Source organism: Oryx dammah, unplaced genomic scaffold (assembly GCF_014754425.2).
Source record: "Oryx dammah isolate SB20612 unplaced genomic scaffold, SCBI_Odam_1.1 HiC_scaffold_28, whole genome shotgun sequence".
Classification (NCBI taxonomy): Eukaryota; Metazoa; Chordata; class Mammalia; order Artiodactyla; family Bovidae; genus Oryx; species Oryx dammah.
In genome coordinates, this window is record NW_024070212.1 from 6,810,826 (window position 1) to 6,882,914 (window position 72,089).

At 39.4% G+C, this 72,089-nt stretch overlaps 1 protein-coding gene and 1 non-coding gene across 2 annotated transcripts; both read right to left on the reverse strand.

The window, feature by feature from the left end:
* Positions 1–2,173: 2,173 nt before the first annotated feature.
* Positions 2,174–28,169, reverse strand: UHMK1 (U2AF homology motif kinase 1). Its single transcript, XM_040230009.1, has 8 exons — positions 27,717–28,169; positions 26,150–26,442; positions 25,196–25,387; positions 23,184–23,278; positions 17,555–17,631; positions 17,307–17,405; positions 12,953–13,041; positions 2,174–9,162 (listed from the first exon to the last, which is right to left on the reverse strand). The coding sequence occupies exons 1-8, from the start codon at positions 27,982–27,984 to the stop codon at positions 9,016–9,018; spliced, it is 1,260 nt and encodes a 419-aa protein (XP_040085943.1). The 5' UTR covers positions 27,985–28,169; the 3' UTR covers positions 2,174–9,015.
* TRNAC-GCA lies at positions 25,978–26,050 on the reverse strand. The gene has a single exon. It is a non-coding gene; the product is annotated as a tRNA-Cys (tRNA).
* Positions 28,170–72,089: the final 43,920 nt, after the last annotated feature.

Consider the following 72,089-nt stretch of genomic DNA (forward strand, 5'->3'; position numbering starts at 1 on the left):
AGGCAATATTGCTTCCCCTAAAAACACACATTTTATTTTTAAATTTTTTAATTATTTTGGCTCTGCTACATACCTTATGGGATCTTGATTTCCTGACTAGGGACTGAACCCATTCCATGGCAATGAAAGCAATGAGTCCTAACCACCAGACCAGCAAGGAATTGCTGGAAAACACATTTTAAATGAAGCGTTAGCATTTATTACAAGAAAAGGGACAGATTTAAATATAAATCTAAGCTAGGGTTTTGCAAACTATTCTGCAGGACACTAACATCCCACAAATTCCCAATAGGCATTTTTAAACACAGAAGAGTTTTGACTGGGTCTCCTCTTGACTGAGGAGTAAAAAAAAAGGTTATAAAAGATATTGAGACAGTTGAGACAAACTGAATAGACTGTGTATTGAATATTGCTGTATCAATGCTAAATTCCAAGTGTGTGATAAAGTTCATGACTGTAGCAAGGTTGGGCAGACTTAGATTCCACTGCAGGTCCAGATGCATGACGACAGTGGTCCCTGTGCTAGCCTTAGCAGTTCTCCACCAAGAGATCTGCACGAGTGGTTTTGTATGCACGGTACCTGTCCTCAAATATAGGACAAAGCATGGCATGTGTAAAAAGATGGGTAGTTTAGAATGGACAAAGCATAGTGTAAACAGAGAGGGAGAGGCAGGATTTGTAGAAGCCAGGTTGTGAAAAATCTTAGGTGCCAATCTGAGGGAATTAGACATTATTTTGAAGGCAAATAGGCAGGAAAAGAGATAGGAAATAATGTGACGAATTTTTGAAGTGCAGAGTAGCATGACCAGGTTTATTTCTAAGAATTAAAACTGTCAACATTGCAAAGTAGAGGCTGGAGAGCATGAGATTGAAGATGAGGTTCTTGTCAGAAGATAAACTAAGGAGATCAGGACTAAAATAAGTAGTATCAGAGGAAATGGAAAAGGGAAGATGGACCAGAGAGGAACTGTTGAGCTGCCTGGAAGGCAATCCAGCATAGTGGTGTTAAGAGCACTATTTTAGAGCCAGGCATTCATTTACCTACTGTGGAACCATCAGCAGTAAAGTCATCTAAATGAGCATTCCTCCCCACCCCGCCCAACAAAGTGAACACCAGTACCTTCTTCACAGGCTTGTGATTAAGGATTAAATGTGGGGTAAAAAATGATAATGTACAAAAAAGCATTTAGCACACTGCCTGGCACAAAAGAAGTGCTCAATTAGTTACTATTATTACTGCAATTATCAGGAAGAAGGGATTGAAAATGATTCCCAATTAGCTAGAATCTGGTCTGGCTTTTCAATCCTACAGCCCACACCCTTTGTTTAGCCCAGTGCTTCTCAAAGTATGGCCTCCAGAGCACCACCAGCAGCATAACCCAACAACTTGGTAGAAATGCAAATTCTCAAACCCAGCAAAAACTACCGTTATAAACTCTAGAGGTTAGGGTCCAGCAATCTACATTTTAACAAGCCCTCCCTGGTGACTCTGTTATACACGGAGTGTGAGAATTCCTACTTTGAATACTCATTTTCTCTAGTCTGAGCTCTTAACACAGTCATCAGTCTCTTAGGGTATCCTTCTCGGCAGTCTCTTTTCCTTGAATTCATCATACAGCCACAGGTTTCCTAAAAAACATGCCACATCAGGATATGATTACCATCTGTAAGTCACAGTAAATGTTGGGCAAGTTTATTTATCCTATTTGGGCTTTATTTTTCATAAACGTAAAAGGGAACATTAAACATGACATCATCTAAAATAGTACCATCATCTAGGAGGTGCTCCACAACTGAGGGTCAAACCTACGGTCTCATACTGTTGTCAGAAATTAAGTCACTTGATTAAAGTCACCCAACTTAATAAAAGATCCAAGATTAGAACACAAGTTTCTCAATTAGGAATTCTGGTTCTTTTCATGAGATAAGGCTGTTTCTACATAATCAAAAACATTTATTCCAAAATAAAAAATTACATTTTGGTACTGTCAGTTTATGCACTATTTTCAAAAGTGAAAAATTATAGTCTTTAGAAATGAATGAATGAAGCTACATGAAAAGTTTTCAATGGTAGCTCTCAGTAAAAATTAAATCATTAAATAAGTATACTTACCTGTTACCTAAACTTGAATATTTATACTAAAAACAGAAATAGTTGAAATATAAAAAGCAATTCATTTTTTTTCAGCTTTATTTTATCACCCTTATCAAACAAACACACATCAAAAAGCATATCAACAGTGCATCTTATGGTAAGTCAGTTTACAACAAAACTGAACAAGGCAATCGTGTTTACAGATAAAAGTTTTCAGCAAAAAAACTATATGCAATTCAGTTGATTGAAATGCTGTGTCCATACATTTTTAGCATATAGGAAAGTGGAAAATAAAAGTTCTTTGCTACTCAGCAAGAAAAAACATGTTTAAAAGACTTGAATAGAAATCAGAAATATAGAGATTTGAGAAAAGAATTTCTTGGTACTGATACACATCTACATTTATAGTCCCACTCAGTTATTTTTAAAAAAAAAATCATAAAAAAATAAGACATCACCAAGAACAGAGAACCATAGTGCCAAGAAATGCCAAGACCAATAAACTACTGAAACAACTGGTAGAAATGTTACAGACAGTTGTTGTGTACTATAATATTCTTGTAGTTCTGAGGTGAAGGTAAACCAACAGGAGAGAATACTCCTTATAACTGGCTTTGGTTTAAGTGATCGTTCACATTTTTCTAACCATACCTTCTAAGCAAGAACACAGGCTATTGCATGTTATTGAGGGAAAACAGTAGTAGGTTTTAATATTCACAACCAACCACTCCAGTGCTGATATAGGAAGCCACATATTCTCAAAATCTATTGATCATAACTGGATTTCAAAGAGTGAACAAAAGAACAAAGATGGAGTCCTTTGGGGGGAAAAAAAATCTGTTCTACCCCAGATTTGACACTGTTTGGAGAACATAAAGGAATGTTAAATTATTTAAGGTTTATTGTACTTAACACTACTTACTTTCATAAGGTGCTACAACACTGCAGCTAGTGCATACTAAGGCCACCCACTGTACCCAACGTGCAAAGGGAAACACAGAGATGGCTAATCCCCAGTTTCTTTCTGATCCTTGATTTGCGTAAGTGTTGATGTATACCAAATACACAAAAGATAGAGTCTCATTTAAATATTTATTTTTAAAAATTTGACCAAACTGAATATGGATATTTAATCTGGTCTCATACACTCTTAAAAATAATTTTCTGGGGAAACAATGATGAGGAATGTATAGAAAAGGCAATGTTTCTATGTTAAGGTACCAAACTTGGATTTTTAAAAATAAATATCATTTTTAGGTCATAAACTATATGAACAATTAACAATACCTTAAAAAGGAAGCCATTTTCTTCCCCTCATCTCTTTGTTTATATTACTTTTCTCTTCTTTACTCTTAAATCTGGTAGATTTTTGACAACCCATGCTAATAAAATAATAGAGCTATAGATAATTCAAATAACTGAAAAGATTTTGAGTCCATAAATGCATGATTTTGGATGTGTGATACAGAACACCTCACTACATTTTCTTTTACACACTCACTATCCTGACATCATGAATACTATTAAGGAGAGAGCTTAGAAAGGGAAGGGAATTCCAACTGGGACAGAACCAACTACATATAATTCTCTTGCTGACAATCAAGAGTTTACGATAAGAAATAGCTCTGATGTTATTACCTAAGAGTTTTGCAAATAGGAATAAAAATTTTGACAATTCCAGTTTTGGACTTTTTCCTTCAGAGTGTGACTTATTTCATCATACAAAGTAGTGTAACAAAATAAGCTCTTTTATTTCACAAGGATCAACAGTCACGTGGATCAAGAGTCACATAAGGCAAAACAAGACAGAATGTTCTCTCTGATCACAAAGCTAATCATAAAACATACATGACTTTCAAAAAAGCCCTCACTTTCCTTTAGGATACTGTGACAGTTACTCTATTTAATGGGAAATAATTTGCAATCATTTGATAAATTTCCCATGAATTCTGGCATTGATAGTGCCACAAACATAACTGCCATGATTATGACAACTCTCTGAAAAGCAAAAATAAAGCAAATAAAACATTAATCCTTCTAAACAGTGTAACAGACAACAAAAGTGCTGAGTTGTAGGGAAATGAATACAAACTTCACATCAGGAGAACAAAGGTTATGTTAACTATGTATCTCATATCCTGAAGATCACCTTCATGACCACCCATAAACAATTTCCTAAATGCTCTCTGGTTTACAGGTACTTCTTTTACAGCCCATTTCTCCTATAAAAGCCCAGAACTGCAGCAAAAAGTTAAAACTGTATGCCTTCTTAAATGTCCCTAAGTGCTTGTCAATCACATGTCACTGTGTTAATCTACTGGTCATTCACTGTGTGAATTTAAAAAGCAGTGAAAAACACTGGATAACAAACATGATATATCCTGTGGTGTCAGAGAAGACGCTAACCTAAAACAAAACAAAATCTCTAAAATTTGGGTACTTGAAAAACTAAAACAATCATATTCCTCTATCACTAAGAAAATGTAACTTACCCAAATATACCACAAGAGGCTCAGATGAATTCCATTTCACAGAGATTCAACATGCTTTTATTCACTGAGAAAGCTAGAAAGTGATACTAACCTGAAAAGGCTAACATCTCAAAAGTAAAGGTGATTTATTGAGCACCTTAAGAAATGGAAATTCTTTTGAGCTGTGACCAAAGTTTGGTCTGTATCGTGACCACAATTAACAAGAAATAAATTTTATCAGATAGCTAGAGTAGTAAATTTTGAAGAAGGAACGTAATATTAGAAATGGAACTACATCCAAGGAAGAATTAGATTCTGCTGGACAACTCTGGTTTTCCATTATATGTAATACTGGGGGGAAAAAAACAAATATGAACAGTTTTACACATATTAAAAAAAAAGGCAAACCAAGGAAATGTTGAAGTTTTATACTACATGACTCAAACTAAAAGCTATTCCAAGGAAAAGGCAAAGGAGCAGTAACTACTATCATCTGGAAAGGTTTCACCCACATGAGTTTTAAAATTTTCCAGGAAACACAAGGCACTTGCTTAAATCTTTGACTGTCTACACATCCACCAGACTGAAAGTCTTGATGAGATTCCATCTGTACCCTAACCTGAATAAAGCCACCTAGCATGTACCCTTGCATGAAAGTCCAGGTAAAACGTGGTTACTGAGTGTCTCCCCCACCCCCTCACCCAGTAACTATGTCAGTATAATTACCACCAGCTACTGTGGTGCTGATTTTCATTAAATTATAAAAAATAAAATGTCACGCTGCCAAGTATAACTAATAGCAGAAATTATGTAAGCTAGGCCTAATTTTATAGTTAGGATAAAAGCCTAAGAAAACGATGCCAAAATGTCAGTTACCTGCATTTGAGAAATAACTCAAATGAGTCAAAACACAGCATCTGAGTATTGTAACTCTGTAATTTATTCCAGAAAGATAACTGACTTCCTTAGCAGGGTGAAAGCCCAGTGAACTAAGACAGAAACAAACCTTAGCCCATAGTTTCTCTTCAACTTCCTTTACACAGCAGCACTCTTTCTGGCAGCATTCCTTATAATAAATTTGCTCAAAGATTAAAAGTTAAGTACAAGTAATATGATTCTAGAAGAGAAGTTAATAGTAATTCAGATTTTTTTTAAAAGGCTAATTTAACACAGCTCAGCACTCTTATTTAGCAGCCAGAGTACCTTTAAAGAGAAGGCAGTAACTGTTTCAATGGAAACAGGGAGAAGGATGAGAAACCTGTATCTGTGGTTTTGCTCTAAAAGCAGCCATAGCAGTGGCTCGAGGCAGAGCAGAGAATTGTTTTTTCTAGAGATGTGCTATACTGATGGCCACAAAACAGGGAAGACATACAGGAATAATAAATGCAATCAATCTCTTATTGCAAGAGGCTCATTTTGTTATTATGCCTGTAAAATGCAGCAAATAGTTTCTTTTAGCTAGTGCTATCTTTTACTGAGGCATCCAACCCCATTTATTCTTCTCTAAATACAGCATTAAAGTTTCGAAAGTGGCCAACTAGCCACCTCCTCCAAATATGTTTCCAAAGAACCAAAGATTTCCTACAGAACAATCAATTTACATGCCTTTTCTGGGACAAAAATGTACCAGGACAACATCATGGGACAATAAAGAAGAAACTTGAAGGCAAGAGGGAAGGAAGCACAGATATTAATTTAGGGAAAGAAAAATTACCTGAGATAAAATTTTCCCAAACTGGTAGGGGTTAAGTGAACATGAACCTTTGTATGTTTACTCTACCTCTCCAAAAGAAAATTTGTTTTTAAAACTTCAAGAAATCAAAATCTCTGTGTATATATTTCATCCTAAAGGATGATGAAAACTGCATCTTTTAATATTTGGTTCAGGTTTAAAAAAGTTAGCAAGATTAAACTTCTTATAATATTAGAAGAGGGAGAAAAATCTGCAAATGTCATCATCTTTGGTAGTAATGGGCTAAGAGCTATAAAATAATTTAAATCAAAGGAGGCATCTTTTTTCAATTTTGCGGCTTAAATATAAAACATTTAATTCAATGCATGATTACTTAGGCTCATCAGTTATTCCCTCAGCACACTTAAAATCTAGTTAGCATCTTCTGTAATAAAATTCTACAGTGTTAAACACTACATATACTCATGATGAATACATCAACAATAAGACGATCAAAGAATGCTGTGAAATTCAGCATCGAGATGTTAGCAGCACACTGCATCATTAAGCTCAGAAGCCTACCTGCAGTTTATTTGTAAGGACTTTTCTTTTTGGTGGTGGTGGGGAAGGGAAATGAGAAAGGTCTATGTGCTAACCTAAAATACTTGCCCTTAAAAAGAACTCATTTGCACTGTGTTCATCAGTATGTATGGAAGGACCTGGTGTTTTCAATCAACACAGAAGCTGCTACCCATACAAACATTTATGTTTTAGGAAAGCTTAGGTCTCCATAATACTCTCTCGAATTTTCACCTGAAACCAAACCAGCTAATAAACCTCTGAAAGGGCCAAAATGAAAAAGACTAACTCTTCCTCCTAAGGGCACATATTAGAAGTTACTTATACAATCTTCCCTTGGGCACCAGGCCACAAGGTCTTTTGGCAATTCATTATTTATCCTCCTTATACCAAATCTGGCTTCATAATAAATAGTAAAGAGAGTTCTGAAGAATTAGGTAACTATGATTAACTAAAATATCAAATAGTAACTGTGTGAATAGGGTAAAATAATTCATCCTCTAAGACGTAAATTCTTAATTGGGCTCTCAATAACCTGCATGGCACCCACAGGGAAAAACTATATGAGGAGCCTTCCAGCAGGGAAAGATATAAGTGTTTTCCTTAGGAAAATAAATAAATAAATAAATTTTTCATTTAGTTAAGAAAACAAAAAATTCATAACCTGTATATAACTTTTTTGTATAATCAGTGCTTTATAAAGATTTCCTAAGATTTAAACCTCTGAATCTACTATAAAGTGAGAGGAATTCATAATTATGATTCCTAAAACCATGTAATCAATCTGTGCCCATGAACTCATGAATACTAGTAGCCTCTATCTGGGGTCACGTTAGATTGCTATGAATTTTTTAAAAAATTCTTCATGAGTTTTTCCTTCTTTCTACTTCCCCCTTATTATAGCTACACCTTTCTTAACTTCCTTGCAGTCAAAAGTCAGACCACCTGACCAGCTAGGATGCTTTCCTCTAACTTCTCTTCAGCTAAGGATAGAGGTAAAGAATGGGGGAAGAGGAAAAGAAGGTATGGGAGGGAGATGAGAGAAAAAGGAAGAAATAAAGAATCCTTGATTATACACCCTTCACCTATTTTTTTTTCTTTTCTCTTCACTGAACAACTAATTCTTTCTTTTTAACCAACATAAATTTTCCATCATAGTAGGCAGAACTGTATCTTAAGAAATCTTACAATGATCCTAGAAGAGTCAGTACAAAACAGATGAGCTAATGCAGGGTCGAAATCAGACCCTGAAAGACGGGGCAATCTATGTGTACCAAAACTCTTACAAGAGTTTTCTCACTTTAAGAGAGTTTCAATGTAATCCAGTCTAGACTTGTGTGTTCTGGGCCTCTCGGGAATGGACTATTTTCTCATTTCATTCTTTCAGACACACCAACTCCCAAAAAACCTGTATCCTAAATCTTATAGACATTAAACAGGTAGGGAAGAGATGGGCATAGACTGTATTAACCCACAAGATTCACACTATAAAGAATGCTACTCAAATATTCTCTAACCTTTCATACCTGCACACTCACTCGAGCATACATACTAGACATAAAAATTGTGCAAGATCAAGCATCAGCTTTCTATTTTAAAAGCCTTAATTAAAAAAAATATATATAGATAGGCTCACCGCAGTTTCTTTAAAGGAATATTCAGTACTACAGTACTCCTTTAAAAAAAATCATAACTCAGTGTTAAGAACACAGTAGGGAACTGCTGCTTGACAATTAAACTACTGAGAGCATCCAGTGCCAACTACAGGTATCAATAAGGAGGAACCATCTAACAACATAAAGGAATAATCTGTAAGTGATGTCACCAATGCTTACAAATTTGTTACTATTCCTATGACAGGACAGTATTCATCTCTGCTTCATGATCACATGAAATAGTTAATCTCTTTTTAAGTTACATACTGAAGAGCAGCACTTGCCCCTACTGCACAAGTACAAGACGCCCACATGGATACTCTACAAGCCCTCAATGTATAGCTAAGAGAGCTTGTCCTACGCAGTGCCCAACGTCTGCAATGCAGTCACTGCTTGAGCAATGGCTGCACATTAGCAGGATTGAATAAATATACAAAGTATTCCCTTAAAATGGTAAGGGGGGGCGGGTAACTCCTGCATTCAGATGTAGAATAACCCAGGAGATGGAAGAGGAGAAACAGAAAACAGTCCTCAGGTTACTGATTAAAGCAAAGTTTGATACAGATATCCCCTCTTGTAGGCACTCAGCGGGTAAAATGTAGCCACAACAAACTTTCCATCAAACATCCTTCCAGTCAGTAATTTCTGAGCAGCTTTGGAATCACCAGCATTGGCATACTCAACAAAGACCTGGAAGAGAAAAGAGAAAACAAAGTAACTTCCTTTTCATCAAAACGGTTTCAGAACAGTGCTTCTGTGTGTGTGTGTGTGTGTGTGTGTGTGCGTGTGCGTGCGTGTGTGTGTGTAAACTTTCAGAACAGTGCTTCTCCAAGTGTGTGTGTGTGTGTGTGTGTGTGTGTGTCACAACTATAGAAAGGAGGAAATTTAAAACTAGGTAATTTCCTTTCCTAGGTAGCTGAAATACCTTACTTTATTAGTCTAATTTAATTTTGACAATCTAAAGCAACAGTTACAAGCAAGTGAAATGACTGTTCCTCAGTTAGTGTAACTATGTGAACCAGGGAAAAAACTGCCTCTCCCACCTCAGTTGGATGCCTCCTCTGTTACATCAATATTCTTCAAACTGAGGTGCGAGCATCTTAGGACACTCAGAGACTTTCAAAGTGGAGGCAAGAACAGATAAGACATCGATCTCCAGATTCTTAACTTTCATTTGTACCTTTTCCTAAAATTAGATCTACCTATAAGTTCAGGCAGGTTATCCCTTTTCATTTCCCCTCTCTTAGGAGCCCTTTTCCTAGCTGAAAAATCAAAGTATTTCCAAATGGAATAAAAACTTCCAGGATATAAAAAGAAACAACTTTAAATCCAATACTTTTTCTTTGTTTAATGGACTCTGCTTGCATTGGTAAACAAAGTTTCATGCCTTGCCTATGACTGACTGGTCATGCAAATATTTCTGTTAAGGATGAAGTGTGACAATTAGACCTAGGATATTTTGGCCTATGATGGGATTTTCTAAATTCATTAATATTGTAAAATGGATATGTAGAACTGACTCTGCCTCTTCCATTCTATGACATTTTAAGCTATGCATTACTCTTAAAAGACAAAGTTTGAGACCATCCAGTGCTAAAAATTAATGCTCATTTTACTCATCTTAGATATAGTTGATATTTTATATCTCCTTTTCTTCCAAAAATCAATGTGTTTAGCTACAGTTTCTAGCAATAAATACTTCTTCATTAAATATAAAAGGAAGATTAGATGATGTCCAATGAGAATATGAAGCTCTTTCTGATTTTTTAAATTGATTAGTAATTACTCCAAAATCTACTGACCAAAGTTCAATAAATGAATAGACATGCACTTATAGAAGAAATACAATGCTTCCCATCTTACTCCTTGCTTCACAGATAACCTACAGTTTTACACATTATATCACTGTAAACTAAATAAAGAGGAAGCACATTTTATAACTTATTATGTAACTAATTACATTAGAGTTCTATCACTGTAATCTTGACTACTGTTTATAAGAAGCACCCCATAATCTATTTTCCAGTATTTTTTGAATATTCCTTAAAAAATAAACATGTTTGAACTGAAAAATTCATGCTGACTTTACCAACTAGGCAACATCTTCAATAAATGAAAGAAGTTAAATCTGTGATTTTAAGAATTTATCAAAAGTTGCATTCACTCTCCACTTAGCAGCTTATCTTTTTTTGTTGATAAGCTTATTTCTTTCGCTCAGTCGTGTCAGTTCAGTTCATTGCTCAGTCGTGTCCAACTCTGTGATCCCACTGACTGCAGCTCGCCAGGCCTCCCTGTCCACCACCAACTCCCTGAGCTCACGCAAACTCATGTCAATCAAGTCAGTGATGCCATCCAGCCATCTCATCCTCTGTCGCCCCCTTCTCCTCCTGCCTTCCATCTTTCCCGCATCAGAGTCTTTTCCAATGAGTCCGTTCTTCACATCAGGTGGCCAAAATATTGGGAGTTGCACTTGCAGCACCAGTCCTTCCAAGGAATACTCAGGACTGATCTCCTTTAGGATGGACTGGTTGGACCTCCTTGCAGTCCAAGGGACTCTCAAGAGTCTTCTCCAACACCACATTTCAAAAGCATCAATTCTTTGGCACTGATAAAGCCAGTATCTTTTTGCTCATGAAAGTGAAAGTTGCTCAGCCATGCTGAACTCTTTGCGACCCCATGGAATGTGCAGGGGTGAATTCTCCAGTCCAGAATACTGGAGTGGGTAGTCATTCTCTTCTCCAGGGGATCTTACCAACCGAGGGATGGAACCCAGGTCCCCTGCACTGCAGGCGGATTCTTTACCAGCTGAGCCACCGGGGAAGCCTAAAGCTACACTGACAGCAGAGGATGGTTTCGATCCATCAACCTTCGGTTACAGGCCAGCACACTTCAGCTGCACCACGATGCTGTTACTCTTTTTGGTCAAACTTGTTTTTTTCATGACCTGGGTTCAATCCGTAGGTCGGCAAGATCTCCTGGAGAAGAAAATGGCAACCCACTCCAGTATTCTTGCCTGGGAAATTCCATGGACGGAGGAGCCTAGTAGGCTACAAGATGGACACTTTCTCCCTGAAAAGACTTCCTGTTTCTCTATTTTGCCACTCAGATTGAGTCAGATCATGTTAATTCCTAATTCAAAATCTTCTAATACCTTTCCTTCTCATTCCTTGATCTATCCTATACTCCCATACTTCCTTGATCTAATCTCCCATTAATCTCCATTCTTCTCATTTTGCATAGCCACACTGTCCTCCTCAAACCTACCAGGAATACTCAGGGCCTTGAAATTTGCTGTTCTTTTTGCTAGAATTTTCTTCCTTACCTCCTTCAAATTTTGACTCAAGTGTAATCCATTATGTTCTTCCTCACCTGCTTATTTATAACTGCCACCCACCCCTCCAGAGCACTCTTCATATCTCTTCTCCAATCTCTTTTTCTCCATAGCACTTATCATCATACATTCTTTTGTCTGCTTCGTTCACTGTTGTAACCTACCTGTTACGCTCAAGAAATACTGGCTGAATAAACAAACAGCAAGGATGCAGTTATTAGTATGCTCCTGACGCTGAATGAGGTGAGTGCTGTCATCACTAGACTGGCAATAATAACTTTTCACTAAGACGAGAGTGAAATTTCTTTCACTTTTTTTTCAGTTGCCAAGAATTTTCCTAATATTTAACCATGAAAGACAAAATCCACAACCAGAGGTGATTTCACCAGGGGACTGTCTATAGAGACATTTCTGGTGTCACAACTGAGAAGGATGGTGGAAAGAGGCTAATCCAGTGAGCAGAGGCCAAGGACAACGTTACACATCCTATGATGTACATGACAGCTCCCCAAACAAAGAATTACCCAGCTCAAATGCCAGTGATGTTAAGATTAAGAAACAGAATAAAACAATATTCTATTTTCTGGGGAAAAAAAAAAATCCACAGATAAAAGAAAGACTTAATTTAGGATCACAGAGTTTTCTTCAGAAACTATGATCATACTTTTAGCCTATACATTCTATAGATGAAAAAACTAAGGTTCCTCACAAAACAAGCCAAGTTGAAACTTGAACTCAGCTTTCAGGATTCTCAGTCCAGTACATTTTCCTTGTTTAAATTATCACTGATAATTCTATTACAATCAGAACCTAACCTAAATGGTTTTCCTACTGTACTTAATTAGAAAAAACTGGGCCAAATATTTCTGTAGCTGACCTTGACCTAAATTAGCATATGATTCAGCTGGCTGTATACAATGGCTTAAAAAGTAGATTAACACTTAAAAAAAATTTTTTTAAGTGATAAAAAGTACATGCATATAGAACTTTTGGAAAAAGAAAGAAGTACAAAAATGTAAAAACCGTGATGATGCAAATTCGTAATTCCTAGCAACATTTTGTGTGTATCTTTCTTTAAAATTAAAACATTTTGTACAGGATTTTAATAACCACTGAATCCTTTTCAAATTATGAAAAATATTCACTTACTTGTCCTCTGCCAGGATTTTCTTTTGGAACAAGCAGAGACACCACTGGTCCATATTTTTGACATTCTTCTTTTACATCTTCCACAACATCTGGTTATTAATAAATACAGAAGTAATCATTTTGATGTAATTTGTGAGCATTCATTATTTTCAGATTTTAAATTCAAGAATCCATAACTAGGTAATGAAATCATTTTCTGTAACTTTTAAAATTATGCTTAAGAATAATATAAATGTAATGCATTTAATAATTTTTTTTATATTTTAAATGTTTTGGTTAATACATTCAAATAATTTGAAATCCAAAAGAAAAGTCTTCTTGCAACTTTCCAAAATGTCATTCTGTTCCCCTCCCTGAAGACAATAAGCATTATTAGTTTCTTCTGTAACCTTCCATAAACTTTATAAGTTTATACAAGCAAACATAATATATATGCTTTAAATAAAAAGTTCTAATCTTTTTTAAAACTACATTTTTAGACCTTTCAATATCATTACACAAAATTTTCTCATTTTTATGGTGATTTAATATTTCATTCTATAAAAGACTGATAAATTCTCTAATGTGTCCTGATGAATAATTAAACTATCCCAAAACTGCTTGCCATTATAAATAATACTGTAATAGATAAACTTGTATATACATCTCATTTCACTTGTGTACTTCTAAATTAACTTTTTGGAAATGGAACCTCTAGGTCAAAATTAATATGAATTTGTAACTGCTAGAGTTACCAATTTGCTTTTCATATAGGTTCACCAACTTAAACTCTCTCCAGTGACATATGAGAATGTTTTCCTATACCTTACCCACATCTTCACTGTAAGATATCAGAGTATAGTATTAATATTTCAACAAATGAGAATGAAATATGTGTATGAGATATATTGTACATCCTTTCATATAAATTGTTTGTATCCTTTACCCACTGTCTATTGGCTTGCCTTATACGGGTTCTTTCTGTGGTAAGAACTGTAAATATTTTGTCTATGGTGGTTCACGTCACAGTAAAATTTGCTGAATCATTATTTTGAATTCTGTGCACACTAGTGCACACTGTGCCTTCTCAACTCCAAGAATATATATATATTTTAATCTCCTATGATTTTTTAGCTAAAATTTTTTCCTTTACTCTCTGCCTGCCTGCCCTTTTTCCTTCCCTCCTTAAACTCTCCCTACTTCCTTGTTTTAATACTCTAACATATACAAAACTTGCAATTCATTTTGGTCTCAGTGGAAGGTTCGAATCTAACTTCTTCCTCACTGCCATCAAGATTACAAGACAGCTGTCCTCACACATGATTTCGAGCAAGGCAAGCTTACCTAAAACTAGTGTAATCTGAAGGTGACCTTGCTAATCAGAACTGACAAAGGTGTTTAATGCTACTAAAAAGTCTGTTGCACTTTAGTTCATGTAAGACTCTTAAATAGTAAGACTTAATAGCATTTACGCATTTAAATGTTTAAATGCCATTAAATGTTTAACATTTCAGCATTTAAATGCTTAATGTATTTAGGAGTAGAAAAAAAGGTGTTACACAGCAAGATACACAGGAAAGAATAGATACAGACTAACCTAAGGTTTACTCAAGAAAGTTCACGCTTGAATTTTATAGCAATCAAAATTATTAGGAGACAGAATTAAATACAGTAGACACTTAAAAGGCTTAAGTAATAATTTGAAATAGATGTCAAGAGATTATTTAGAACTACTGTACCATAAGGACCTAATTAAAAAATGCTGTTGTTTAATTGCTAGAAGGGAAGTCGCTCAGTCGTGCCCAACTCTTTGGGACCCCATGGACAGTAGCCTGCACCAAGCTCCTCCCTCCATGGGATTTTCTAAGCAAGAGTACTGGAGTGGGTTGCTGTTTCCTTCTCCAGGGAATCTTCCCGACCCAGAGATGGAACCCAGGTCTCCCGCATTGTAGACAGACACTTTACCGTCTGAGCCACCAGGGAAGTCCTGTATCCAACTCTTTTGCAACCCCATGGACTGCAGCCCACCAGGCTCCTCTGTCTATGGGACTTCCCAGGCAAGAATACTGGAGTGGGTTGCCATTTCCTTCTCCAGGGAATCTTCCCAGCGTAGGAATTGAACCCACATTTCCTGAATTGCGCATGGGTGGTTCAGTGGTAGAATTCTCGCCTGCCATGAGGGAGGCCCAGGTTCATTTTCTGGCCCATGCAGCCACAGTGACCCCTTTTTGGGCTTCCCTTGTGGCTCAGCTGGTAAAGAATCTGCCTGCAATGCGGGAGACCTGGGCTTGATCCCTGGGGTGGGAAGATCCCCTGGAGAAGGGAAAGGCTACCCACTCCAGTATTCTTGCCTGGAAAATCCCATGGATGGAGGAGCCTGGTAGGCTACAGTCCATGGGGTCACAAAGAGTCAGACACGACTGAGTGACTTCACTTCATATCACCCACTCCAGTATTCCGACCTGGAGAATTCCATGGACTGTATAGTCCATGGGGTCACAAAGAGTCAGACATGACTGAGTGACTTTCACTTCACTCCTGCACTGCAGGCGGATTCCTTACCACTGAGCCACCTGGGAATTCCAAAACAATAACGAGGGTAAGACTATTCTTTCAGATAAAAAGGCATCCTAAAAAGTATAGATTGGAGATTCCTACAACTGTCACAGATTCAAAGAAATTAGGTTTGTTTCATTTGTCAGGTAACTATATAAAGCTGAGGGACATAAAATGACTTACTCTTACAAGAAACAGTGTGGTAAAACTAGCTCCAACAGTAACGGTTTAATTTTCCACAAAGAAAATGCTCAGTACTAAGCAACTGCTATTTCTGAACGTCCCAAGTCGGGGGAGTGCTAAGAACGAACCTGCCAATGCAGGGGACACAGAAGATCTAGGAGACCTGGCTTCAATCCCTGGGTCGGGAAGATCTCCTGGAGGAGGGAATGCAACCCACTCCAGTACTCTTGCCTGGAAAATCCCATGGACAGAGGACCCTGGAGGGCTGCAGCCTATAAAGTTGCAAAGAGTCAGACTGAAGCAACCTGGCATGCACACATTTGATATTTCTAAGTTTGGTCCTGCTTTTCAGTCCATTCACCACTCTGCTTCCAGAATGCTCTTATTAAACCCAAGTTTGACTGTAACACTCACCTAGTTTAAATTTTAACAGCTCTTTATTGCATTTTACAATGGACAAATATTTATTGAATACTTATCAGAAGCCAGAAACTATTCTACCCCGATACAAAGTTCTTTTCTGTAATTTATATTCCAGTGTTACTATTTCTGGGATTAAAGTCCAAATTCTTAAACGTATCAAACAAGTCTATTAGATACCTGTATTCTGGCTACCTTTTTAGCTTTAACTGACTGTTAAATATCCTAAAAGACAGCCATCCCGAACCACTTGCTGTTCTCTGAATATGCCACCTTTTCTCTCATCTCAGTGTCTCTGAGCTACTTTTTTAGCTCAACCCCTCAACTTTTAGTTAAGCAACTTAAATTACTAACAGAACTCAGATATTATATGTCAGACTGAGTTAAATAGCCCTCCTCTCTGCCTCAATACTTTACCGTAACCTTCAGATTTATATAAGTAATCATTTATATACTTGTAATTATATTTATATAACTGTCTCCCCTATTACACTAAAGACAGGAAATAAATCCACAGTGGCAAGTGCATACTCAGTAAATATGTTTTGAGTGAATGAATTGTTAAAAGCAAAATAAATAAATAAGAGCTAAAAAGAAGTGAAAGTGTAGGGCAGGATTAGCACAGACAGAAAGAAGTTGCTGGGAAAGATAACCTTTATTTATTTAGTAAAGGTTTATCAGATGTAAAAGAGTTGAAAGGACCTTACGAATTATTCAAGTCTGCTGGGACTACTGTAACAAAACGCCACACACTAAGTGGCTTAAACAACAATCATTTGTTTCTCATAGTTCTGAAGGCTGGAATTCAAACATTAAGGTGCAGGCAGATTTGGTGCCTGGGTGTAGACAGCTGCCTTCCTGCTGTATACTCACATGGGCAGAGACAGAAAGAGAAGAAAGAGAAAGACTGCTCTCCTGTCTCTTCTGTTTTAAAGGCCACTAGTTCCATCAGAAGGGCCCCAGCTTCATGACCTAATCTAATCCTATTACCTCGTAAAGTCTCCAACTCTATCACATTGGGGCTTAGAGCGTTCTCATAGGAAATTGGTGGGGGACACATTAAATATACAGCAGGAGTCAAAAGTAAGTGTACTTTAGAGATCACATAGTTCAATATCCTCACTATACAAACTAGCAAAATATGAGAATGCTATGAAATGGTATGTCTATTCTACACAGGAAAGACACATTAAAATAAAATTTAGGAAGCCCTGACCTTCATATTCTTCTTCATTCTCAAGATAATCATCGTCCAGCACATTCAGCAGTCTTAGCACTGGCGTAGGAAGCATCACCAAATCTTCAATATGAGGGGCTGTTAAATTCATTACAACATGGTTAAATGCAAACTCCTCCGAATAAACTGATGAATATTAGGGAAAGGAGCTTGGGAATATAAATTAGTTCTGATATCCTATTTGATTATAAAACCACCAAGAAAAAATAAAGATGTGTACAACTTACCAAAAGGAATGCTAAAGAATGGGCTGCACAATGCCATTTCAGCAGGAATTCTTCTGCTTGGATCATCATGAAGCATGCTAAAACACAAACATATGTACCTTTACATCAAATCTTTTGAAAATATAACCAATAAAGAAAATAAAAACATCTAAATATTCACCACAACATTAATTATATTAGCATGACTTTCTGAATCATTTAACTACAAAAAATATTAATGCCATTTATGAGTAAACAGTTTAATAAATTATTATATACACCTAAGACATAATACTATATTTTAATTTAAAGTGTTTTTGATTAATAAACACAACATAGGAAAATGATCCACATTTTGTAACACTAACTGAAAAAAAGCTAGACATAGATTTATGGTAGTTGAATTAAAAAAAAAAACTGGGTGAGATGACTTTTGTCTTGTTAAAGCCTCCTAATAATAAAGCAACTTGATAGCAAAATAAAAAAAATCTATGGACAACATCTCTAACAAAAGTAACCTCACTAGACAACAAAATCCGAGTGGCTAGGGAAAACCATCAGTAGCAGTAAGACTTGCACCACATGGGCATCTATGTAGACGGAAGCAGAGAGAAATCACAGTTAATCTGATGACCCAGAGGAAAAATAATCCCCCCAAACAGGTATTCACTGGGAAGCACAAAAAACCAATTTGAGAAAAGCTGTTTAAACTGAACCAGGGGTTATACATTCCAAATGAATACAAGGGGTCCTCTGTAAGATCTGAGGGGGCTGAAGTAACCTAGACACTAGAATCTCTCAAAACCAATCAGCTGAAGCTCCCTTCTAAGGCAGAGTCCCACAGAGAAAAGAAATCTTGGGATGAGAACCCATATTGATGGGGTAAATGAAAAGTGAGAGAGAAAGAGACAAAGACATCAGGAACAAGCAGGGAAAGGGAAGAGCCAAGAGGATCTCAAGGGAAAAAAAAAAAAACAAAACACTACACTAAACAACAGAAGAGGGAGCTATGTATAGTTAGAAAAGCTACACCTTCCTAAGTTTAGGAAAACGAAGTTCACATAAAAATGAGCCACATACAAAGTATTATACCAAAGTTACTAGACCAGGAAAGAGGACTGGAAAATAACCTGCCCTCAGACAACAAGAAAGAAAGCGCAAGAAAGGCGTGAAAGGCGTGACCACAACACCCAGGAGCCTATAGCCAACCATCTGAAAATGAGGCCAAGGCACTGTTCACAAAGATACAAGGTGTTAGAGAGTAACATAAATCAAAACTAGGATGACCACAACACCCAGGAGCACTATAGCCAACCATTTGAAAATGAGGCCAAGGCACTGTTCACAAAGATACAAGGTGTTACGGAGTAACATAAATCAAAACTAGAAAATATCAAAAATCAGGTAACAAAACTCAGGAAAGAATCAGGAATAAAAGGAATCATTTCATAAACTAAGCTTAAGCTAGAAGTCACATAAGGATGAACAAAAACAAAAGATGATGTCCTAAAGATAAACAGAAGGCAAAAAGGAGAAAAAAATTGTTAAATCAAAAAGAAATAATAAAATAAATAAAAAACTATTCAAGAGAGTGATAATACTGAATAGTCAGAGAAAATCTATTAATAATGCATATAGAATGGGAGTGAAGGGAAAAAAAAAGCAAAGTAATGGAACAAACACTAAGAATTTTAACTTAAGAATACTTTCATACAACAAACAGATCTAAAACTACCTATTTCTTAAGAATTCAGACCCAGAGCAATCAAAATCTATTATTCTGGTAAAATCACTAAACTTTTAATGAAAACATGAAATCCTCACAGCATTTAGACCTAACAACCAAATTACTTAAAAACAAAGTGTCATCAGCACTCTGCCTTCAACAGCAACACTATTTGCTAGAAGAAAATGGACTCCAGTTGACCCCTGAACAACTTCAGGTTAGGAGTACACCCTCTCGCCAGTTGAAAATCCATTTAACTTACATCTGGCCCTCCATCTCCACAGTTTCTCTGTATCCACAGTTCTGCAGCACAGTCAACCAACCGCACATCATGTAGTAACAAGATCTGTGTATAAATGGACTCACGCAGTTCAAACCCATGCTGTTCAAGGATCAACTGTAATATGTTCAAAACGCTCAAGAAAAAAGTCTGCCAAGGATTTTTTACCTACTCAGATAAGCAGACTTTCAAGTGTAATAACACAGTTTAACTATTATTAACAAGCAAGAACTCAAGAGAATATTAATCCTACGATCAAAAGAACAAGCTGGAGTACACTAAAATGATTAGAATACAAGGACCAGTGATGAACATTAAATATCAAGTTACACACAAATCTGACTAAATGAGAGTGTTTGAAAAATAAAGAGTGCACAGCATGTAATAGCCATATAATCTGACAACACGGTTATAACTATTTTTAAATGGGAGAATAGGAAGAGCATATGCAAAAGCAACTGTTTCCAGTAATCTTACTATAGCACTATTATTGAGACTGTTTTAGTGTAATGTGGAATAAATGTGGAATAAAGCAAATGAGTAATAATGAAATATTCTAATCTGACATTCTCTTTGTCCTTAAGAACCAGAATTCTTGACATAAAAGAGAGAGAAAACAGAAGTAAAAACACTGTGGTATTGAATTTAAATGAGAAATATCAGTATGAACTCCACCCACTTAACAGGCCTAGAATCAATGATCACCCCAACAGCAATGAGTATTCTTAATACCCAGACTGTGGTTTTGAGAGCTTGTTTGGGCTTCCCTGGTGGCTCAACTGGTAAAGAATCCACCTGCAATGTGGGAGACCTGAGTTCGATCCCTGGGTTGGGACGATCCCCTGGAGAAGGGAACGGCTACCCACTCCAGTATTCTGACCTGGAGAATTCCATGGACTGTATAGTCCATGGGGTCACAAAGACTCAGACACGATTGAGTGCCTTTTACTTGGAGGTTCTAGCAGAGAGCTGCTGCTGCTGCTAAGTCGCTTCAGTCATGTCCGACTCTGTGTGACCCCACAGACAGCAGCCCACCAGGCTCCTCCATCCCTGGGATTCTCCAGACAAGAACACTGGAGTGGGTTGCCATTTCCTTCTCCAATGCATGAAAGTGAAGTCTCTCAGTCATGTCCGACTCTCAGTGACCCTATGGACTGCAGCCTACCAGGCTCCTCCATCCATGGGATTTTCCAGGCAAGAGTACTGGAATGGGGTGCCACTGCCTTCTCCATAGCAGAGTGCGCAGCTATTCATATAACCTTGACCAAAGACCGGTTCTCCTCTATCAGGGATGGTCATCCACTTCGACCGAGCACACACCTTCAGGAGGCTCGCACATGGAGCTGTGCGGGAGGGAGGAGACACCTGCCCAGTCAGCCGGTTTAGCTGCACAGGGGGACAGATGTCACAACCAGATCACCTCACATCCCAGACTGCAGGAAATACTACTTCCTACTAAAAGAAACCAGGCTTCTTAGAGAAATGGCTACTTCCAGGTCTGGAGCAGGAAATGTACACTTTGAACTGGAAACATCTTCTCATACCAGATAGTGATGAAGCTATTAAAGATAGTAAGGTATGCCAAAGCTAACCTGCAGAGCCTCAAATTCATCAAAGATGAGATAATTTCAGCTTCAATTAGGATAAGAACTGCAATGGATTGAACTATACCAAATATATTTAGATTCATTAGTTAATGATATTTTGACCTTTCAAAAAGGAAATGATCCACTTTGAAAGATGATAAGGAATCAATTCATTATGAAAACAAGCTAATTAAGTGAACCAAGTGTTTATTTCATCTTTAGTTAACTAAACGAGGAGACTAAGTAAGAACATCACTGTTCTACAACTCCTAACAAAGTAATGGATCTAGGCATTGAGTATTAACAGCTATTAACACATCAAACGGAGATAGCCACATTATGTGCCAACCTAAAAAAACACAGTACCATATATACAACTACCAATTTAAAGAAAATAGGGCGATATGTTAAACTATACTACAACAGCACCATCTGTAAAATTCAGACTGTGGACAACTACACTGAGTCAGCAATCCAGGCTGTTCAACAAATAAACAAGGGTAAAGGGGGGCAGGAGATGGAAAGGGACCTTTTAGAGTAAATGCAAGTTAAAAGGGATTCTTAATAGAAGAGCAACATTAAACTATAGTATTTAGGGATGCACACTTAGGTAACAACTATATTAAAAACAAGGAAGTAATAACCATGAAATCAGGGCAGTGGTTCTTTTAGGGAGGAAGAAGGGGCTTGCAATTGGGATGGAGTACACAGAGGACTTCTAGAGTAGCTGGTAAAGTTCTATTTCTCAACCTAGATGGTAGATACAATAATATTCCTAAGTATTCACTAAGCTATACACTTTTTTTTTTCAGTATTTATGTTTTAGTCTAAAAAAAAAAAGGTCTGAATAATTTGCATGCATACACAACAAAATACGAAGGAAAATACTGAAAAGAAATAGAGCAAAGTACTAACACTAGAAAATGACCTTATAATTTCTCATCACAATTTTTTATAGCTTCCAAATCTAGTATTAGTTGCAGAAAGACAAAGAATAAAGTTATCATTAAAAACAAAAAAACTCTCAAGCTAAATAACAAAGTCAATGCTAGAACTTAGACTTCTAAGTCTATCTTCTGTTCAGGTCAGTCGCTCAGTCGTGTCCGACTCTTTGCGACCCCGTGAATTACAGTACGTCAGACCTCCCTGTCCATCACCAACTCCCAGAGTTCACTCAGACTCACGTCCATCGAGTCAGTGATGCCATCCAGCCATCTCATCCTCTGTCATCCCCTTCTCCTTCTGCCCCAAATCCCTCCCAGCATCAGAGTCTTTTCCAATGAGTCAACTCTTCTCCATGAGGTGGCCAAAGTACTGGAGTTTCAGCTTTAGCATCATTCCTTCCAAAGAACACCCAGGGCTGATCTCCTTTAGAATCCATTATATAATTTGACTTCTATCCTAGAATCTATGATGTAATTTTACACACCTCTTTTCAATGTAAAATGCAACTGCAAAATCTAGTATCAATCAGCTACTAGCAGCTACTTAAAACTACTGTAATTTGTAAAACATACACACATACACACAAATATGTGCCCATAAAACCGGTGAGATCTGAGTTCCATGGACTGTAATATCAATGTCCTAGTCTTGACATGGTACTCAGATTTTTAAGATGTTACCACTAAGGGAAACAGGTGAAAGCAAAACACTATCTGTCCCCAAAGTTTTCAATGGTAATTATTTGAAGTATAATATATAATTACTTTACATGAAATATTATTTTGGCATTCCAAAGTAAACTTGGTCTTTAGTTAGTAAAGACTCTTTAAACACCTATTCTCCATCATTTACAGAACTGCCAGAGTTACAGAAGGCCCCAACACACGGTGACTCATCATCTATCTTCCACTGAACAGCGGTAAGGAAGAGCCTAATACCTGGTACTTGCCATGAAAAAAAGAACACTTTTGTTTCTTATTAGAAACCAGTCTGTATAGAATATCTAAAGATTTTTAATTCTAAGGAAGCAAAACCTCTACATGATTAAGCAAGCCAGAAAATAATATAAATCCATCCAGGAAAAAAAGCAAGTTTAAAGTACAGGTAATGTACCTTTTGATAAGGTCTCTTAGGTGATAGGCTGGAATTGCGGCATTCACCACTGCTTTACTGGCAAATATGTGATCAATAATAGCAGAACTATTTGCCTAAAAAGACAGAAAAGTTCTTCTTTGGTTATCCAGTTCAGTCCTTATTTGTTGAGTACTAGGCACACAGCACTGAACAGTTTGCTAAGTTAAATACAACAGAAAACACTCTCCTCTGAAAGTTTATAATCTTAATGAAGGAGATTACATACATTATTATAAAACTTCTAGAGAAGAGGAATTTTTTTTCTCTATTCTCAGTATCTAACACGGTGTGAACATTTACTAGGTGAATGAATAAATACCAAGGCAACCACACAGAAATGTAATTTAATGCAAACTGAGAAAATAAACGTGTGCTGGGTGAGTCAGAGTGTCCTCATCATGAGTCCTCAATTGGTTTCCAGATGGAATAAAATAAACTATCAAGGAGAAAGCATGGCAGAATTTAAAAACTGCACCTGTCACATTATTCATACCTTAAACCCTTGTGGAACATAACATTTTCTCCAGGAGTACTACGGAAGTGTGTACATGAGTAAAAATACTCAATTTATCATCATCACCAAATATCAATACTTACCACAGGCCACACACCATGCTAAGAATTAGATATCATTTCAACACTCTTATCATCATTTTACTGAAAGTAAACCACAGTTTAGTAAACCTAAATAAGTAATTTAGAGATGAAGGGAAGATATAAACCCTAGAGATTTAACTTCAGAGCCTAAGCTCATATTTGGTAATTGTGTCTCCACAGAAAGTGATACAATACAGAATGACACTTTTATCTAGGGGGCAAATAGTGAGGACTGCTTTAATACACATCGGCCTCTAAATTTCACCAAAAAAGAAAAAAAATTAAATGCCTAAGTTAATAATTAACTAGATCACTGAATGTGATCTAATTCTAACTGGCCCTGTCCTAAACAGAGAAAGTCCAAAGAATTCAAAGTGAGTCAAACCTAATGCAGGAAATTGATGTGTTTATCTGTAGAAGCACTAGAGAAAGTACCCCCAAAGTACACTGGACTGTGTGCAGGTACTAATGACAAAGAGTGATATTGGTTTTACAGCATATTATAGCAGCATTTTTTTTTTTTGCCAAAAGTAAGGTACAACTACTAGGCTATTAAAGTATTCCTTCCAAGAACTGTTTCAACAGCTATAGACGACTAGGGGTTTAAGAGAAATAAAATTCTGTATAACAGCCACACACTAAGTATTATATGCTCAAAAAAATACTTGCTTCATATCAAAATCTAATTCCTAAACACCATACTGCTTTTCAAACACCTAGTCTAAAAGAGACTAATACCATCACAACATTCAAGCCTCAATATGTTTGAAAAAATACTGCAGGGAATTCTTAACTCACAAATACGCAAAAAAAGTAAATTCCTATGTCAGTTGGAACTTAGAACCCATGTTCTCCAGCAAGCAATATTATGAGCAGTAGTCATTTTCTCAGGACAGTTCACCCATAGAGCACAAATAGGAAGCAGCGTGGAGCCGTGGGCAGAACATGGGCTTCTGACTACGAGGGGCAGAATTTGGTCCAGAACATCCAGCTGTATGACCTTGAGCTAGTGGTTTTACATATTCGTGCCCCCAGGTTTTCACATGTAAATAACCAATATCCATTCTAACAATCCTCACAGAATACTACTATATTAGTAATATTTTAGAATGTAATACAATTACTTTACTAAACAAACCACTTTTACTTCCTCAGGAAAAGGCATTCATTCAAACACTTTATCAAGCACTTACAACACGCCAGGCCTCAGCTAAAAACAGTGAGCATGCAATGCTCCCTAGCACATCTGTAGCTATGGGAGTAAGTAGCATTAAAGGTAGTAAGGGGAATATGGAGGAGATAAAGCAATCAGAGTCCTCAACGAAAATCATTATAAACTGAGTATTCTTACACTGGGATTAAGGACCTGAAAGCAAAACACTGGTTCAGTTTACCTTCCATTCCTGAGATCTGACTGTATGTTTCAATTTCATTCCTGAGAACATTTCCAGTAAAATGATTCCTAGGCTCCACAGATCAACAGCTGAGGTACATTCTGTATCACTCTGCAGGCCGGCCTGGGCCAAGCAATTCTGCAGTTCTGCTTCCGGAGCCCGATACCCGTCTGTCTGAATATACTTTACATCCTAAAGAAAACGAATAAGTATTATAACCAATCAAAAACTGCCCACCTTCCATCCATCTCTACAGTGTATTTACCTCTCAGAATGTGTGATAACCCAATGTCACACTGAATGTCAGAATTTTTAGTCCTTGGTGATCATAATTCTTTGGTTCATTAACTGGATAGTTCTCAAAGGCAAGCTGCACACTTTCCATACAACTGCTCATTTCTTTAGATACTCTCTTGCCTGTGAGGCACTGCTGAAAAATAAGGACACTCTGCAAAGAGCAGATAAACTATGGAGAATGGACCATTTGCCAGAACTGTCACATGAGTTCTTCCATTAAGAGTCCCAACATGAAAACATCAGTAACAGTAATTCAACAATTAACCAAACGCTCAAAGAAAAATAGTGTTCTATGTAAAGTACTTTTAAAAATTTCAGAGCCCTCTTGTATTAGCTCTCTCCTACCTGACTCAAACGTGTGTTAGACGCTCAGTCGTCTCTGCCTTTTTGCAACCCCATGGACTGTAGCCTGCCAGCGTCCTCTGTGCATGGAATTTTCCAGACAAGAATACTCAAGTGGGTAGCCATTTCCTTCTCCAGGGCATCTTCCTGACCCAGGAATTGAACCTGGGTCTTCTGCACTGCAGGCAGATGCTTTACCATCTGAGCCATCAGGGAAGCCCCAAATATCTCTTAAGTCTCTACTAAATCACCTCTATTATTTAAAAATATTTGTTTTAGACCACTGAGGGGCTGGGAAGAGAAAGTATGTCTTACCTGATTGCCTTCTTTGAAGCTAAGTCCAAAGTCAATGAGTTTAAAACATTCATTCTCGGCGCTCCACAATATGTTACGTGGCTTGAGGTCTGCGTGGACATAACCCTCATGATGAAGAAAAGCAAGGGCCTCTAGAACATCTCTGGCACAATGCTGTATCATCCACATGGAACAACCCTGGTGACTGGAATATAAAAGCAATTCCGAAACACTGACATCCAGGAGTTCAAGCAACAGACAGCGTGATGGCACATTTGGCGAGAAGTGGATTGTGAAGACTCCATACAAAGTCACTAAAAAAGAAATTAATCACAATACTTTAAAAACCAGACTCAGTGACTATTAAAGTAGATAAAAATTGGGGGTAGTCTAGATAAGGATAACTTTAATGAGCAAACCACTGTAATTTATTTTTCCCATGAGTAAGATTTTTGGGCAACTCGGTTATTTTAACAAAATGAGATGACCTTCAGCAGCAGATTACTACTAAAAGATATTAGATATGACACAATAATTCAAACTGTGTTTCCCAAGCACTCAGTGATGGGTGAATATGCACTTAGGGTGCCAAGCAAAACTGATCAGAAGAAAAATCCAAATACTAAGTACTCAACGTAAATGTCACAACATGCAAAATCAAAACTGAAGATCCTTTCTTGATTCAGAATAGCACTCTATTAATATTAAAAGAAAAGATTAAGATATTCAAGATGACATTTTAACAATCTTGTAGAGATTCATCAAATCCTTAAGCCAAAAAAATTCCCTCTTAAATAGCCAGGTTATATACACCATTTAGCAACCCTTGAAAAAGAAAAGGGGGGGAGGGGGGAAGCAACACTAGTATTAAGACATTCTTCTTTAAATGGCAGTATTAAAGAGGACACTCTTCAAATTAAATATGGATCATGTTTGCCAGCAAGTAAGACATTTATAAAGCCATAACTAATTATAAGCTCTCTGTTGGTATAATAACAATGAAAACTGTTTTCGTAAATCAATCATCAGTAATCATTATATATCTTACATTCTAAATATCTGCATGATGAAACATGGTCTTACCTGGCTAAAAGTATAAAGTGCACATGTATAATTTTCACACTTCCATACGAACACCTAGGTAAAATTTAGGAGTCATTTCTCCCAAATCCATACCAAATATGTATCAAGAACAACCTATACGAGTTATTAGTATTGACGTCACAAGTACGAGAAATATTTCCCATTTTTCACTGGTGTGCAAAGATTCGAAAATTTCCGTACAAGAGATGCCCATCTACTAAAGATACACCTCCTTTCACTTGAGAAGACAATTCTCTGTGCAACATTCTCTAATGAGAACTGAAGCAAAACAGAATTTACTGAGCATCTACTACGAGCAAAGCAGACAATCTTCCCCGTACTGCAGAGTGAAAGGGCGATGGGAAACGGCCTTGTACCGGTGATGAGTACAGGGCGAGCCCCACTTCTCCAGCCTAAAATACGGGAGACGGAACGCCAGGCTGAAAGAGACAGCACGCTAAAACTGGGACCTGGGCAAGACAAGAAGGCAGACAGCGGCAATTACCGATGTTCCTGTGACCCTGCAACTGCTCCAGCGCCGCCCTCTCTTTGCGGAAACCATACTCGGCGGCCGAGGCCGCAGCCCCGGTGGTTCCTGGTGGTAGGAACTGCTTCAGCGCTCCTGGGGGCGAGCCGGGTGTGCCGCAGCAACGCACCCGATACACCGAGGCCGAGGAGCCGCTACCCAGGCGGCTCTGTACCTGCCACAGCCGCCCGAAGGCTTCCAGAAACCGCGGCGGCTCCGCGCCCCACGCGCAGCCGGATCCCGCCATCGGTGCGGACTGAGGGGGCCGACACGGAGCTGACTCGACGCCCGGGGCAGGCCGGCAGCGCCTGCGGTCACATCCCCGCCCGCCGGACCAGCGGCTCCGCAGGGACGGGCCTGCAGCCGCCTCACCGACTGCCGGGACCTCACGCCGCCATGACACCGGAAACCGCCTCCTGGGGCGGGGTGGGGAGGGAGGTCCCAGAAGCCGGAAATAGAGGAAGAGCCAATCCTGCCGCCTGAAGGAGGCGGGCCTGGGGAGGGCGGGCTTCCTAGTGGCTCAGACGGTAAAGCATCTGCTTACCTGGGATGCAGGAGGCCTGGGTTCGTTCCCTGGGTCGGGAAGATCCCCTGGAGAAGAAAATGGCAAACCACTCCAGTACTCTCGCCTGGAAAATCCCATGGACAGAGGAGCCTAATAGGCTACAGTCCATGGGGTCGCAAAGAGTCTGGCACGACTGAGCGACTTCACTTTCACTAGGAAGAAAGGCAGGAAAGCTTGCTTTTGATAGGGACAGAGTAAAGGGACAAAATAGGTGATTAAATAGTGACTCTCCCTAGGGGATTGTAAGTAGAAAAAATATGGGAGACCCTTGTAAATTAAAGATGATCCAAGAAAACAGGTTTGCTTAGCCACAAAACCAACCAGGCTTGCTTAGCAACAAAACCATGCAACAGAAGCGTGAGACGTGCTCCCAAGCAATAAAACAATGGTGGCGTGAGACCCACATCCTGCCCAATGAGCTCAGTAAGTTAGTGATCTATAGGATATGCTCTCTGAACACATGAAATCACTAATTTGTGGACCTAACTTGTCCATGTAGGGATAAGAAAACTCCCCTGCTGAACCTGGAGGAGAAGCTGCTGATAGAAGCATGACATCTACTCAAGAATGAACAAGAAGTTCTCCCCATCCCAGCTTTTCCTTTCATTATAAAACTGTAGTGCAGTAAGTTCTTGAGGCGAAGCATTTCTTGCCTGTCTGCTTGTAAGCTTTACAAGCGTCCTGTTCTAATAAATCACTTCTTATCTATCACTTTGCCTCTCACTGAATTCTTTGCTGCATTGAGACACAAACGACTGTGTTACCAGAACTCTTTGGAGCCCTGGAAATGACACCAAATGGTTTTACCTTCTCCTTCTGCTCTCCATTGTGTGAGGGCACAACAAGAAGTTGGCAGTTTGTAAACCAAGAAGAGAGTTTCATTAAGAACCGGACTATGCTGGTATCCTGATCTCAGACTTCCAGCTTCCAGAATCATGAGAAAATAAATTGTTATTTAAGCCACCCAGTCTCAAGTAATTTGTTATAACACCTTGAGCTAGGGAACAATGATTATCATAAACTTTGGGCCACCCAAGTATTCCTGTAATAGAACCCATTTCTTCCGGTATTTCAAGAGACTTTGTTCTCATTGCTTTGTTCTACAGCTAAGCTAGATGGACCATTTTGGTGGTCTGTCATGACATTTACCATCTTTTCAACATCCACATCCTCTCTAATGTCAGAAGCAGCTCTAGAAGGAGGCAGAGCCAGAGCCTTCGACTGGTGCTTTTCCTGTGGGTCTGGAGACCACACCCTGGCTTCAGGGTCAGACTTAATTTCAATCTACCATTTGTCTATGCAACTCTAAGTAAACTAACCGAACTCTCTTAGACATAGTTTCTTTGGCTAATTTGAAGACAGGATGGAGTATCTGCCTTGCTTTACCATCTGAGCCAGCAGAGAAATCCATCTGCCTTTCTATAATTAAATAAAATAACAAAAGTAGATTATCTCATGGAGTACTTGACACACAGTAGGTGGGATCTCAGTAAGATTTGCTTATTTTTATGATTCTACACCTGGACTTAGAGTGACCACGAGAACCTTTCTCATCATGACTCCTTCTCAGTGGACTGCAAAGTTCCAACAGATGACTAACTGTGTTTCTTGGCACTACCTCTAAATATTTCCTCCATGTATTCTGTCCCCTTGTGGTATCTGAAGGACCCGATCACACTTCTTTTCCTGTCAAGGTTACTGCCCTTCAGATGGAGGAGGATAATGTGGCGCAGGGTTCATTCTGCAGATACTTTTTGGAAAGTCGGTGTGAGCCAGCTATGACAGGGAATTCCTTCACCTCCAAAAGTCTGAAATCTTAATGTCCTGGAGGCTACTGGTGACTCATGATCTGGGAGAAACTTAAAATTAGAGGGTGCATTGGTGCCCTCTGTTGTTACAATGGAGAAATTACAGCCTCTGAGGCCCTAGAGCTATCTCACAAAAACTGCAGATATAGTCTCCCAAACTCAGAGTAAAACAGAGATAGAGTTTTGTTTGTTTGTTTGTTTGTTTTTTACCACCACCACCACCCCCAGGTTGTAAAACAAGTGGCTGAGAGGGACAGCTGATTCACCCACTGGGTCTGATCCCAGGAGCACTGTCCTTGGCCAAATGGCACAGAGAGCTAGGCAGGTTCACTGACGCTGCAGCTGCAGCAACAGAGCCCAAGGAAGGGTAGAGTGACTTGGGGAAAAAACTAACCAGTCATCAAAAAAGAGAGATTGTTTTGAGAAAATATGGAAACTAAACTTTATAGAGGACTTATTGTGAGCTGTTACATCATGAGGGCTCTTTGATAAACAATAGCTCTTCAAAAACTGTACAAAATTACTGCTTCCTATCTACAACCCTATATCACCCTTTGCAGTTATCTTCTCAAAGGAAGCATGGCAAAACTTAACAGATGGTTTTTCCTTCAAACTACTTTGGGATTGAAAATCCAAAAGAATAAATTGAAGGGATATAAAAGGAGAGAGTAACTCAGCTCTGCCTATGGTTCGGTTCAGTTCAGTCACTCAGTCGTGTCTGACTCTTGGTGACCCCATGAATCGCAGCACGCCAGGCCTCCCCGTCCATTACCACCTCCCAGAGTTCACTCAGGCTCACGTCCATCAAGTCAGTGATGCCATCCAGCCATCTCATCCTCGGTCGTCCCCTTCTCCTCCTGCCCCCAAGCCCTCCCAGCATCAGAGTCTTTTCCAATGAGTCATCTCTTCACATGAGGTGGCCATAGTACTGCAGTTTCAGCTTTAGCATCATTCCCTCCAGAGAAATCCCAGGGCTGACCTCCTTCAGAATGGACTGGTTGGATCTCCTTGCAGTCCAAGGGACTCTCAGGAGTCTTCTCCAACACCACAGTTCAAAAGCATCAATTCTTCGGCACTCAGCTTTCTCCACAGTCCAACTCTCACATCCATACACGACCACTGGAAAAACCATAGCCTTGACTAGATGGACCTTTGTTGGCAAAGTAATGTCTCTGCTTTTCAATATGCTATCTATGTTGGTCATAACTTTTCTTCCAAGGAGTAAGCGTCTTTTAATTTCATGGCTGCAGTCACCATCTGCAGTGATTTTGGAGCCCCCCCAAATAAAGTTGGACACTGTTTCCACTGTTTCCCCATCTATTTCCCATGAAGTGATGGGACTACATGCCATGATCTTTGTTTTCTGAATGTTGAGTTTAAGCCAACTTTTTCACTCTTCTCTTTCACTTTCATCAAGAGGCTTTTTAGTTCTTCTTCACTTTCTGCCATAAGGGTGGTGTCATCTGCATATCTGAGGTTACTGATATTTCTCTCAGCAATCTTGATTCCAGCTTGTGCTTCTTCCAGCCTAGCGTTTCTCATGATGTACTCTGCAGAGAAGCTAAATAAGCAGGGTGACAATATACAGCCTTGACGTACTCCTTTTCCTATTTGGAACCAATCTGTTGTTCCATGTCCAGTTCTAACTGTTGCTTCCTGACCTGCTTATAAGTTTCTCAAGAGGCAGGTCAGGTGGTCTGGTATGCCTTTTCCAACTCTCATTCTTGTCAGGATAAAACAAAGTACTATGCTTGAAAAGACTTTGAAAGCTATAAAACATGGTATTATCATTATTTTCCCTTAGAGATGAAGGCAGCAAAAGTGGAGCAGTCACAAATAGAAGATCATGTAATTCTCCAACCAACATTTTATGAAAAGTTGGTGCTTAATAATACAGGTGGGTCTAAATAACAGAGACACTTATTATTCAAGCATTAATGAAAATCAATCTAGTCTTGGCCTTAAGACCAAGAGAGATAGAATATTCTAGAGTGAGGACTGAGAGCCCAAATCCAGAAAGGCAGAAAGGCCAGGTAGCTTGAAACCATTCATTCATTTATTCCTGACTTCAATAAATACTTATAAAGAACTACTACAATTTCTGTGCAAAGAACTCAGAGTCTGGTGAAGGAAACAGATAAGATTAAAGAAAAATAAATACTAGTGATGAACTACGCTTGCTGCTGCTAAGTCACTTCAGTCATGTCCGACTCTGTGTGATCCCATAGAGGGCAGCCCACCAGGCTCCCCCATCCCTGGGATTCTCCAGGCAAGAACACTGGAGTGGATTGCCATTTCCTTCTCCAATGCAGGAAAGTGAAAAGCGAAAGTGAAGTCGTTAAGTTGTGCCCAACCCTCAGCGACCCCATGGACTGCAGCCTTCCAGGCTCCTCCGTCCATGGGATTTTCCAGGCAAGAGTACTGGAGTGGGATGCCATTGCCTTAGAGCATAAGAAAAAGCTCATTATTTAAGACTAGAGAAAGTTGAAATAACGATCGTGAGAAAGTGATCTAGTAAACTGAAAAATGCCGATGACCCCAAGCTTTCCCATTAAGGTGGTATGATATCATCATCCCAAGAGAGAAGGGAAAAGAGGTGGAAATTGAAAGAGAAAATAACTTCAGTGAAATGTATTGAGAAGGAGGGTGGCAATAAACTTCTCTAGATTCAAAAGCAGGTTTAAATGGAATGGCACATAGTTGTCCTGCAGTGATCAGAGCAGGACAGAGGAATTGGTTCCAGGACCCTGGTAGATACCAAATTCATGGATGCTCAAGTACCTTATATAAAATTCTATACCCCAGAGGACCTTCCGTATTGTGGATTCCCCATTCTTAGATTCAACCAAACACAGAGAAGACTGAAAATCCTGAATATGAAACTGTGAATACGGAGAGTAGAGTGTATTTTGAAATTAGATTTGAGACTGGATTTTAGATTATGTTTAGGAGGCAGTTCTGCATTATATACACTATTGAGGAAAAGGCCAAGTAAGAGGTGGGGGTATGCCTCAATGTCACTCTTGTCAACTGCCCGAGCAACTAATTGTCTCGAAAAAAAATTTTGACCTGGGAATGCCAAGTCAACACTTTACTAATATCTCAAGCTTTATATATTTAAAACGGTACTCCTGATCTTTCTCCCCAGTCAGCTCCCAAACCCTGGAGTTATCCTTTGATTTTTATCTTTCTCTCGTCTTCAAAATACCCATGGAATTCTCCAGGCTAGAATCCTGGAGTGGGTGGCCATTTCCTCCTCCAGGGGATCCTCTCAACCCAGGGATCGAACCCAGGTCTCCTGCATTGCAGGCGGATTCTTTACCATCTGAGCCACAAGGGAAGCCCAAGAATACTGGAGTGGGTAGCCTATCCCATCTGCAGTGCATCTTCCCAACCCAGGAATTGAACCAGGGTCTCCTGCATTGCAGGTGTACCGGGGTCCAGCCCCAGTTGGATCCAGCGTATCCGAAGCATGGATGGTGAGGCAAGAGAGATATATAGATTTAGAGAGAGATAAGGAAAGAATTTGCAGTTAAGAGAATAGAGGAGAGAAAGAGGCTTATATTCCTTGGTTTACACAGAAAGTCAATAAAGTCTCGAGACAAGAGACTTGCAATGTTTACGTCGGCCGCATGCACCCTCCCGGTCTCCTGAGGGAGTGAAGACGCAGGGTGCCTTCCTGTTCAGGTCTTAGAAGCCCAGGCAAATAAGTAAACACGGCAGACCTTTGTGCTCCAGATGGGAATTAGCGTGAAAAGGAGAGTAAGAAAGAAGATGACACAGGAGAACCAGGCTTTCGTGGAACTGATCCTGGTCTGTCTCTTTATTTTTCAGGGAAGCTTTTATACTTTAAGTTGTACATAGAGATAAGTGTAAGAAGCAGAGTCACGCAGGGTCAGCTGCTCTGACCCTTATCTAAAGACAGAGTGTTCTTTGCATACCTTTGTTCTTACAAGGGTCTTATGCTTGTTTACAATATCTTCTGGTGTGAAGACCAATTAACATTTTATGGCCCTGTCTTTCTTTCTATTGATAAAGGTTAGTCAATCAGAAAACTTGTTTTCCTTTAAGATCTGCTTAGTCTTAAGATAGTGATAAAGTTACATTCTTACATAGCAAGGATACAATGATTTATAACAAAGAAAGAGGAGTACAGCGATTTATAACAAAGAGAAAAATTCATAAACCCAAAAGTCTAGTATTGCTAACATCAAAACAACTATATTTCTTTTTCTACATTCCAATTACATTGATTAACATAATCCCAGGTGCCTAAGGATATGGAGGCCTGGTGGCAATCATTAACTCATCAATGAAACCCTTCACCAACATGATTTTTATCTTTAGAAAAACCCTATGCTAACTAAGACTTTCAAAATACTCCAAACTCTCTGTGCTGTTTATGGTTGAGAGGTTGTAAACAATCATGTGCATAGTAGCAGGAGTGTGGATAAACCTGTCACACAAGCTAGACTGCCAGCAGAGAGGTTTTGAGCTGAGACACTCCTTTTATATGCAGGAGACTATTAAATGGAGCTCTAAGTTAATTTTCCAAAGAAAGGTGGTTAGGGATAGCCCCTGTTAATGTCAGAAGAGTGTAGTATAACAGACAGATTTTGGTTTCAGGGGTAGATGCTTGAGCAGATCTAAGGGACCCCTTGCGTCTTGATCTGCCTTGCCCGTCAGGCCTCTTCCGCATGACCTTGTCATGGGTGGGGTCGGGGAGTCCCTCAAGTCTTGACCCGCCTTTGCCCATCAGGTCTCTTCCTCATGACCTTTGCCATGGGTGGGATCTCCCATGCTGGCTCCCGGCACAGGTGGATTCTTCACCAACTGAGCTATCAAGGAAATCCCTTCAAAATATACTCAACCACTTTTTTTAAAGCCAAATTCTAATTACCAGCCTGGTCTAAGCTTCCATCACTTCTTGCCTAGATTATTGAAATAACCTGCTGACTGGTCTTCCTGCTTCCATTCTTGCCCTCCTATAGTCTCCTCTCAACACTTCAGGCCATTCATTTCCCTATCTTCCTTTCCTCCCTTTCTCTCCCAGCTCCAACTCTTACAAAAGCCATCTTTGGAGACAGTGACATTTATGTGATACAGATTTCTGGTGGGAGTGTTAAGCACTGAAAAGAGAATCAGCTAAACCAAGGAAAATCAAAGGCCTTGATGATCCTGAAATTTCATGAACAGTTATATATAATTAAGAATTGTCTATAGATTCAAAAGTACTGTGTTTATATTCTTGATCCTGAAATAATAAAAATCATAAAAGAGAGATATAAATCATCACTTGTCACTGTTTTACTTAGTATTACAAATTGCCTTAACTACTAATTTCACTAAGCTGCATTATTATTGCTTCAAGTGCTAACAGTTTTTCCTCCAAAATTTTAAGACTTTACTAATGAATTATTACCCTAGTTCTTACAGTTTGAGCAAATTTCATTAAACTTTTTGTTTCATGGGTTCATATCTGATATTAAGCTGCTGATCCTTGCTAAATTACCGTGTCTGTATATGGGTACTATATATTTTAATGTTACATCTTTTAATATAATTTTATATCATATTTATTCTTTGGGAGAGAAATGGATGCAGAGTGAGAGTTAGCAGTTTGAAGTTTCTTGCTTTCTTCCCGCCCCCCTCTTGGTTAATATGGAACTGTATTATAACATGAAACACATAGATGAGAAACCTAATTGGTGTCTAGTGGCAAAGATAGATTATATTCTATTAATATCTACACCCATCTCTTCCCGGATAGCTCAGTTGGTAAAGAATCCACCTGCAATGTAGGAAACCCCAGTTGGATTCCTGGGCCAGTAAGACCCACGGGAGAAGGGATAGGCTACCAATTCATATTCTTGGGCTTGCCTTTTGGCTCAGCTGGTAAAGAATCTGCCTGCAATGCGGGAGACCTGGGCTCAATCCCTGGGTTGGGACCCCTGGGTTGGGACGCAACTGAGCACCTTTCACTTCACTGCACACCTATCTCAATCCTAACAAGGAACAGCAACAATTCTTCAATGTGGTAAGGATGGGTGAAGAACAAGGAGAGCATTTTCCTTTTCCCCGAAGTGGATCTTGCTTCTTTCTTACTAAAGTGTTCAACCTCTCTCCACATGGTAGCTGGGTATGTTGCTCAGTCCATTGCATAGCGCATTAACAGAGCCTACCTTAGAAAGTCAGAAAGGAAAAAACACTAAACTTTTCTAGTTGGAGCATGTGGGGTTGGAGGAAGGGTAGATTTAGCAAATTCTTAAAAATAAAAATCCATATATTAGCAAATGAAATTTCTCAAGAAGACAGTGTCTCTAATATGTTTAGTATTCATTATCTAAAGCCTCTTTCCTGCAAATATGTAGCAAGCCTCAGCAGAATCGCCAGTTGGGTAATACCATTTCTTTGTAGATGATATATTAAGACATCCAGGGTGATGGTTGAAAGCATAAGCTTTGGAGCTGAATTGTCTGGCTCCTAACCCTGGATTCACTACTTTGCCATCATGTGTGTGATCTCAGTCAAGTGACTTCTCCTGACTAAACTTTCAATTCTTCAACTGTAAAACATCATTTGGTTACTATGGAGACTAAAAGAAATACTGTGTTTAAAGTGGTTGCCACAGAATAAGCACTCAATAGATGTTAGCTATTTGTCTCTGGATTTTGACTTATTTACCACGTGACCCCTCAGAATGCCACAGAGAATCAGATTAAAGAACTCAAACTGTCTTACTGGCTGGGGACCTACAGATGGTGCTATGACCTCATCTGCTCTATTTTCTAGGATAGTGGTAAGCATTGACCAGGAACCCCTCAACAAGATCCAGTGAGTAAGGATGCGAGCCGGAGCAGCAGATGGAGTAGAAGGCAGGAAACTGAGCTGATGCAGTAGGAAACTCTTCTCTTTTATCTTTGAGCCCCATCTTGGACTGTTTTCTCTGAAATTTAGCCAGTGTGTTTTACTGAATGAGTAGACTTGATGCCTCCAAACTCCTCTCCTCCCCAAGTGATCATGAACCCATTACCCTTAAAACTATCCTCTTTTTAATGCTAGTGGTAAATAATCTGCCTATCAATGCAGGAGATGCAGGTTCAATCCCTGGGTCAGGAAGATGCCCTGGAGAAGGAAATGGCAATGCACTCCAGTGTTCTTGCCTGGAAAGTTCCATGGACAGAGGAGCCTACAAGCTAGAGTCCATGGGATTACAAAGAGTTGGACATGACTGAGTGTGCGCACACACACGCACTATGATTTTAATTTGATACATTGGCCCTGTCAGAAAACTATGTTCTCCAAAAAATTTTCCAAGACATGAAATCTTCATTAGTTTCTGCATGCATGCGTGCATGCCAAGTCACTTCAGTCATGTCCAACTCTTTGCAACCCTATGGACAGTAGCTTGCCAGGTTTCTCTGTCTGTGGGATTCTGCAGGTGGGAATACTACTTGGTTGCCATAGCCACTTTCCACACCTTTACCAAAAGCAAGAATTATTTTTAGTCTTCTGGTTGTTGTTACTACCAAGACTAGACAAAATTCAATGACAGGGGCTTGTCTGGTGGCTCAGTGGTAAAGAATATGCCTGCCAATGAAGGAGACACATGTTCCATCCCTGGTCAGGAAGATCCCACATGCCCTGGAGCAACTAAGCCCATATGCCACAGCTACCAAGCCTGTGCTCTAGGGTCAGGGAGCCGCAACTACAGAGCCCATGTGACACAACTAACTAATGAAGCCTGGGCATCTGTATACAGCCTGTGCTCCACAACAGGAAAAGCCACCTCAGTGAGAAGCCTGTGCACTAAAACAGCAGAGTAGCCCCCACTTGCCTCAAATAAAGAAAAGCCTGCACAGCCTCGAAGACCCAGCATGGCCAAAAATATATAAATAAAATCATTAAAAATTTCAATGACAAAAAATGATTTTAGTGAATTTTAAAAATCGGTAAAACTGATGATTCTGAAACAAACACTATTCAGTTAAGCAACTTCCTATAAGTTTTTACTTTTATATCAAAACAACTTAAACTTTTAGACATAGGGTTTCACATCTAAGATTTTTTTGTATTAGTCTTCTGTATAAAGAGAAAACCTAAGTGCCGGGAGCCAGCGTGAGGAACTCTGCCCATGGCAAAGGTCATGAAGAAGGAGGCTTTGGCATACGCAAAGCCGGATCAAGCCTCAGGAAAACCCCTGTTCCCGAGCATCTACCCCCAAAACCAGAGTCTACCTACTTTACTCTTTTATGCTCTCACCTACACCCCTGACTTTACGGGGGGCTGACCCCCATTACCTCTCTCTGAGAAGGAGTTAACTTACAGCTCCAAGTCAATAAAAATTCCTGGGCATGACAAGAGTGTTTCAACTTATGAACTCCTCTGAAGGTTACCTAGCCTGCCTGTACAGGTTTGTCCGGCCACATGTGATTGTTTGCAGCCTCCCAGCCATGAGAGGCACGAGATGTTTTAGACTTGCTGAAGGCAGATTTCTTTTGGGAAGTTGGAAATTGTTAGTATAGTGGGTTGGTTAGAAATTATATTGATGAAGGGTTTTTCATTTGTTGTGCCAATAATTGCTGCTAATTCCCTGCCCTGGGTGTGACAAGGGTGTCTCAGGTCAAACCTCTCTGCTGACAGACTAGCTTGTGTGACAACCTCTGAACCATAAACAGCACAGAGAGTTTGGAGTATTTTGAAAGTCTTAATTAGCATAGGGCTTTTCTCATTGTTGAGTCAATGATTGCCACCAGGCCTCCATATCCTTAGGCACCTGGGAATATATTAATGAATGTATTTGGAATATAGAAAAGGAAATATAGTAGTTTTTGATGTTAGCAATACTAGACTTTTTGAGTTAATGAATTTTCTCTTTTGTAATAGATCACTGTACTTTGTTATAAATCACTGTGTCCTTGCTACGCAAAAATGTAACTTTATCACTATCTTAAGACTAAATAGATCTTAAGGGGAACATTGGTGAAGGGTTTTCATTTGTTGAGTTGATGTTTGCTGCTAAATCTCCGTATTCCCTGCCCTTATAATGAATATAACTAGCATATAGGAGAAATAAGTATTAACCTTTAAAATTAATCATGTTAGCCTTAGGTTAAATAAATTCCTTTCTTGATTGTAACCCACTACACTCTCACCCTATAGGAATGCAACTTTATTTGGAGGGTGGTGCCTGGTTTAAGAAAAAACACCCTTGGAAAAAATAAGTTTTTTGGTTATCAGAAAGAAAGGATCATAAAGTGTCAGCAGGCCTCATGGCCAGAAGATGATGTAAAACCCTTAAGACCTTTTTTATACATTTACAAGGGTCAGGCCTGCTGACCCTCATGTGACTCTGTATTCATCCCTATGTATAACAAAAGGTATATAAGCAAACCTAAAAAATAAAGAAATCGGATCAGTTTCTGGAAAGACTGGTTCCCCCGTGTCGTTTCTTCCTTGCTCCCTGTTTTTCTGGTGGAATTCCCACCTGGAGCATGGGTGCTCACCACGTCTACTTACTTGCCCCGGCTTTTAAGTTCCACGCGAGAAGGAGCCCAAGGAGGGGCACCTTCCGATATTCAAGTGACACCAGTGGCCCAACGTAGGTGGTGCAAATTCCTTGTCTTGGAATTTTATTGGTATCTCACGTAAACCAAGTTATTCAGCCTCTTTTCCTCCACTAATATTTCCTACTACACTATCCATTTCTAATCTCTCTATAAACCTGTAATTAAATAAGTTTTTTTCCTAGGATGCCGATTCCGTCTTCCCTTCGAATTACCCTGGATCCACCGGGGCTGGACCCCGGCACCTAAGGGGAGATATTTTCTGTACGTGTATTAACTTTGCACATGTAGTATTGGAGACTAATGATATAATACACCTATACATAAATTAGGCAAAAGATCATGAATATCAAAAAGGGTATGAGAGAAATATGCTAGCTATAATAAGAAGAAAATATGAAATGGGAGAGTCATGTGAGTTACAAGTTAGTCAGTTCAGGCTTCACAAGAAACCCCTTGGTGAAACCATTGAACAGTGCATCATAGAACACTAATGTTCAATGTAGACTAGAATGATTCTTTTGGAACTCAGTGCTCCCTAGCTTTTTTATTTCACACACAAAAAATATCTCAAGCCATCAGGTATTAAAAATATCATCTTATTACTTGAAAGATGAAAGTGAAAATTTTAAGCTATTGTAGCTGTATCATTTGCAACATCATATGGCTTTAAAAGCTTGGAAATGACATTCCCATAAGGCCATCAACTTAAACTGTTGATGAAAAGTACAATCTACTTAATACAGTTTTCACTGATCAGAATAGAAATGCATTAAGAGGATGGGAAATGTATTCGGTTGAGGAACAATTACACTCAATATGTTCAGTTATAAAGTTTATAAAGACATAATTATGTGATGATATATGCTTGAAAATATTCCCCATGCTCTGTTAACAGTAATAGAGCATCCTAAGTAGAACACTTGGGAGATGTCTTGGTTAGCAGGAAGATGCAAAGTGCCAGTTATCAATTTATTGTCTTTGATACAAATCCATCTTTCTTTGACCTGCTTTGGGACACTATGAACATTTCTCCATTGCCAGCTGTCTCTGTTAATAATATTGAGGGCACTTGGAGGGACTCTACCAGAGGAGGGGGCTTCTAACCCTAATTCTGGAGTGCTTTGTTTTCCACCTCCATTGTGGCTGCACGTGACATGAGAGAGGCCTGACAGAAGCACCTTACAGTGAGTTTGTCCAGAGAATTTCTCTTTTTCCCTGTAGACTAAGTTGCAGTGGATACTGACTAGGTTCTTGGCCTCCTCCAGTTCAGTTCAGTTGCTCAGCCATGTCCAAATTTTTGTGACCATGGACAGCAGCACATCAGGCTTCCCTGTCCATCACCAACTCCCAGAGCTTGCTCAAACTCATGTCCATCAAGTCGGTCATGCCATCCAACCACGTTATGCTCTGTTGTCCCCCTCTCCTCCCACCTCCCATCTTTCCCAGCATCAGGGTCTTTTCCAATGAGTCAGTTCTTCACATCAGGTGGCCAAAATATTGGAGATTCAGCTTCAGTATCAGTCCTCCCAGTGAATTTTCAGGACTAATTTCCTTTAGAATTGACTGGTTTGATCTTGCAGTGCAAGGGACTCTTAAGAGTCTTCTCCAACACCACAGTTCAAAATCATCAATTCTTCGGTGCTCAGCTTTCTTTATGGTCCAACTCTCACATCCATACATGACTACTGGAAAAACCATAGCCTTGACTAGATGGACCTTTGTTGGCAAAGTAATGTCTCTGCTTTTGAATATGCTATCTAGGTTGGTCATAACTTTTCTTCCAAGGAGTAAGCATCTTTTAATTTTATGGCTGCAGTCACCATCTGCAGTGATTTTGGAGCCCCCCCCCAAATAAAGTCAGCCACTGTTTCCACTGTTTCCCCATCTATTTCCCATGAAGTGATGGGACCAGATGCCATGATCTTTGTTTTCTGAATGTTGAACTTTAAGCCAACTTTTTCACTCTCCTCTTTCACTTTCATTAAGAGGCTTTTTAGTTCCTCTTCACTCTCTGCCATAAGGGTGGTGTCATCTGCATATCTGAGGTTATTGATATTTCTCCTGACAATCTTGATTCCAGCCTGTGCTTCTTCCAGCCCAGCATTTCTCATGATGTACTCTGCATATAAGTTAAATAAGCAGGGTGACAATATACAGCCTTGACGTACTCCTTTTCCTATTTGGAACCAGTCTGTTGTTCCATGTCCAGTTCTAACTGTTGCTTCCTGACCTGCATACATTCCCTCTGTTACCTTGACTTTTTTACCTTACCCAACAAGGTCTAAAAGTCTTATAATAAATTCCTACTGTGTGAGATGCTAATGAGGTATACTATGTGGACTATTTCCTAGGGAAGAGTAATTTTCTCCTATTCAAAACTAAAAATTACTTTTTAGCTAGACTTTCTTGGAGAATTTTGGAATTAAGTTTAACTTGTCTTTTTTGAAATCAATCTTTCTTTTCTTTTCATATTTTTTTTTAATTCATAAGGAAACAATGAATTTTTGTTGGATAAACGACTTAAACTGAATAAGGCTTAATTTTTCTTAAGGTAGGTTTAGCTAATTTAGATTAAATAACAGCTATATATTTATTTTAATTAATGCTATCTACATGACATTTTATTAACACTTATTGAATAGTTAATCTATTAAAATCATAAGCCAACAATCTGAATAAAAATCTACTTAAGATACAAATTTATACAAGAATTAAAAAATATTTTCTTGCTGTTTGCTGTAATCCATCTCAAATATAAATGCAGCAGTAACAAAATTAATATATATATGATTTTTGTTTTAAAGCATTATTTTAGAAACTACAAATGCAGAAAAATTTTCTTTAAAAAAGTTTTTTAAGTTGAAGTATAATTAATTTAAAATGTTGTGCTAGTTTCAAGCATAAAATTTAATGTGTAGTCTGTGCTAGATTTTTTTTTTGCTACACAAATATTTAATTCTCAGTTGAAATTTGAATGAATTTCATTTTCATTTCATTAAAATCCATTTAAATGGATTTCATTTAAATTTCATTTGAATTTCATTTTAAAAAGAAGATCACTTTTTGATCTGTGGTGACCTAAATGGAAAGGAAATCTGAAAATGATGGATATATGTATACAAAAAAAGATTCAATTACTATGCAGCAGAAACTAACACAACACTGTAAGGCAACAATTCTTCAATAAAAATTTATTTAAAAAATTAAATGAAATAAGATGATTTTTGTCTGTCTTCTTGAGGCTTGGTATATCAGAAAGAATGTTATTGCCCATGTAAATAGTTGAATACTGCAGCAAAATGTTTATTGTTTTTCTTTCTTTCTTTTTATTTTTTTTTGCATTTTTTTAACTTTACAATATTGTATTGGTTTTGCCATACATTGACATGAATCTGCCATGGGTGTACATGTGTTCCCCATCCTGAACCCCCCTCCCACCTCCCTCCCCATCCCATCCCTCTGGGTTATCCCAGTGCACCAGCCCCAAGCACCCTGTATCATGCATCAAACATGGACTGGCGATTCATTTCATATATAATGATATACATGTTTCAACGCCATTCTCACAAATCATCCCACCCTTTCCCTCTCCTACACAGTCCAAACGACTGTTCTATACATATGTGTCTCTTTTGCTGTCTCGCATACAGGGTTATTGTTACCATCTTTCTAAATTCCATATATATTAGTATATGGTATTGGTGATTTTCTTTCTGGCTTAATTCACTCTGTATAATAGGCTCCGGTTTCATCCACCTCATTAGAACTGATTCAAATGTATTCTTTTTAATGGCTGAGAAATATTCCATTGTGTATATGTACCACAACTTTCTTATCCATTCGTCTGCTGATGTACATCTAGGTTGCGTCCATGTCCTGGCTATTATAAACAGTGCTGCAATGAGCATTGGGGTACACATGTCTCTTTCAATTATGGTTTCCTCAGTGTGTATGCCCAGCATTGGGATTGCTGGGTCATATGGTAGTCCTATTTCCAGTTTTTTAAGGAATCTTCACGCTGTTCTCCATAGTGACTGTACTAGTTTGCATTCCCACCAACAGTGTAACAGGGTTCCCTTTTTTCCACACCCTCTCCAGCATTTATTGCTTGTAGACTTTTGGATAGCAGCCATTCTGACTGGCGTGAAATGGTACCTCATTGTGGTTTTGATTTGTATTTCTCTGATAATGAGTGATGTTGAGCATCTTTTCATGTGTTTGTTAGCCATCTGTATGTCTTCTTAGGAGAAATATCTGTTTAGTTCTTTGGCCCACTTTTTGATTGGGTCATTTATTTTTCTGGAATTGAGCTACAGGAGTTACTTGTATATTTTTGAGATTAATTCTTTGTCCATTGTTTTGTTTGCTACTATTTTCTCCCATTCTGAAGGATGTTTTTCACCTTGCTTAGAGTTTCCTTTGTTGTGCAGAAGCATTTAATTTTAGTTAGGTCCCATTTGTTTATTTTTGCTTTTATTTCCAATATTCTGGGAGGTGGGTCATAGAGGATCCTGCTGTGGTTTATGTCAGAGAGTGTTTTGCCTATCTTTTCCTCTAGGAGTTTTATAGTTTCTGGTCTTACATTTAGATCTTTAATCCATTTTGAGTTTACTTTTGTGTATGTTGGACTTCCCTGGTGGCTCAGATGGTAAAGAGTCTGTCTACAATGCAGGAGACCTGGGTTCAATCCCTGGGTGGGAAGATCCACTGGAGAAGGAAATGGCAATCCACTCTAGTACTATTGCCTGAAAAATCCCATGGACAGAGGAGCTTGGTAGGCTACAGTCCATGGGGTCGCACACAGTCGGATACGACTGAGTGACTTCACTTTCCTTTCACTTATGGTGTTAGAAGATGATCTAGTTTCATTCTTCTACAAGTGGTTGATCAGTTTTCCCAGCATCACTTGTTAAAGAGATTGTCTTTTCTCCATTGTACATTCTTGCCTCCTTTGTCAAAGATAAGGTGTCCATAGGTACATGGATTTATCTCTGGGCTTTCTATTTTGTTCCATTGATCTATATTTCTGTCTTTGTGCCAGTACATACTGTCTTGATGACTGTGGCTTTGTAGTAGAGCCTGAGGTCAGGCAGGTTGATTCCTCCAGTTCCATTCTTCTTTCTCAAGATTGTTTTGGGTCTTTGAGGTTTTTTGTATTTACATACAAATTGTGAAATTATTTGTTCTAGTTCTCTGAAAAATACCATTGGTAGCTTGATAGGGATTGCATTGAATCTATACTCATTTTCACTATATTGATTCTTCCGATCCAAAACATGGTATATTTCTCCATCCATTTGTGTCCTCTTTGATTTCTTTCACCAGTGTTTTATAGTTTTCTATATATAGGTTTTTTGTTTCTTTAGGTAGATATATTCCTAAGTATTTTATTCTTTTCATTGCAATGGTGAATGGAATTGTTTCCTTAATTTCTCTTTCAACTTTTTCATTATTAGTGTATAGGAATGCAAGGGATTTCAGTGTGTTGATTTTATATCCTGCAACTTTACTATATTTATTGATTAGCTCTAGTAATTTTCTGGTGGAATCTTTAGGGTTTCCTATGTAGAGGATCATGTCATCTGCAAACAATGAGAGTTTTACTTCTTCTTTTCCAATCTGGATTCCTTTTATTTCTTTTTCTTCTCTGATTGCTGTGGCTGAAACTTCCAAAACTATGTTGAATAGTAGTGGTGAGAGTGGGCACCCTTGTCTTGTTCCTGACTTCAGGGGAAATGCTTTCAGTTTTTCACCATTGAGGATAATGTTTGCTGTGGGTTTGTCATATATTGCTTTTCTTATGTTGAGGTGTGTTCCTTCTATTCCTCCTTTCTGGAGGGTTTTTATCATGAATGGATGTTGAATTTGTCAAAGGCTTTCTCTGCATCTATTGAGATAATCATATGGTTTTTATCTTTCAATTTGTTAATGTGGTGAATTATATTGATTGCTTTGTGGATATTGAAGAATCCTTGCATCCCTGGAATAAAGCCCACTTGGTCATGATGTATGATCTTTTCAATATCTTGTTGGATTCTGTTTGCTAGAATTTTGTTAAGGATTTTTGCATGTATGTTCATTAGTGACATTGGCCTGTAATTTTCTTTTTTTGTGGCATCTTTGTCAGGTTTTGGTATTAGGGTTATGGTGGCCTCATAGAATGAGTTTGGAAGTCTATCTTCCTATGCAATTTTCTGGAAGAGTTTGAGTAGGATAGGTGTTACCTCTTCTCTAAATTTTTGGTAGAATTCAGCCGTGAAGCCGTCTGGTCCTGGGCTTTTGTTTGTTGGGAGATTTCTGATTACAGTTTCAATTTCTGTGCTTGTGATGGGTCTGTTAAGATTTTCTATTTCTTCCTGGTTCAGTTTTGGAAAGTTGCTCTTTTCTAAGAATTTGTCCATTTCTTCCAAGGTGTCCATTTTATTTGCGTATGGTTCCTGATAGTAGTCTCTTATGATTCTTTGTATTTTTGTGTTGTCTGTTGTGATCTCTCCATTTTCATTTCTAATTTTGTTGATTTGATTCTTCTCCCTTTGTTTCTTGATGACTCTGGCTAATGGTTTGTCAATTTTATTTATCTTCTCAAAGAAACAGCTTTTAGCTTTGTTGATTTTTGCTATGGTCTCTTTTGTTTCTTTTGCCTTTATTTCTTCCATAATTTTTAAGATTTCTTTCCTTTTACTAACCCTGGGGTTCTTCATTTCTTCCCTTTCTAGTTGCTGTAGGTGTGCTGCTGCTGCTGCTAAGTTGCTTCAGTCGTGTCCGACTCTGTGCAACCCCATAGACGGCAGCCCATCAGGCTCCCCAGTCCCTGGGATTCTCTAGGCAAGAACACTGGAGTGGGTTGCCATTTCCTTCTCCAATTCATGAAAGTGAAAAGTGAAAGTGAAGTTGCTCAGTGGTGTCCGACTCTTCGCGATCCCATGGACTGCAGCTTACCAGGCTCCTCTGTCCCTGGGATTTTCCAGGCAAGAGTACTGGAGTGGGGTGCCATTGCCTTCTCCTGCTGTAGGTTATTTATTTGACTTTTTCCTTGTTTCTTGAGGTAAGCCTGTATTGCTATGAACCTTCCCCTTAGCACTGCTTTTACAGTGTACCACAGGTTTTGGGTTGTTGTGTTTTCATTTTCATTTGTTTCTCTGCATATCTTGATTTCTTTTTTTATTTCTTCTGTGATTTGTTCATTATTCAGCAGCATGTTTTTCAGCCTCCATATGTTGGAATTTTTAATAGTTTTTCTCCTGTAATTGACATCTAATCTTATTGCATTGTGGTCAGAAAAGATGCTTGGAATGATTTCAATTTTTTTGAATCTACCAAGGCTAGATTTCTGGCCCAGGATGTGATCTATCCTGGAGAAGGTTCCATGTGCACTTGAGAAAAAGGTGAAATTCATTGTTTGGGGGTGAAATGTCCTATAGATATAAATTAGGTCTAACTGGTCTATTGTATCATTTAAAGTTTGTGTTTCCTTGTTAATTTTCTGTTTAGTTGATCTATCCATAGCTGTGAGTGGGGTATTAAAGTCTCCCACTATTATTCTGTTATTGTTCATTTCCCCTTTCATACTTGTTAGCATTTGTCTTACATACTGCAGTGCTCCTATGTTGGGTGCATATAAAATTGTTATATCTTCTTCTTGGATTGATCCTTTGATCATTATGTAGTGTCCTTCTTTGTCTCTTTTCAGAGCCTTTGTTTTAAAGTCTATTTTATCTGATATGAGTATTGCTACTCCTGCTTTCTTTTGCTCTCCATTTGCATGGAATATCTTTTTCCAGCCCTTCACTTTCAGTTTGTATATGTCCCTTGTTTAGAGGTGGGTCTCTTGTAGACAACATATATAGGGATCTTGTTTTTGTATCCATTCAGCCAGTATTTGTCTTTTGGTTGGGACATTCAACCCATTGACATTTAAGGTAATTATTGATAAGTATGATCCCATTGCCATTTACTTTATCATTTTGGTTTCGAGTTTATATACCCTTTCTGTGTTTCCTAGCTAGAGAAATCCTTTAGCATTTGTTGAAGAGCTGGTTTGGTGGTGCTGAATTCTCTCAGTTTTTACTTGTCTGTAAAGCTTTTGATTTCTCCTTCATATTTGAATGAGATCCATGCTGGGTACCGTAATCTGGGCTGTAGTTTATTTTCTTTAATCACTTTAAGTATGTCCTGCCATTCCCTTCTGGCCTGAAGAGTTTCTATTGAAAGATCAGCTATTATCCTTATGGGAATCCCCTTGTGTGTTATTTGTTGTTTTTCCCTTGCTGCTTTTAATATTGTTCTTTGTGTTTGACCTTTGTTAATTTGATTGATATGTGTCTTGGGGTATTTTGCCTTGGGTTTATCCTGTTTGGGACTCTCTGGGTTTCTTGGACTTGGGTGATTATTTCCTTCCCCATTTTAGGGAAGTTTTCAACTATTATCTCCTCAAGTATTTTTTTTTTCTCTCTCTCTCTCTTTTTTTTTTTTTTTGTCTTCTTCTTCTGGGACCCCTGTGATTTGAATGTTGGGGCATTTAACATTGTCCCAGACGTCTCTGAGGTTGTCCTCATTTCTTTTAATTCTTTTTTCCTCTCTGCTTCATTTACTTCTACCATTCTATCTTCTATCTCACTTATCCTATCTTCTGCCTCCATTAATCTCCTGTTGATTACCTCTAGAGTGTTTTTGATCTAATTTATTGCATTATTCATTATTGATTGACTCTTTTTATTTCTTCTAGGTCCTTGTTAAACGTTTCTTGCATCTTCTTGATCCTTGTCTCCAGGCTATTTATCTGTAACTCCAATTTGTTTTCAAGGTTTTGTATCATTTTCACTATCATTATTCAGAATTCTTTATGAGGTAGATTCCCTATTTCTTCCTTCTTTGGTTTGGTGGGCATTTATCCTGTTCCTTTGCCTGCTGGGTATTTCTCTGCCTTTTCATCTTGTTTAGATTGCTGTGTTTGGGGTGGCCTGCCAGGGTCCAGCCCCTGCAGGATCCAGGGGAACCTGAAGGAAAAACAGCGTCAGCAGATGATTTAGAGAGATAAGGAAAGAATATTATAAGTGAGAAAATAGAGGAGAGAAAGAGGCTGATATTCCTTGGTTTACATAGAAAGCCAATAAAACTTCGAGACAAGAAGTTTGCCCTGTTCACGGAAGCCACAGGTGCCTTCCTGGTCTCCCGAGGGAGTGAAGACACAGAACGTCTTCCTGTTCAGGTCTTAGAAACCCGGGCAGATAAGTGAACGCAGGGAGCCTCTATGCTCCAAGGGATCAGCCTGAAAAAAGAGGGAGGGAGAGAGAGAGAGGGAGGAAATGATTGACACAAGGAGACCAAGCTACTTCAGTAAGCAAGGCCCAATAGCTTTATTTTTTTAAAGGTATTTTTATACCTTGTCTTATACATAGAGGGAAATGAAAGATGCAAAATCATACAGAGTCAGCCCAAACATTACATCTGTTTTGTCTTTATCAAAACCGGGATTTTTTCTGCAAACCTTTCCCATAAACAATGTTGTGTACATTATCTTCTGGCCTTGGAGGCCTATGAACATTTTATAACCCTCTTTTGATAAAGGCTTCTCAACCAGAAAACTTATTTTCCCTTGAAATGTTTTTTCTTATATTTCTAATCTATGTCAGCCTCAGAAAGTATTAAACAAGTTACATTTCTCACGGAGTAAATGTGCAGTGAGTTACAAGAAAGAACCAATTATCTCAAAAGTCTGATGTGGTTAAATTCAAGGCTACACTTGTTTTTCTTACTTTCCAACTATGTTAACTAATGCACTCCCAGGTGCAGAGTGGATAAGAGATATGGGAACTTAGCAACAAGCATTGGCCAAATAATGAAATCGTACATTAACACTACTCTAATAACTTTTAACTCTTTGAAAGGCTGTATGTTTTAGGCTTTCCATGCCTCTCACAGTTGGGAGGATGTAAATAATCATATGTGTAGCTGCAAGAGTCTGGATATACCTGCCAAGCAAGCTATAATGCTAACAGAGGGGTTTTGATTGGAAATATTCCTCTCATGTCCAGGATACTTATTAGCTATAGCCCTAAGTTAATTTTCTCCAGAGAAAGGTGATCAGGGTTAGCCTCCTGTTAATGTCAGAGGAGTTGGTGAAAGTCATGAAGTAGTAACACAGACAGATTCTGGTTTGGGGGTAGATGCTTAAGAAAGCCTAGGGAGCCCGTTGAGTTCTGAAGCCTTGCTTAACAGTTCTCTTCCACATGATCTTGTCATGGGTGGGATCTCCCGTGGTGGCCCCCGGCAGTGGCCTTTCTGTATTCTGGCAGTTTTGGGTTCCTCTTTATTGTGGAGGTTGCTCACTGTGAGTCGGGTTGTACCGGTGGCTTGTCAAGGTTTCCTGGTTGGGGAAGCTTGTGTCAGTGTTCTGGTGGGTGGCGCTGGATTTCTTCTCTCTGGAGTGCAATGAAGTGTCCAGTAATGAGTTTTGAGATGTCAGTGGGTTTGGTGTGACTTTGGGAAGCCTGTGTATTGAAGCTCAGGTCTATGTTGCTGTGTTGCTGGAGAATTTGCATGGTGTGTCTTGCTCTGGAACTTGTTGGCCCTTGGGTGGTGCTTGGTTTCAGTATAGGTATGGAGACATTGATGAGCTTCTATCGATTAATGTTCCCTGGAGTCAGGAGTTCTCTGGTGTTCTCAGGATTTGGACTTAAGCCTCCTGCCTCTGGTTTTCAGTCTTATTCTTACAGTAGCCTCAAGACTTCTCCATGTATACAGCACTGATAATGAAACACTTAGGTTAATGATGAAAAGTTTCTTTACAATGAGGGACACCCAGAGAGGTTCACGGAGTTACATGGAGAAGAGAAGAGGGAGGAGGGAGATAGAGGTAACCAGGAGGAGAAGAGGGGGAATCAAAAGTGGCAAGACTAAGCTAGCCAGTAATCACTTCCCTATGTGCTCTCCACAGTCTGGAACATTCAGATATGTTCACGGAGTTATACAGAGAAGAGAAGAGGGAGGAAGGAGACAGAGGTGGTCAGGGCGATAAAGGGGGAATCAAAAGGAGAGAGACAGATCCAGACAGTAATCAGTTCCCTAAGTGTTCTCCACAGCCTGGAACACACAAAGAATTCACAGAGTTGGGTAGAGAAGAGAAGGGGGAGGGAGGAGATAGAGGCAACGTGGTTGAGAAAAAGGAGAGTCCAAAGTGGGAGACAGCAGTCAAGCCAGTAATCTCACTCTCAAGTAAAAATGGGTACTGAAGATTGGGTTTGTAAAGGTACAAATTTGATAACAAATACCAAAAAGCGAAGATTAAAAATCTAGAATAGAGGTTAGATTCTCAAAAATACAATATTAAGAAAGTCACAAAAATTATAAAATATATATATGAAGTTTGCTTTAAAAATAGGTGTGTTTTTTTGCAAGGTAATAGGTTGTAAAAATGAAAATTAAAGGAGTAATAGGGGACTTAAAAATAATTTTTTTTAATTTAAAAAATGATAATAGTAAAAACATATCTAGGACTTTCTCTGGAGCTGTTGTGGACAGTGTGGGGTCAGTTCATTTTCAGATAGTTCCTTGGTCCACCTTGTACTTCTCAAGGTCTATAGGCCCCTTCCTGTGGAGTCAGTGCTAACTGTAGGGTTTTAATATATTGCACCTGTCACTTCCAAAGTGGCTCCCGCTGTTTATTTTGGCTTCTTCTGTTTGCCAGTCTCTTCAGTGTCTAATTTCTGCCCTGACACAGTGGGGGGCGGGCAGTGGTGGTCACTTTTTTTAGGCTCACCTGTTCAGTCATGCTGTTGAGAGGGAAGAACACTGCAAACATATATCACTGGAATATGCTCACAGTGATTCAGCCACACTGGGTTTGCCCCTGCTCACAGCGAGTGTGCTTGCCCAGTCTACACTACTCAGGCTCTAGGTTGCTCTGCCGGGAACTGTCTGATGCTGGCCCTGGGTTGTATGCACTCCCCAGGTCTAAGCCACTCAGGTTCAGGTTCTTGGGTACTCCACAAAGGCGCAGACTTGATTGGGCCTGCGTTTTGTGCCCATCCCTGGTCCGAGCAGCTCAGGTGAGATGCTTGGCGAGCACAGTCACCCCTAGTTGAAAGCTGTGACTTATCGCCTCCCCCATCCCTGCCACTCGATTTTCTGGATGTACAACGGTGTGCCTTCTCAGGTGTGCCGTGTGTCTCTTCTTGATAGCTGATCTCTGGCTGTGACCCTCCCGGTGGATGTCAACCATCCAGAATCCCAAGAAGTCTTGGTTAGCAACAAAGCCTGCTTGCAGTTTGGTAGAGGACGCCTCTCTGGGGCCACGATTGCCCTCTTCTGGCTCTGGCTGCTCTTGCCTGCCTGTCTCCGTCGGGGGATGGGCCTGTCCACAGCCGGTTAGCTCTGCTCGGTCCTTTGTTCTGTGAGCAGGCCTGGTGATATCTTGCTGCTGCTACTGATGCTAAGTTGCTTCAGTCGTGTCCGATTCTGTATGACCCCAGAGATAGCAGCCCACCAGGCTCCCCCATCCCTGGGATTCTCTAGACAATAACACTGGAGGGGTGGTGTCTTAGGTTAGGGCTTTTCGCGGGATAGCTATCCCATAGTCTGGGTTGCTATCTCAAGACAGTTTCCTCAGATTGCCCTCAGGGCATTCAGGCCCAGACCTTACCCTAAGCAATGCAGCCTGCGCTTCCCTGCCCAGCGCCCGCTTGCTAGTGGGGAATGAGAGCATCTGGGCTGCTGCTCCGCTGGGAGTTGCTGTTAGGCACGTAATCTGTGGGGTTTAATTATTTATTTATTTTTCCTCCTGGTTATTTTGCCCTCTGAGATTCCAAGGCTCACCAGAGAGAGTGTTTCCTGGTGTTTGGAAACCTCTCTTTTTTAAGACTCCCTTCCTGGGATGGATCTCTGTCCCTACCTCTTTTGTCTCTCTTTTTATAGTTTATATTTTGTCCTACCTCTTTTGAAGACAATGGGCTGCCTTTCTGGGTGCCTGATGTCCTCCGCCAGCATTTAGAAGTTGTTTTGTGGGGTTTGCTTGGCATTCAAATGTTCTTTCGATGAATTTGGGGGGGTGAAAGTGGTCTCCCCATCCTATTCCTCTGCCATCTTAGGACCGCCCCTTTTTTTCTTTTTTAAATTTGGCTGTGCCAGGTCTTAGCTGCGGCATGTGGGATCTTTGGTTGCAGCACGTGAACACTTAGTTGTGGCATGTGATATCTAGTTCCCTGACCAGGGATCAAACCCAGGCTCCCTGCATCAGGAGCTCGAAGTCTCAGCCACTGGACCACCAGGGAATTCCATTATTGTTTTTCTATGAATGGCAGGATATCCTTATTTTGCCAAAATCCAAAACTTGTCTAGGGGCAAGACAGTACATCTCATCTTTGGTGTGTAAGCAAATTGTAGATCATGAATTTCTTTCTCTTCTATCAAAGCCAAGCACAGAACATTCAGGAAAAAAAAAAAAAGTTTCCTCACCCAGCCACCCATTTGGATTGGAAGCAGAAGGAAAAAAAAAAAAAAAAACTGTTCAGTTTTGTTCTCTGTTATTTCCAGACCATTTTTAGTAAGACTCGAAACTTGCTGGTGTCTTCTAATCCCAAGCAGAAGTGAAATGTGTTTGAAATTTCGCTTTACAATGTGATTTTTTTCAAAGACTCAAGTTTCCTTTTAAATACAAGATCTTGTATTTACAAATACAAATCTTGTCACTTAAGTTCAGACATTTTCTTCAGGGCCTTACAGAGACTTATTCAGCTTGTTCATGGGATCAAAAATGTCTGCTTAGAATGCTGGTTTCTGTAGCTATTCTTTATCTTCAACGTACCCAGCAGAATCTGGCCTCCTATTTTCTTGAAAGAAGTCCTGCAATTCACCTTTCAGTTCAAACACCCTGTTAAGAAGTCTTCCTTTGCCAGCCACCAGATATCTGTGGGTAGCAGGACACTTGTGTTCTTTGTCCAGTTTTTTTCATAGACTTTTAAACATTTTTTGAATGAATAACTCTCTGTTTAATAAACTTAAGCATTTTTTTTTGTAGCATCACCATAAGTTTTTAAAATCATTTCCCAGAATTTTTCAATAGCACCTCTCTTTGAAGAAGTCAGTCTGCTGTGATAATATCAGGATTTTTTTTTTTTATAACTAACGGTGAAACCTCTCATGGAACCTGCCATTAATGGGACACCATTAGTTATACTTGCCTCCAGGATAACCATCTTTTCTAGAAACGAAGACACTCAACATTTTCTCGGTTTTTCTTGCTTTGCTCTACCCTTTGCCACCGAAAAGCTTTTCATCATTAAAAAATCTTACAAATGCTACAGAATATTTATTTCTGAGGTCTGTTAACTCATCAACCTGGGTAAAGAAATTCTGCTTCTTCAGTTTTTTATACAAAGCCTCTTCAGTATCATTTGACTTGTCATTGCTCTGTTGATTTATTGTACTTTTGAGAGTGGAACATTCTCAGTGTCTCATATTACATGCAGTAGACTAAATAATGGCCCCCAAAGATATCCCTGGAAATTGTGAATGTTAAGTCTGCTCTGTCTTCACATGTAAAAGCCATTGACAATTGGCCTTTGCTGTAAAAATGGACTTCTTTTATGTCTTTTATTTTATCAGTGCAGTGGAATTATTCAGATGACTGTCATTTTCATCATTAACCTCAACAGAACTTTCCACAAGCCTAGGTCTAAGCTCTTTCTCTTTCATCTTATGACTCATCTTTGAAAATCATCACAGGTGACCATTGGTCATGTAAAACATAATTATTAATATAAAATGGAAGGGTATGAAAACATAACCAAATGAGAAGATTGCAAGGAATGTGAAGACTTTACAATACAATTTAAATTGTACATACAACAAATAATCCATATTCTGCAATGTTTACAATAATAGCAAAGCTACCTGAACAGCTGAGTTGTGGCACACCAAATTTCCCTATGATTTTCCATTACATTAGTTAAGTTTACTCACCACTTTTAAGGCAGCTGGTGATTTGGTGGCTTACAAGAGGAGGTTTGGGGAGGCAAGTGGAAAAGAGAGGCTAACGTCATCAGCCTATAATCACCATCCATGCAGTACAGTCCTCAACAATTATCACATTGAAAACTGAGAATGCACTAACTTAATGAACATGGTCCTACTGTGTGTCACACGGTGGGGCTAAAGACCTCTGAATGAAATTGCTAGCAGGGCTATTGGGTCACCATTCCCCACTGTAAGCACTAGCACTGAGCAGCACACAGCATATAAAAATGGTAAGTTTTCATTCACAATTTCTTGCTGAACTCACATGTGAAGTTTCCATGGAACCTGACTGTAAACTCTGATTTAGATTTTTTGTGACTACAAGAGTGAGGTAAGCCAAGAACATCTGCTTTTTATTTTTCTTTCTTTAAAATACTTACGGGGGTGGTCCTAAGATGGTGGAGGAATAGGACGGGGAGACCACTTTCTCCCCCACAAATTCATCGAAAGAACATTTGAACGCTGAGCAAATTCCACAAAACAACTTCTGAACACTGGCAGAGGACATCAGGTACCCAGAAAGGCAGCCCATTGTCTTCGAAAGGAGATAGGACAAAATATAAAAGATAAAAAGAGAGACAAAAGAATTGGGGACAGAGACCCATCCCAGGAACGGGAGAAGTTTCCAAACACCAGGAAACCTCTCACTGGCGGGTCTGTGGAGAGTTTTGGAATCTCCAGAGGGCAACATAACCGGGAGGAAAAATAAATAAATAAACAAACCCCACAGATCTCAGGCCTAATGGCAACTCCCAGCAGAGAAGTAGCCCAGACATTTGCATCCACCACCAGCAAGCGGGGGCTGAACAGGGAGGCTCAGGCTGCTTTGCTTAGGGTAAGGACCAGGCCTGAACACCCCTAGGGCAATCTGAGGGAACTAACGTGAGATAGCAACCCAAACTGTGGGAGAGCCAGAGAGAGAGAGAAAGAGAAAGAAAATAAGAGAGAGAGAACTATCCCGCAAAAAGCTCTAACCTAAAGCTTTTCTTAAACCTTACCGCCAGCCCACTTACAGAACAAAGGACTGAACGAATATCAGAGGAGAGCTAGCTGGCTGCGGATGGGTCCATCTCCAGCCGGAGGCAGGGAGGCAGGCGGGTGGCAGCCAGAGCCGGAAAGGGACAATCTCGGCCCCAGAGACGGCATCCTCTACCAAACTGCATGCAGCTTCCCAGTTGCTAACCAAGACTTCCTGGGATTCTGGAAGGTTGACATCCACCAGGAGGGTGGCAGCCAGAGATCAGCTCCCCAGAAGAGACATACAGCATGCCTGACAGGAACCGAGTGGCTGGAATGGGGGAGGCGATAGATGCAGCCCCCACCTGGGGAAAGTGAGCTCGCCAAGCGCCTGGTCACCTGAGCTGCTCAGACCTGGGAAGGGCACAAAACGCAGGCCCAACCGAGCCTGTGCCTTTGTGGAGTATCCGAGAACCTGAACCTGAGTGGCTTAGACCTGGGAAGTGCACGCAACCCAGGGACTGCTTTAGACAGTGCCCCTGCAGAGCAACCTGGAGCCTGAGTAGTGTAGACTGGGAGAGCACACATGCTATGAGCGGGGGCAAACCTAGTGTGGCCCAGACACTGCGAGCACTCCCCACACACGCCAGTGATATTTGTTTACAGTGTTTCTTCCTCCCCACAGCACGACTGAACAAGTGAGCCTAAATCAGTGACCACCTTTGCCCCTTCGTGTCAGGGCAGAAATTAGACACTGAAGAGACCTGCAAACAGAAGAAGCCGAATAAACAGAGGGAATCACTTTGGAAGTGACAGGTGCAACACATTAAAACCCTGTAGTTAGCACTGACTACATTGGAAGGGGCCTATAGATCTTGAAAATATAAGCTGAAACAAGGAACTATCTGAAACTGAACTGACTGACCCCACACTGCCCACAACAGCTCCAGAGAAAGTCCTAGATATATTTTTACTATTATCATTTTTTAAACTTTTAAAATATTTTTAATTTTTAAGTCCTCTATTACTCCTTTAATTTTCATTTTTATAACCTACAGAGACAATACTTTGCCAACAAAGGTCCGTCTAGTCAATGCTATGATTTTTCCAGTGGTCATGTATGGATGTGAGAGCTGGACTGTGAAGAAAGCTAAGCGCTGAAGAATTGATGCTTTTGAACTGTGGTGTTGGAGAAGGCTCTTGAGAGTTCCTTGGATTGTGAGGAGGTCCAACCAGTCCATCCTAAAGGAGATCAGTCCTGGGTGTTCATTGGAAGGACTGATGTTGAACCTGAAACTCCAATAATTTGGCCACCTGATGTGAAGAGCTGACTCATTTGGAAAGACCCTGATGCTGGGAAAGATTGAGGGTAGGAAGAGAAGGGGATGACAGAAGATAAGATGGTTGGATAGCATCACAAACTCAATGGACATGAGTTTGGGGGAACTCCAGGAGTTGGCAATGGACAGGGAGGCCAGGCATGCTGCGATTCATGGGGTTGCAAATAGTCAGACACGACTGAGCGACTGAGCTGAACTGAATTGATTACCTTACAAAAAAGCCCCCTATTTTTAAAGCAAACTTCATATATTTTTTTTATAATTTTGTGATTTTCTTTTGTTTTTTTTTAATATTGTATTTTTGAGAGTCTAACCTCTACTCTAGATTTTTAATCCTTGCTTTTTGGTATTTGTTATCAATTTTGTACCTTTAAGAATCCAATCTTCAGTACCTATTTTTACTTAGGAGTGTGATTACTGCTTGATTACTCTCTCCCCCTTTTGACTCTCCTTTTTCTCCCCCAGGTCACCTCTATCTCCTCCCACCCCCTTCTTTTCTCTACCCAACTCTGTGAATCTCTTTGTGTGTTCCAGGCTGTGGAGAACACTTAGGAACTGATTACTGGCTAGATCTGTCTCTCTCCTTTTCATTCCCTCTTTTCTCCTCCTGGTCACCTCTATCTCCTTCCTCCCTCTTCTCTTCTCTGTGTAACTCCGTGAACATCTCTGAGGGTTCCAGACTGTGGAGAGTACATAGGGAATTGATTACTGGCTAGATTGCTTTCTCTCCTTTTGATTCCCCCTCTTCTCCTCCTGGTTACCTCCATCTCCCTCCTCCAACTTCTCTTCTCCATGTAACTCTGTGAACCTCTCAGGGTATCCCTCACTGTGGAGAATCTTTTCATCATTAACCCAGATGTTTTATCATCAGTGCAGTATGGATGGAGAAGTCTTGAGTCTACTGTAAGAATAAGACTGAAAACCAGAGGCAGGAGGCTTAAGTCCAAATCCTGAGAACACCAGAGAACTCCTGACTCTAGGGAACATTAATCAATAGGGGCTCATCCAAAAGCCTCCATACCTGCACTGAAATCAAGCACCACCCAAGAGCAAACAAGTTCCAGAGCAAGATACCATGCAAATTCTCCAGCAATGCAGGAACATAGCCCTGAGTTTCAATATACAGGCTGCCCAAAGTCACACCAAACCCAGAGACATCCCAAAATTCACTACTGGACACTTCATTACACTCCAGAGAGAAGAAATCCAGCTCCACCCACCAGAACACTGACACAAGCTTCCCCAACCAGGAAACCTTGAGAAGCCACTCGTCCAACCCCTCCCACAGGGAGGAACCTCCACAATAAAGAGGAACCACAAACTGCCAGAATACAAAAGGCCACCCCAAACACAGCAATCTAAACAAGATGAAAAGGCAGAGAAATACTCAGCAGATAAAGGAACATAATAAATGCCCACCAAATTAAACAAAAGAGGAGGAGATTGGGAGTCCACCTGAAAAACAATTCAGAATAATGATAGTAAAAATGATCCAAAATCGTGAAAACAAAATGAAGTTACAGATAAATAGCCTGGAGACAAGGATTTAGAAGAAGCAAGAAATGTTTAACAAGGACCTAGAAGAAATAAAAGAGTCAATCAATCATGAATAATGCAATAAATGAGGTCAGAAACACTCTGGAGGGAACCAACAGTAGGAAAACGGTGGCAGAAGAGAGGATAAGTGAGATAGAAGATAGAACGGTAGAAATAAATGAAGCAGAGAGGAAAAAAGATTTAAAAGAAATGAGGACAACCTCAGAGACCTCTGGGACAATGGTAAATGCCCCAACATTCGAATCATAAGAGTCCCAGAAGAAGAAGACAAAAAGAAAGACCATGAGAAAATCCTTGAGGAGATAATAGTTGAAAACTTCCCTAAAATGGGGAAGGAAATAATCACCCAAGTCCAAGAAACCCAGAGAGTCCCAAACAGGATAAACCCAAGGCAAAATACCCCAAGACACATATCAATCAAATTAACAAAGGTCAAACACAAAGAACAATATTAAAAGCAGCAAGGGAAAAACAACAAATAACACACAAGGGGATTCCCATAAGGATAACAGCTGATCTTTCAATAGAAACTCTTCAGACCAGGAGGGAATGGCAGGACCTTCTTAAAGTGATGAAAGAAAAACCTACAGCCCAGATTACTATACCCAGCAAGGAGTTCATTCAAATATGAAGGAGAAATCAAAAGCTTTACAGACAAGCAAAAGCTGAGAGAATTCAGCACCACCAAACCAGCTCTCCAACAAATGCTAAAGGATATTCTCTGGACAGGAAAAACAGAAAAGGTTTATAAACTTGAACCCAAAACATTAAAGTAAATGGCAATGGGATCATACTTATCAATAATTACCTTAAATGCCAATGGTTTGAATGCCCTAACCAAAAGACAAAGACTGGCTGAATGGATACAAAAGCAAACCCCTATATATGCTGTCTACAAGAGACCCACCTCAAAACAAGGGACACATACAGACTGAAAGTGAAGGGCTGGAAAAAAGATATTTTATGCAAATGGAGACCTAAAGAAAACAAGAGTAGCAATACTCATATCAGATAAAATAGACTTTAAAATAAAGGCTATGCAAAGAGACAAAGAAGGACACTACATAATGATCAAAGGATCAATCCAAGAAGATGTAACAATTAGAAATATATATGCACCCAACATAGGAGCACCGCAATATGTAAGACAAATGCTAACAATTATGAAAGGGGAAATTAACAATAACAGAATAATAGTGGGAGATTTTAATACCCCACTCACAGCTATGGGTAGATCAACTAAACAGAAAATTAACAAGGAAACACAAGCTTTAAATGATACAATAGGCCAGTTATACCTAATTTATATTTATAGAACATTTCACCCCAAAACAATGAATTTCACCTTTTTCTCAAGATATGAACGAAAATGAAAACACAACAACCCAAAAGCTATGGGACACTGTAAAAGCAGGGCTAAGGGGAAGATTCATAGCAATACAGGCTTACCTCAAGAAACAAGGAAAAAGTCAAATGAATAACCTAACTCTACACCTAAAGCAACTAGAAAAGGAAGAAATGAAGAACCCCAGGGTTAGTAAAAAGAAAGAAATCTTAAAAATTATGGCTGAAATAAATGCAAAAGGAACAAAAGAGACCATAGCAAAAATCAACAAAGCTAAAAGCTGGTTCCTTGAGAAGATAAACAAAATTGATAAACCATTAGCCAGACTCATCAAGAAACAAAGGGAGAAGAATCAAATCAACAAAATTAGAAATGAAAATGGAGAAATCACAACAGAAAACACAGAAATACGAAGGATCATAAGCAACTACTATCAGCAATATAGGCCAATAAAATGGACAACTTGGAAGAAATGGACAAATTCTTAGAAAAATGCAACTTTCCAAAACTGAACCAGGAAGAAATAGAAAATCTTAACAGACCCATCACAAGCATGGAAATTGAAACTGTAATCAGAAATCTTTCAGCAAACAAAAGCCCGGGACCAGACGGCTTCGCAGCTGAATTCTACCAAAAATTTAGAGAAGAGCTAACACCTATCCCACTCAAACTTTTCCAGAAAATTGCAGAGGAAGGTAAATTTCCAAACTCATTCTATGAGGCCACCATCACCCTAATACCAAAACCTAACAAAGATGCCACAAAAAAGAAAACTACAGGCCAATGTCACTGATGAACATACATGCAAAAATCCTTAACAAAATTCTAGCAAACAGAATCCAACAAGGTATTGAAAAGATGATACATCATGACCAAGTGGGCTTTATTCCAGGGATGCAAGGATTCTTTAATATCCACAAATCAATCAATGTAATACACCATATTAACAAATTGAAAGATAAAAACCATATGATTATCTCAATAGATGCAGAGAAAGCCTTTGACAAATTCAACATCCATTCATGATAAAAACCCTCCAAAAAGCAGGAATAGGAGGAACATACCTCAACATAAGAAAAGCCATATGTGATAAACCCACAGCAAACATTATCCTCAATGGTGAAAAATTGAAAGCATTTCCCCTGAAGTCAGGAACAAGACAAGGGTGCCCACTCTCACCACTACTATTCAACATAGTTTTGGAAGTTTCAGCCACAGCAATCAGAGAAGAAAAAGAAATAAAAGGAATCCAGATTGGAAAAGAAGAAGTAAAACTGTCATTGTTTGCAGATGACATGATCCTCTAGATAGGAAACCCTAAAGATTCCACCAGAAAATTACTAGAGCTAATCCATGAATATAGTAAAGTTGCAGGATATAAAATTAACACAGAGAAATCCCTTGCATTTCTATGCACTGAGAAAACAGAAAGAGAAATTAAGGAAACAATTCCATTCACCATTGCAATGAAAAGAATAAAATACTTAGGAATATATCTACCTAAAGAAACAAAAAACCTATGTATAGAAAACTATAAAACACTGGCGAAAGAAATCAAAGAGGACACAAATAGATGAAGAAATATACCATGTTTTGGATTGGAAGAATTAATATAGTGAAAATGAGTATACTGTCCAAAGGAGTCTATAGATTCAATGCAATCCCTCTCAAGCTACCAATGGTATTTTTCAGTGAACTAGAACAAATAATTTCACAGTTTGTATGGAAATACAAAAAACCTGAAGAGCCAAAGCAATCTTGAGAAAGAAGAATGGAAATTGAGGAAGCAACCTGCCTGACTTCAGGTTATACTACAAAGCCACAGTCATCAAGACAGTATGGTACTGGCACAAAGACAGAAATATAGATCAATGGAACAAAATAGAAAGCCCAGAGATAAATCCACACACTCTGGACACCTTATCTTTGACAAAGGAGGCAAGAATGTACAATGGAGAAAAGACAATCTCTTTAACAAGTGATGCTGGGGAAATTGGTCAACCACTTGTAGAAGAATGAAACTAGATCACCTTCTAACATCATACACAAAAGTAAACAGAAACTGGATTAAAGGTCTAAATGTAAGACCAGAAACTATAAAACTCCTAGGGGAAAACATAGGCAAAACACTCTCTGACATAAATCACAGCAGGATCCTCTATGACCCACCTCCCAGAGTAACAGAAATAAAAGCAAAAATAAACAAATGGGATGTAATAAACTTAAAATCTTTTGCACAATAAAGGAAACTCTAAGCAAGGTGAAAAGACTGTCTTCAGGATGGGAAAAAATAATATCAAATGAAGCAACAAAGAATTAATCTCAAAAATATACAAAAATATAGATACAAGCAACTCCTACAATTCAATTCCAGAAAAATAAATGACCCAATCAAAAAATCGGCTAAAGAACTAAACAGACATTTCTCCAGAGAAGACATACAGATGACTAAGAAACACATGAAAAGATGCCCAACATCACTCATTATCAAAGAAATGCAAATCAAAAGCACAATGAGGTACCATTTCAAGCTGGTCAGAACGGCTGCTATCAAAAAGTCTACAAACAATAAATGCTGGAGAGGGTGTGGAGAAAAGGGAACCCTCTTACACTGTTGGTAGGAATACAAACTAGTACAGCCACTATGGAGAACAGTGTGGAGATTCCTTAAAAAATTGGAAATAGAACTGCCATATGACCCAGCAATCCCACTGCTGGGCATACACACCAAGGAAACCAGAATTAAAAGAGACACATGTACCCCAATGTTCATCACAGCACTGTTTACAATAGCCAGGACATGGAAGCAACATAGATGTCCATCAGCAAATGAATGGATAAGAAAGCTGTGATACATATACACAATGGAATATTACTCAGCCATTAAAAAGAATACATTAGAATCAGTTCTAATGAGGTGGAAAAAGTGGAGCCTATTATTAGAGTGAAGAAAATCAGAAAGAAAAACACCAATATAGTATATTAACACATATATATGGAATTTTTAGGAAAATGGTAATGATAACCCTGGATGTGAGACAGCAAAAGAGACACAGATGTATAGAACAGTCTTTTGGACTCTGTGGGCGACAGTAAGGGTGGGATGATTTAAAAGAGGAGCATTGAAACATGTATATTATCATATGTGAAATAGCTCACCAGTCCAGGTTCCATGCATGAGACAGGGTGCTCAGGGCTGGTACACTGGGATGACCCAGAGGGATGGGATGGGGAGGGAGATGGGAGGGGGATTTAGGATGCAGAACACATGTACACACATGGCTGATTCATGTCAATGTATGACAAAAACCACTACAATGTTGTAATTAGCTTCCAATTAAAATAATAAAATACTTACATGTGTCAGGCATTGCTCTACACACCTTACATACAGTAATTAATTTAATCTTCAGATCCACCCCTGAGGTGCATATACTATTACTGTCTTAATTTTACAGATGAGGAAACTGTGGTCATTAAGAAGCTAAGTAATTTGTCTAAAGTAATAAAGCTACCTTTGCTTCTACTAGCTCTCTACCACTTCTGTCCTTTATTGTGCCCATCTTTGGGTGAAATGTTCCCTTGATATTTCCAATTTTCCTGAAGAGATCTCTATTCTTCCCCCTTTTATTGTTTTCCTTTGTTTTTATGCATTATTCAATGAAGAAGACCTTCTTGTCTCTCCTTGCTCTTCTTTAGAACTCTGCATTTAGTTGGGTGTAACTTTCCCTTTCTCCTTTGCTTTTCATTTATCCCAAATCCCAAGAGGGGCAGTACTAAAGAATGTTCTAACCATTGGACAATTGCTCTCATCTCCCATACTAGTAAGGTCATGCTTAAAATTTTGCATGCTAGGGTTCAGTATCACGTGTACCAAGAACTTCCAGATGTCCCAGCTGGGTTGAGAAAAGGCAGAAGAACCCGAGATCAAATTACAAACATTTGCTGGATCCTAGAGAAAACAAGGGAATCCCATAAAAACCATCTACCTCTGTTTCACTGACTATGCTAAAGCATTTGACTTTGTGGCTCATGACAAACTGTGGAAAGCTCTTAAAGAGATGGGAATACCAGACCATCTTACCTGTCTCTTGAGAAATCTATATGTAGGTCAAGAAGCAATAGTTATAACCCTGTATGGAACAATCGATTGGTTTAGGATTGAGAAAGGAAAACGATAGGATTGTCTATTGTTACCCTGTTTATTTAACTTATATGCTGAGTACATCATGAGAAATGCCGGGCTGGATGAGTCACAAGTTGGAGTCAAGATAGGCGGTAGAAAGATCAACAGCCTCAGACCTGTGGATGATACCACTCCACTGGCAGAAAGTGAAGAGGAACTAAAGAACCTCTTGATGAGGGTGAAAGAGGAGAGAGAAAAAGCTGGCTTAAAATTCAACATTCACAAAACTAAGATCATGGCATCCAGGCCCATCACTTCATGGTAATTAGGAGGGGAAAAGGTGGAAGGCGTGACAGATTTCCTCTTCTTGAACTCGAACATCAATGAGGATGTTGACTACAGCCATGAAATCAGAGGATGTTTGCTTCTTGGCCGAAAAGCTATGACAAATCCAGACAGTGTGTTGAAAAGCAGAGACATCAGTCTGCCAACAAAGGTCTGTCTAGTCAAGGCTTTGGTCTTCCTCATGGTCATGTACAGTTGTGAGAGCTGGACCATAAGGAAGGTAGAGTGTCAAGGAATTGATGCCTTTGAACTGTGGTTCCGGAGAAGACTCCTGAGTCCCTTGGGTAGCAAGGAGCTCAACCCAGTCAATCTTAAAGAAAATCAATCCTGAGTACTCATTGGAAAGACTGATGCTGAAGCTGAAGCTCCAGTATTTTGGTCAATTGATGTGAAGAGCTGACTCATTGGAAAAGTCCCTGATGCTGGGAAAGATCAAGGGTAGAAGGAAAAGAGGGCATCAGAAGATGAGATGGCTGGATGACATCATCGATGCAATGGACATGAACTTGAGCAAACTCTGGGAGATGGTGAGGGACAGGAAGGCCTGGTGTGCTACAGTCCATGGAGTTGCACAGAGTCAGACATGACTGGGAAACTGAACTAGCTAGCTTACACTGGGTACTGGTAACACTAATGATAAACCAATTTATCCTAATTTGTGAATGACCAACCCTCTTAAGTCTTCCAGAGATGTTAAGATGATTTTTTAGTATTTAAATTAAATGAAGTATTTTGAAGTGAAATTGTAGATTAAAATATAACATACATAGGAATGCATCCAAGTTGTGGGTACACAGCTAAATTTCACAAAGTGAAAACACCCAGGTAAGTGGCACTCAGATGAAGAAAATACGACAGTCTGTTGATTTAACAGGCACTTATCTTCTTTGATTCTTTACACTTAGGACAGAGTCTAATTCATTCAGCTTTTCAGCCCATGGGTCAGGTACCCAAGGTAGAAGCCACTGGTCTTTAAAGTAATGAACCTTCCTCACAGGTCTGTGGATGAGAGTACTTTGTAATCTGTGTGATCTTCAGAACCTTCTGTGTACCACAAAAGTTTAAACACTTTCTAAAGTCTCAGCTCCAGGTTCTTCTCCACCACAAAAGTTGCTGCCTTTAATGATGCCATCCTGCTAAGTTCTCCTCTCTTTAATCTTTTGTAGGACCCATGCTGATATTATTCCACTGATAGTCATTCTGTGTTGCTTTTTATATCTCTGCTCACATGAATTGTCAGGGAAGAAAATATTTCTTATAGCTGACAATAATACTCAAGAAATGTTTGTGGGCTTCTCCACTAAATATTCACCACTCTCTTTGCTTTGGTATACAGAGAGTGAATGACTGTTCAGATGGACTGAATGTTTGTGTCCTACCCCCAGATGTATATGTTGAAACTCTAATCCCTGGTATGATGGCATTACAAGGCAGACATATAAAAGTAATTAGGATTAAATCCTGTCAAGGATAGAGCCCTCATGCATGAGATTAGTGCCTTTACAAGAGTCACAAGAGCTAGCTTCCTATGTTCTGCTCTCCATCATGTGAGGATACACCTGGAAGCTGCAGTCTACAACCCAGAAGAGGACTCTCTCCAGATCCTGACCATGCTGCACACTGATCTCAGACTTCCAGCCTCCATAACTGGCAGGAATAAATTTATGTTTTTATAAGCCATTTGGTTTATGGTATTTCATTATAGAAGTCTGAACTGAATAAGACTAAGTCAGAAAGGGCTGGGACACCAGACAGATGTTTGTATGAGTTTTATAGAATAAGATTATTAACTGGAATATCATTAACAATACCACTAACTGAAGTTATTAACAAGATTATTGCATGGAATAAAATTTCAGAATCCAGTTGTGACTTCTGCCTGACATTTTCCATGCACAGTGATTTACAGTCTCAGAAGTTACCAAGCAGTAATGGGACTGAATGGGAGGTTGTTTTTTAGGTATAACTGACATATTACATTATTTCAGATGTACAATGCAATGATTCAGTGTTTGTATATCATTGAGAAATGATCACCACCAATGTCTAGTTAACATTGTCAACACACATAGTTACAAAAAATGTTTTTCACTCTCTTATGAAGAAGAGCTAAAGAGCTTCTTGATGAAAGTGAAAGAGGACAGTGAAAAAGTTGGCTTAAGCTCAACATTCAGAAAACTAAGATCATGGCATCCGATCCCACCACTTCATAGCAAATAGATTGGGAAACAGTGGAAACAGTGGCTGACTTTATTTTTTGGGGGGGTGGGGGGCTCCAAAATCACTGCAGATGGTGATTGCAGCCATGAAATTAAAAGACGCTTACTCCTTGGAAGGAAAGTTATGACCAACCTAGACAGTATATTAAAAAGCAGAGACATTACTTTGCCAACAAAGGTCCGTCTAGTCAAGGCTATGGTTTTTTCAGTAGTCATGTATGGATGTGAGAGTTGGACTATAAAGAAAGCTGAGTGCTGATGAATTGATGCTTTTGAACTGTGGTGTTGGAGAAGACTCTTGAGAGTCCCTTGAACTTCAAGGAGATCCAACCAGTCCATTCTGAAGGAGATCAGTCCTGGGTGTTCATTGGAAGGACTGATGTTGAACCTGAAACTCCAATACTTTGGCCACCTGATGTGAAGAGCTGACTCATTTGGAAAGACCCTGATGCTGGGAAAGATTGAGGGTAGGAGGAGAAGGGGACGACACAGGATGAGATGGTTGGATGGCATCACTGACTCAATGGACATGAGTTTGGGGGAACTCCAGGAATTGGTGATGGACAGGGAGGCCTGGCGTGCTACGGTTCATGGGGTCACAAAGAGTCAGGCATGACTGAGTGACTGAACTGAACTGATGAGGGCGATATATTTAATCTGAATATATCTGTTTTGCCCTTGTTAAAATGTTAAAATGCACTTCAGAGTGGCTTTTAAGGTGTAAACAGTAGCGTTCTTACCTTTGAGAAGTTGTTCTTAAACTAGAGGTTCTCAGCAGATGCCCTCGGGAGCTAAAAAATATCATACAACCAGGCTGAATATAAATACAGCAAAAATAGTTATTTAAAATGGTTATTAAAAAAGCAGAAGTTGGATTGCAAAATGTTAAACAGAGATGAAGAAATGGATGCAGTGGGTGTAGAATATATATGAACGGTTTGATGAAACATACTTTCCAATCCAGAGAATTTTACAGATGACAGGAACAATTGCAAAATGTTTATTTTTAGCACTGCTCAAATTTCTAAGTTTCTACTGAGCTTGGGTAATAAAATATGAGTGGCTTATTTTTGAGCTTTTTTAGTTCAGTTCAGTTCAGTTCAGTTCAGTCGCTCAGTTGTGTCCAACTCTTTGCGACCCCATGAATCGCAGCACGCCAGGCCTCCCTGTCCATCACCAACTCTCGGAGTTCACTCAAACTCACGTCCATCGAGTCAGTGATGCCATCCAGCCATCTCATCCTCTGTTGTCCCCTTCTCCTCCTGCCCCCAATCCCTCCCAGCATCAGAGTCTTTTCCAATGAGTCATCTCTTCGCATGAGGTGGCCAGAGTACTGGAGTTTCAGCTTTAGCATCATTCCTTCCAAAGAAATCCCAGGGCTGATCTTCAGAATGGACTGGTTGGATCTCCTTGCAGTCCGAGGGACTCTCAAGAGTCTTCTCCAACACCACAGTTCAAAAGCATCAATTCTTCAGCTCTCAGCTTTCTTCACAGTCCAACTCTCACATCCATACATGACCACTGGAAAAACCATAGCCTTGACTAGACGGACCTTTGTTGGCAAAGTAATGTCTCTGCTTTTCAATATACTATCTAGATTGGTCATAAATTTCCTTCCAAGGAATAAGCGTCTTTTAATTTTATGGCTGCAGTCACCATCTGCAGTGATTTTGGAACCCAAAAAAATAAAGTCTGACACTGTTTCCACTGTTTCCCCATCTATTTCCCATGAAGTGATGGGACCAGATGCCATGATCTTCGTTTTTTGAATGTTGAGCTTTAAGCCAACTTTTTAGTGAGTATCAAAAGTGTATTCTACCACTGTATTCTGCAAACCCGTGTCCTATATGTTCTCAGGAAGACAACTGTAAAAAAGAGGTGTCTGCTAATCCTTTCATTCATTCTTTATTCATTCCACATAAATTTATGACATGCCAATGGAACAGACACTCTTCTAGGCACTCTGGATGTATCAGTGAACAAAATAAAGATCCCTGACTTTTTGTTCAGCTTATATTTTTACCCTACTCAGACAAAAACAGTAAACATAATAAATTAGTAAACTACAGAGTACACGTGAAAGGTATAAGTGCAATGGTAAAAATGAAAAAGAAAAAGCAAAATAGCAGAACCAAGAGTTCATAGAGGTGGTCTGCAGGAAGCTGCAGTTTTACAAAGAGCATAACAGGGTTGAGAAGACGACATCTGAACAAAAACTTAAGAGAGTTGGTGAGGGAATTATCCACGTGAATGAAGAAAAAAACAGCAAAGAGAATAGCCAGTACAAAGGTTTTGGTTCAGAGGCACGCCTGGTACATTCAGGAGCGATTAGGCCAGTGTGGCTGGAGCAGAGTGAGCAAGAGGCAGAGTAAGAAATGAGGCCAGAGTGGTGAGGTGCAGGAGAATAGGTCATGCAGGACTCTGTAGCCCTGAAGGGTCCTTGATGCTTATTGTGAGCGAAAGGAAAGACCATTTGCCAAATTTTGAGCAACAGAAAGACATGAATCTGACTAAACTTTTAAAAGAGCACTGCAATGAATGTATTGAGAATAGACTGAAAAGGGGCTAAACCAGAAGCAGAGAGATGGTAGGAGGCTATCCCAATAATTCAACGATATACCCAAATCTATCCTCCAGCCTGATACCAATGCCTATTAGAGATACTCAAAGGGCAGATAAAGAAGCAGAAACATAATCACTGAAGGGCCTGGTGAAAGAAATAAGCACAAATCTGGGATGGGTCTTTACCACTAGCACGTATAAGTGGACTAGTTTACCTGGTGAGTTACCCCACTAAAGAAATAACTGCTTCTTGGAGTGTACACAGTACAGATCTTATGCCTAAAGTGAAAATTCAGGATCTCGGGACCAGCAAGGCAGCATTGGATAGCCTGGCTAGGACTAAGAAAACTAAGCAAGGGGAGCCTATAAAGCGAGGGGAAACACTGATGCTGAGAGCAAGCTTCCTTCATCCACAAGGTATTTACGAGTATCTCGTACATCCTGGGAATTCAACTATGCAGTAGAGAGAGAGAAACAGAGAAGACATAGACACTGCCTTCAAGAAGTTCACAGTCATGTTGAGGAGATGAAAAAGAAAACAAATAATTGCAAACCAGTGAGCAATATTTACAGGGTGAACTAGGTACAGTTACACCCACAGAGGAGTCATTGGTCAAACTTGTCCAAAGAAATCAAGGAAGGCTTCATATGGGAGAAGGTATTTAAGTTTGATTTTGAAGGCTATGTTTGTCAGTTAATCGAAGGGACTGGTTTCGCAGGAACTGGAAAGTGTAAGACATAAATATAGACATAGTTGTAAATATAAATATATAAAAACAAGGTCATCGGAAAGACCCTGTTCTCTTGGGGAAGTGCAAGCAGTTCCATATGACTGGATCTCACGTACGCAAAGAAAAGCAGAAGGGAAATAGTCCTGAGAGACAAGCAGAGGCCAAAACTCAAAGGGTTTTGGCTATTCTAAGGAATTCGCATCATATCCATGTAATGCTCTCTTGATTTTCTACTAAATACCAATTTTGTACCGCCTTCATCATGCACCATCCAAGTGAAATGACTCCTGGCTCTGGGAGTAGGTCAGGATTACTCTGGGCTCCCCTGGTTGCCTGACAATGCAGGAGACACAGGAGTCGGGGGTTTGATCCCTGGGTCAGGAAGATCCCCAGGAGAAGGAAATGGCAACCCTTTCCAATATTCTTGCCTGGGAAATCCTAGGAACAGAGAAGCCTGGTGGGCTACAGTCCATGGAGTCTCAAAAGTGTTGAGCACAACTTAGCAGCTAAAAACAACGTGAATACTCTAAGCTATTTTTAATAACCCCATAGACCTTGCCAGTTGTTGGTTCAGGGTCTCTAAACCAATCTGTGGATGAATTCCCTTAACCAGAGAGACAGGTTCAGGAGTTGTACACATGATGAAAATGATCTAACGAAATCTGCGAAGTTTGCTAGAAGCTTCTGGGTAAAGTTTTCTCCCTCCTAAGAAAGGAAGGAAGAGCAGTTTATTCCTCTCTCCACTATTGTAATTATGAGTACCAAAACTGCTGCAGTCCCCTTGCAACCTATCTGAAGAACAAAACTCACCATGGGAAAGGTACACGTAAGAAAACTACAGGGGAATAGTATTGGAACCACCAGAATAAGTCAGCACTTAGGTCTGCCTTCCCTCCCGACTTTGTGTTACATCAGTTAAGATTCCCTACTGAGTTTCCCTATTGAATTAATTTGAGATAAGTTTTCTGTTCTATGCAACATAAACCATTCTAACTCATACATCCAAGTAGGGAAATGAATATATATTTTTTATTTCAGAAAGGTCAAGTTGGGGATTTGGAAGGGGAAAAAACTAGAGGTAGGGTTTAGCAGATAGATAATTGAGCCATTCAGAAAAGATGATGAGACTGTAAATTTAAGTTACATATATGGATGGGAAGAAATGGATGCAAGACTATTCAGGTGGAAAGAACATGATTAATCACTGGATGCAGGGATAAATGAGGAGGAATTTTTGATAATCTCCAGCTTTGGGGAGACAAGCTAGAGAGTAGTAACATTTAGAGAGAGAATAAAATTTGTTGTTGTTGTTCAGCCACTCAGTTGTGTCCGACTCTTTGTGACCCGATGGGCTGCAGCACGCCAGGCTTCCCTGTGCTGCACCATCTCCTGGAACTTGCTCAAACTCATATTAATTAATCTGGTGATGCCATCCAACCATCTCATCCTTTGTCATCCCCTATTCCTCCTGTCTTCAATCTTTCCCAGCATCAGGATCTTTTCCAAAGAGTCAGCTCTTTGCATCAGGTGGCCAAAGTATTGGAGCTTAAGTTTCAGCATCAGTCCCTTCAATGAATATTCAGGGTTGATTTCCTTTAGAATTGACTGGTTTGATCTCCTTGCAGTCCAAGGGCATCTTAAGAGTCTTCTCCAAAACCATACTTCAAAAGCATAACTCCTTCAGTGCTCAGCCTTCTTTATGGCCCAACTCTCACATCCATATATACATGACTACTGGAAAAACAGTAGCTTTGACTAGACAGACCTTTGGTGGCAAAGTAATGTCTCTGATTTTTAATACACTGTCTAAGTTGGTCACAGCTTTTCTTCCAAGGAGCAAGTATCTTAATTTCATGGCTGCAATCACCATGCAGTGATTTTGGAGTCAAAGAAAATAAAGTCTGTCATTGTTTCCATTGTTTCCTCATCTACTTACTATGAAGTGACGGGGCCAGATGCCATGATCTCTCTTTTTGGGATGCTGAGTTTTAATTCAGCTTTTTTACTTTCCTCTTTCACTTTCATCAAGAGGCTCTTTAGTTCCTCTTCACTTCCTGCCATAAGGGTGGTGTCATCTGCATATCTGAAGTTATTGATATTTCTCCTGGCAATCTTGATTCTCAATTTTCCCCTCTCTTTCTCCCACTATACCCACAAATCCATTCTCTACATCTGTGCCTCTTTTCCTGCCCTGCAAATAAGTTCATCAGTACCAT

Excerpts from the sequence above, each read along its gene's own strand:
- UHMK1 (XM_040230009.1), bottom strand. The coding sequence starts at position 27,984 with ATGGCGGGATCCGGCTGCGCGTGGGGCGCGGAGCCGCCGCGGTTTCTG. Across the intron at positions 17,406-17,554 it reads ATTCTTTAGCATTCCTTTTG|CCCCTCATATTGAAGATTTG; the intron begins GTAAGTTGTACA and ends TGAATTTAACAG. Across the intron at positions 9,163-12,952 it reads AAAATCCTGGCAGAGGACAA|GTCTTTGTTGAGTATGCCAA; the intron begins GTAAGTGAATAT and ends TTTCTCTTCCAG.